The sequence below is a fragment of the Carassius gibelio genome, chromosome B22 (assembly GCF_023724105.1).
Source record: "Carassius gibelio isolate Cgi1373 ecotype wild population from Czech Republic chromosome B22, carGib1.2-hapl.c, whole genome shotgun sequence".
NCBI classification, from domain to species: domain Eukaryota; kingdom Metazoa; phylum Chordata; class Actinopteri; order Cypriniformes; family Cyprinidae; genus Carassius; species Carassius gibelio.
This window is the reverse complement of record NC_068417.1, coordinates 20,587,827-20,659,915: the sequence shown is the minus strand read 5'-3', so window position 1 is coordinate 20,659,915 and position 72,089 is coordinate 20,587,827. Positions and strand designations below refer to the sequence as shown.

General features: G+C 36.6%; 4 protein-coding genes across 4 annotated transcripts; 1 reads left to right on the top strand and 3 right to left on the bottom strand.

The window, feature by feature from the left end:
- Positions 1-7,545: 7,545 nt before the first annotated feature.
- LOC127986964 (gastrula zinc finger protein XlCGF8.2DB-like) lies at positions 7,546-13,471 on the top strand. The gene is made up of 3 exons (XM_052589240.1): positions 7,546-7,635; positions 8,443-8,620; positions 11,157-13,471. Exons 2-3 carry the CDS (start codon positions 8,566-8,568, stop codon positions 11,945-11,947), a joined length of 846 nt encoding a protein of 281 aa, XP_052445200.1. The 5' UTR covers positions 7,546-7,635; positions 8,443-8,565; the 3' UTR covers positions 11,948-13,471.
- A 13,824-nt stretch (positions 13,472-27,295) lies between these two features.
- Positions 27,296-33,893, bottom strand: LOC127986934 (NACHT, LRR and PYD domains-containing protein 3). Its single transcript, XM_052589194.1, has 9 exons — positions 33,570-33,893; positions 32,663-32,763; positions 32,321-32,550; positions 32,162-32,201; positions 30,291-32,061; positions 29,833-30,180; positions 28,825-28,986; positions 28,476-28,522; positions 27,296-28,148 (listed from the first exon to the last, which is right to left on the bottom strand). The coding sequence occupies exons 1-9, from the start codon at positions 33,665-33,667 to the stop codon at positions 27,595-27,597; spliced, it is 3,351 nt and encodes a 1,116-aa protein (XP_052445154.1). The 5' UTR covers positions 33,668-33,893; the 3' UTR covers positions 27,296-27,594.
- Positions 33,894-38,987: 5,094 nt separating this feature from the next.
- On the bottom strand, positions 38,988-46,201 carry LOC127986935 (NACHT, LRR and PYD domains-containing protein 3). The gene is made up of 9 exons (XM_052589195.1): positions 45,949-46,201; positions 44,630-44,701; positions 44,323-44,528; positions 44,181-44,217; positions 42,323-44,099; positions 41,864-42,211; positions 40,901-41,062; positions 40,552-40,598; positions 38,988-40,224 (listed from the first exon to the last, which is right to left on the bottom strand). The coding sequence occupies exons 3-9, from the start codon at positions 44,494-44,496 to the stop codon at positions 39,671-39,673; spliced, it is 3,099 nt and encodes a 1,032-aa protein (XP_052445155.1). The 5' UTR covers positions 44,497-44,528; positions 44,630-44,701; positions 45,949-46,201; the 3' UTR covers positions 38,988-39,670.
- A 2,774-nt stretch (positions 46,202-48,975) lies between these two features.
- On the bottom strand, positions 48,976-62,844 carry LOC127988206 (SLAM family member 9-like). The gene is made up of 4 exons (XM_052590832.1): positions 62,630-62,844; positions 61,925-62,254; positions 49,531-49,824; positions 48,976-49,106 (listed from the first exon to the last, which is right to left on the bottom strand). Exons 1-4 carry the CDS (start codon positions 62,694-62,696, stop codon positions 48,976-48,978), a joined length of 822 nt encoding a protein of 273 aa, XP_052446792.1. The 5' UTR covers positions 62,697-62,844.
- Between the last annotated feature and the right edge of the window lie 9,245 nt (positions 62,845-72,089).

Genomic DNA, 72,089 nt, shown 5'->3' with positions numbered 1-72,089 from the left:
CTGGGCCAATTAAGAAATATGAGCTCTTGTAAACAGTTGTGTGTTCTGGTAGTAATTTGTTTACTGGTCGCATAGATGTGAACGAGGGCTCAATTTTCACTATTTAAATTCTTTAAAAAGCTATTCAGTCAAGAGCAAGGAATAATTTTCTCCTCGTCTTTTGTTGTTTGATTATCATTAATGCTGACACTTAGCTCAAGAGACGAGATGAGACATGAGATTGGGATCACAAGAATGAGACGAGGGGGGATTTTTACACATTTAAAAAACATTCTCAATGACGAAATTGGCTACATGAGTGTAAAAATAGTCTGCAGGTGCATTTTCAATTGTTTAAGCTAATCATCTGGTAATAAATGTCATTTCAGTTCAACTTTCTGAATATGAATTATCAGGTGTAGTAAAATACAACATGTACATACAACACAGTATGCTTTCATTTGAGTCTCTTCAGACCTTAAAACTGTACATTAATTATGAGCTTCTTGAAGTTCTGACCTCCTAACTGAACTCCTTTTCACAAATTGAACATAGAAATAAAAATACCAAAAATAAACGACAGAATTCTTTCTTAAATGTATTAAGTGCAAACAATAAGTGCAGTCATAATCAAATACGCTACTCAGCATCCAAAGTGCAAATAAATAAAAACCTTTTTAAGCATGACACAGAGCTATAGACAACTGCACAACCTGCATACTAATCAGGGGCGTAGATTACGCGGGGGACGCGGGGGACGTGTCCCTCCCCCCCACTTTTAATATCATGGAAACTCGTCCCCCGCACTTTTTCGGTCAATTTTGTTCTCATAGAGGTTTTCAAGAGCTGGTGTGAATTATAGATTTAAACTCAAAGAGACGGGATAGTCTGCATATGATTTGATATTTAATTCGGACCCAGAATAAAGCGAGATGAATATCACAGAGCGCAAACACTCCTGCAGTGTGTGTTTCATTCATACTCGAAGCCGGAGGGCGCTCTCGCGCAGAAAGCAATTTCAAGAAATTCCCAATATGGGCAAAAGCGTCCAGCTATCGCTGTATGAAAACTTTTTTTTTTACACAGAAAAAAAGCCCAGAAACAAACACGAAGACATTAAACATACGATTGCAATATGGTTTTTAAAGTAATCTCCAGCAGGTGATAAATATAGTATGAACAATGCAGTACCAATTTGCATTTTATTACAGAATAGAAACTATTCTGCCTTATTATGTGATAAAAAAATGTGTTTGTAGTATTTAAACAAATCATTATTATTTGTTATTGTCCAGCAGTTATAGATTTCTAAGCCATTTAAAAGCTAGAAATTTGAGAAAAATTAAAGTTGCATATAGTATCCACCACCAGTGAACAGTTTTTTATTAATAGTAAGCTTGTTAATATTTTTTTTTACAAGTCTCTTCTGTTCACCAAGCCTGCATTTATTTGATCCACAGTAAAGTAAAACAGATTTTTTTAAAAAATATTTTTACTAACCTATTTAATTTAACTGTTTTCTATTTGGATATATTTCAAAATTTAATTTATTGAGATTTTAAAACTAAATTTTTTGTATCATTACTCCAGTCACATGATCCTTCAGAAATAATTCTGATATTCTGATTTGCTTCTCAAAAAAACAAAAAAACAAAACAAAAAAAAAAAACATGATAATGTTGAAACCAGAAGAGTAGATTTTTTTTCAGGTTTCTTTGATCAATATAAAGTTCAGAAGAACAGTATTTATTTTGAAATAGAAATCTTTTGAAAAATTTGTACTTAATCATCATTTCTGATCAATTCAAAGTGAAGTAAAGTCAGATACAACCAAGCATGGTGACCCATACTCAGAATTCGTGCTCTGCATTTAACCCATCAAAAGTGCACACACACTGTGAACACACACCCGGAGCAGTGGTCATCATTTATGTAGCAGTGCCCAGGGAGCAGTGGTGTTGCTGGCCTGAGACTCGAACCCACAAAAGAGTCATTGCTAAATATAAGTGTTCAATTTTTTTAATTTTTTTTCCAAAAAACGAAAATTATATTGACTTATCATTAAGCGTTTGAATGATATAGTGTATTATGTTGCAAAAGCTTTTTTTTTCACATAAATGCTGCTCTTTGGATCCTTATATTCATGAAAGAATACTGAAAAAAAAACTCATGTTTTAAATATTGATAATCAGCATATTAGAATGATTTCTGAAGGATGTGACACTGAAGACTGGAGTAAAAATGCAGAAAATACAGCTTTGATCACACTAATAAATTACATTTTAAAATATATTCAAATAGGAAAAAAAGTTATTCTAAATATAAAAATATTTCACAATATTACTGTTTTTGCAGTACTTTGGATCAAATAGATGCAGTCTTGGTGAGCAGAAGAGACTTCTTTTAAAACAAAATATCTTACAGTTCAAAAACTGTTTATTGGTACAGAATACAGAAATTGTATGTATGTATATGTGTATATATATATATGTATATATATATATATATATATATATATATATAGACATACATATATATATACATATATATATATATATATATATATATATATATATATATACATATATATATATATATATATACATATATATATATATATATACATATATATATATATATATATATATATATATATATATATATATATATATATATATATACATATATATATATATATATATATATATATATATATATATATATAATTTCTGCCCCCCCCCCCCCCTCACTTCTGAAAAGATGGCTACGCCCCTGATACTAATAACAGCCTACAATTGTATATCTTATTTTGCGTCCATCAGAGAGTCTCTCTCAAAACGCGGAGTATTAGAATCGCTTTTGAATGCGCGAATGAATGTTTGCCTACTTTCGGTTTCAATTTAGAGATTGCGAGAAATACAACACATTCTTTCACGCTCTGCAAAGAATTTGTATGTAGGTGTGAGATTATTTTTGTTAACGCAAAAAACAAAAAAAAAAAAAAAAAAAACCTTGGGGACTCTAGGCTGCAGCCCGAGAAAGCATTTGCGTTAATCGATGCCTGCATTTGGCCAGGAAACCTGAAATCACACGAGAGAGCACGCACTGGCAAGAAACTGCATGTATCACTACTGTCATTCATGTGGGAAAACTTTCACTCGTTTTTAATTATCTGCTCAGTTATAAAACAAAAAAACTAATTCAGAAAAAAAAAACACTGCATCTTCACCAAAAGCGCAATTCCGACTGGATACCGTGACCTTTTTTTCTCTCCTCTTTTTAATCTCTTCCCTATTACAAAGCTTTTAATTTTTTTTTTTTTTAGTTTTGGTTTTTAACTGTCCTCCTGACCAGTATTTGGCCCAAATGCGCCTTTTACGTTGGTTTCCCAGACCGCCAAAACACCAGATGAAGAAAGGGGAGGCGAATTGCACTTTCAAAACAAACGATTTTCATAGTTTTTGAAGCATTACAAATCATTTTTTTTAAAGCATTAAGTATTTACATCTTCAAGACATGTATTCAGAGGACCAGTAAGAATTTAAATCGGTAAAGACTGAGTTTATTGAAGATTACAGTGAGATCAAAAGTGATCCAGACACCTTCAGAGTGAAACATGAAGATACTGAAGAACCAATAAGTTGGTGTTTATTCCTGATAATTTAGTAATGATGTTGCGAAATTGAGCAAGAGTTAAATATGAATATCATATAAAGTATGTGACAAAATAAATGTGCTGTTTGATGTGGTAATGGTTAGTGTTTATAGCCCTTTTTATTGGATATAAATAGCATAATTCTGCCTTATAAAGTGATGATAATCCACATCGTATCACAAACAGAAGTTATTTCAAACACTTATTCCTCTCTGAAAGTGAATTTATAGCTGAGTGACTTTAAATGTCTAATGCTGATGTTAGTTGATCGTGATGTGAAATGATCAGAAGTGTTGACCCTCTTCAGCTTGATTTGGTATTCAATAGCCAAAACACTCTGGCTGTTGACCCAGAGGAAGCCCCGAAGTTTACTGTAGAAATGTGACTGACCAATAGGTGGAGTCGATCTGCCAAGTAAATCTGACAGGAGAAGCAGATGGAAATTGAGTCAGTGCATGTTTGTCATATTATTTAATTGCTCAATTATTATATTTAAATCAATCATATAACAATTCGATTATATATGGAAGCGTGCACAGCTACGTTGGATATGATGTTTTTTTAATCCAATTAGGATTGTCTTGGATTGTGCTAATCGAAATCAACAGTCACTGATCTTTGATGGCAAGTTTTTAATCAATGAACATTTTTATGTTTTATTTATTTTTTATTGGGACTCATTCATGAAGTATGAGCAAAACAAGTTTTTGTTTCAGTCGTTTGTAAAGCTGTTCTAACCTAAGTTTTGAGATTCATAAAAGTGTTTATATTTTAAAAAAAAAATACTTTTTTTCATGAATGAGGGAGAATTTACTGATGTATGTTGTACAGGCACTGTTATAATCTATATATTTTAATTTTTAGATTACTTGAGATGCATCCTTCAGATGAGACGTTAAACCGAGGTCCTGACTCTCTGTGGTCATTAAAATCCCAGGATGTCTTTGAAAAGAGATGTGTGACCTCGGCATCCTGGCTCAATTCGTCCATTGGCCTCTGACCATCATTGCCTCCTAACAATCGCCATATCTGCTGATTGGCTTCATCACTCTGTCTCCTCTCTACCAGTAAGCCGGTGGGTGGTGGACGTTCTGGCGCAATATGGCTGCCATCGTATCATCCAGGTGGATGCTGCACACTGGAGGTGGATGATAATGTAAAGCGCTTTGAGTGCTCAGAAAAGCACAATATAAATTTAAGGATTATTATTATTATTATCCACACAACTCCTCCAACAAACTCCACACAATGATTTGTAAATAAAAAGATGTATAGTAAGATATTTTATGTTAATATTGTTTTAATTTTTTGCAGAATTTATTGTGAAATGATTCCTGCAATGGAAATGTAAGTATTGGATTATTTTTTATTTATTTTGTGAAGAGAGAGCTCTCCTTTAGAAGCATTATGATATTCTTGATCAAGTTAAATATTTGTTATGCTTCTTGCTTAAACTAATTAAACTTATTAACTAATATATTAGCTAATTTGATATTTCATTCTGTTTAAAAAAAAAAAAAAATCAGAGCACTGTCATTGCATTTTAAACATACATATATTCAGACTAATTTGACATTTCATTCTGTGTTTTAACTTTTTTTTCCAGAGCACAGCAGCTCTTCATGGCCTTCCTCTCAGAGAAGAAACCTCTAATGTTTTTTTTTTTTTTTTTTAAATTATAAGTCAAAAATCCCACACACATCACATATAGGCTATCGATCACACTGCATTCAACTCTTATCTTGCACCCCTAATAACCTCTGAATTTATTTATTTCATTTTTTAACTTAAGCCCTTTTACATTTTGTTATATACATGTTCTGCCATAATTGTACTATTCATTTTGTCTAATTTCTACACAACACTTAACGACCATTGTTTGTCTCTGTTAGTTGTACATAGAGCATAAGATAATGGTCCAAATTCTTTTAAGTTACGTGTGCATTTGAAATGTAACATGAATTGTAACAACTTCTTGAGCTCTCAGCGGAGGCGGACACATTTCTTCCCTCTGCTCCCTCCTTCGCCTGCTCTCTTGTCTAGTCTTATACTTCTGAGAGACTCTCTCTGCACTGCTCTCCTAAACTGAAATATGGATTTGATCAACTGGTCTCTCAACGCAACTGACACCATCTTCTCGACGAGAAGCTTGGGTCCGGGGGAACCTGACTGCCCTGCCGGGACGTTCGGAGCTGGCTACATGATGGACATGTGGGGGAAATGGCGGGTCGTGTGTCTGGCGCCTCTTTCCGTGGAGGACATCGAAGATATCTACTTATTCGTGACCATGATAACAGGTCTTCTGCTGATTGGGTTAGGCTTTGCCCTGGGTTATCTGAAAATTCAGAAAATGGGAACAACTGTCCAAAGCTTGCCCGTCATGATTGAAGCAGTGGGAAGAGCGGTCAGCATTAAGACTGAGACTATTAACTGCAATATGGAGACCATCACGAAGAAGCTCACGGCTTTGGAAGAGAAATTGGAGAAATTGGTGAAAATGGATGGATTTGGAGACCAGAATGGAAAAAGAGAGTGACCGTAAAATTGGAATGTGGCTATTCGACCAAACAATTGGTATCTTATCTTCTTTCGGCCAACATTGGCCTTGGCTAAGCTGGAATAACAACTACCCCCCCCTCCTTCCAGACACCTGCTGATTGTTGACTCTGTCTAGGACCTGACCAAGGCTGTCTCCACGGCAACTTGCTGTGTCACTATCACAATCTGTGGACTGAGGCTCTAGATTTGAATGCCAGCTCTCCAGGCCTACAAGTACACAAACTCTTACAAACATACACGCACACACACATATACGTACACATATACAGATATGCATTCACCTCCCCACCCTCCATCCCTTGCCTTCGCTGCTTTGGACCGCCAGTCTGACAAGTGGGTCTGTGACCAGCACCGCAGGGCTGATGGACCGGATGACTGCTTGCCTGCACTGGATTACCTCCACCCTCCAATTTCCATTCCGTGTTGCAAAGTTGTGTGTTTATGGTGTATTGATTATGTGTTTTTGTTGCTGAGGTGTTCTTCCTGTTCTCAAACTGTGCTCCCAAATGGAGCATAGTCTGGGTGTTGTTTTTTTCTCCTCTCTTTCCTAATGTTATGCTGTATCTCTTTCCCTTGTTCCCACATGTGCAATGACAATAAAGTTGAATCTAATCTAATCTTGCTGTTGTTTTTTTGGACTGTGAATGCGACATACCCCAGAGTTCCATCGGATTCTGACGGTGTTGGCAGGAGACAGCCAGGAATTTCACAAATTAAGATAATTTTGATCAAATCCGAGAGCTTTATACCCTGAATAGACTGCAAGGTAACTACCACGATCAAGTCTAAGGAAAAACTGTATGTCTTCCACTTCCAAACAATATTGGAAATAGACTAAAAACTGATTCCTGGAAACTACTTATGCAGCTTTATACATATATCAATAGCAATTGTTGTTTTTCAGCTTTATATCTCCCTAAAATTTATAATGATATGTTATAACAATGCAATGATATAATATTAAAGCAAAGTGAGTGAACTTTGTTTTTGGCCATGCAGTACACTTTATTATGCATTCGCTTTATTTATTTGTTTTATAACTTTCTGAAAGCAATGTAGGTCCAAGTAATGAAGTGAATTCCAGGCATATAAAAAAAAAACTTAACAATTACTTTAAAATTTTACTTAAAATATAGCTCATAGCTCACAGTTAAAAATATTAATAAAATATATTTAAGTAACGTGCAAGTAAATATGAACAAAAACATTTAATATAACTCTAATTGGATTCGTCTGAAATTCTTTGCCTATAATAATAATAATAATAATAATAATAATAATAATAATAATAATAATAGTAATAATATGATGGCTGCGACTACTATAGTATTTACGGTAGTTCTGTTTGGTAGGGTGAGGACGGTAGTTTCGAGGCTTTTGGAGTGATGGCGGATTGAACACTGAATAGATAATAGATGGTGGCTGTAATTTATTTCTTTGAGGTAAATACAGGTTTTATTTGTTGTGGTCGCTGTGACACCTTTTAAATGCGCGATATTTTGTAATAGATTAAAATATGTTGTTCAGACGGTTTGAGGCAGAGTTGAAGTAGAACTGTTGTACCTGGTGCTAATGTGATTGATGTGCGTGTTTTATATTGTGCTGTATTTACGTATTGAAACGTGTATTTTTGTTATGAGATGCGTTATAATAATGATCACAACAGTGAGGTTGTTTTGAAATAAGACAAGCAGTTTATGGTGCTTAAAGGCACACATGAAAACTGATACGTTATATTTATTCTATCACAGTTATAGATGTTTGACACTGGGAACATTAAAATATCACTTTGTCATGGTCTTTTAATTATCTTGGCAACATGTAATACCTTTTTTTTTATTACTATGAATGTAGTCACTATAAAGCTGAACTATGCACATTCTATGTTGCATGGTAGTTATATAATTATTATTTATTTTAATATATTATTGATCATCTCAGATTGTTAGAAAAATGTCAAAGCAGTTTTATATTTTTTTCAGCATCTAAGACTCAAATAATGTGCTTACTACAAACATTTAAAATGAATTGAGATCTCTGCTGAAACAGCTCAGCTAAAAGCTGCTGGAATATCTGTTTCACACGTCCACTTAAAGCTCCATTCACCAGTTTTTCATAAAAAAAAAATCATGTTTCATGTTAACAACTGCAAACTACCAATTAACAAAGATTCATCTAAGTCAGTAACATAAATGAATAAAATGTGTGAAAACATGAATAATGGTTTTATTTTTATTTTATTATGACAGATCTGGTCCTCCTACAATCACAGTTAACCTTTACTCCTCCAGCAAATCAGCATTAAATGCTGGAATATTTTCCTATCAGTCTACAAGTGAAGAAGAAAGACTTTATGAAAGAAATGTGAGAACATGAGTGATCCAGAACCCTGCAGAATAAAACATGAAGATACTGAAGAAGAAAAAGGTTGGTGTTAGTGTTTAGTCTTGATTCTCTTTTATTTCTGAAGAACAACAGTTCGTCAGATTAATATTGCAGTGTTTTAGAAAACAATAGGAGCTGTGAATACAAGACACTTTTCACATGAACTGATTACAAATGGATTTTGACAATTCAATTTCTCAGTGTTTTCTAAAAAGAAGAAGAAAAAAACAAAGATCAGTGAAAATACTGTCTAACTTTATTTGTCTTTTATATTTATTTTATATCTGGGCTGGGGCCTGTTCTTCGTACGTCGCTAACTCAGTTAGCTGGATTTGATTGTTGACGATTTGGCGTGATCTTGGATCGTTTGGTTCTTCGAAGCTCATCCCGGAGCTGCTGTCATAGCAACAGGTCCGTAAGCTTAAACCTGCTCGGGAGCAGGCTTATTTCATGTAAACAGGATTAGATCGCTTCTTTTCAACCAGAACTGATACTCAAAATATGTCTGCTACCACCGCTACTTTATTACAAGAGTATCGTACTGATCCAGGGACAAGAATTTAAAATAATAATCATTAAAAAAAATATTTAAAAAAAATATAAAAAAATGCTGTGTAGTACATAACAGCCTACTATAGACACAGCCAGTTTTACTCACTGAAATATTTATTTGTCATAAAAGTATTACTTCATAATTGTATTAGAGTCTTACACACATGCTATACAGATAATAGAGTCGAGCATTATTTTGAGTGATGACTGCTATTATAAGAGTGGCTTGATGGAGTGCAGGAAATGCAGATAACATGATCTTTGACCCTTAAAGGGACACTAAGTAGGAATTACTCCCATCTAGTGGTGAAATTGTATTTTGCATTCAAACTAATTTTGCTCTCCAGCGCCTCGCTTTTTCAAATGCGCATTGCATCTACGGTAGGCGATATGTACCAAAAAGCTTTGACAGGATGTCTTCTAATAGCACTTCGTCGAGTTTTCCTTCAGGTGAACAGGTGTGTTATTTCAAACAAACTGCAACATGACAACTAACAAACGAATGTTACAGTATGAATTACTGACTGTGGAAAACATGAAATATTGTAATTAGTAGTTATGTCTTCTTTATTCGTTATATTTTCTGAATTATGTGCATTGTTAGATGTCATCATCAAACACTGACCTACCTGTCGAGAAGAAAACTGGCCACTTCAGCGTCTCTTTTGAAATCTTTATCAAGCATTAGCTCTTTCCACCTAGAAAAAGCTTCCCCGACATTAACTCTTGTTTTCTGTAATCTACGGTCACGTTTCCTTTTACGTTCTATTTTTGACTGTTTTGGCGACTATGTTTTCTTCTCCTGTGGCGCGGCATATGTATGGTCCATAATAAGAATGCAATCCAGACTTTTAAACTTGCCGGTGCAGTTTCAAGCGCCTCTCACTGCTCTGCACCTGCGTTTCTGGCTCTGACCGAAAACGCGCTGTGGAAACGCGTTGGCTTAGTACTTTTTGTCCCTCTCTGCTATTATAGTTTTGCAAGATGGCGGAACTACATGGAAGCCTCCGTCAACCTACCCGTCCCATGTATATAAAGATAATAAATTCTTCATTTACAAGGATTAGTTTAAACATTGGCATAGGTATTTGTACACCATTGAGGGCATATTTATGAATAAAAATATTGATTTTAGATAATAAAATACCTAAAAAGTTACTTATTGTCCCTTTAAGAAACTTTCATTAATGCTGTCACATAACAAATCTGTCCAAATATAAAATGAAATAAATAGATAATTTCTACATTGAAATAAAAATGTAAAGACTGCACAACTATTATAAATTGCGAATCTAAATAATTGGAAATCTTGGAAAAATTCTAATAAAATAAAAAAACGTATCTATTATCTGTTTCATGTATCTATTATAACATTTATGTAGTTTTGTTTGCTTGGCTGTTTCCTTATAAAAGTCCAGAAATTAGTCAAGTTTTTCGTCAGGTGTCATTTTAAATTATATGACGTCATTACCTTGCCGTCTTGCCACCACCCAATCGCTGCGCTGCTGATCATGGTTTCGAGTATCGATACATATCCCCTTTTAAGCCAACACATGAATGCGCAATTATCTCAGATAACTCAATCCAGCGATACTAATCATACACAACAGGTGTGTTCGAAGAACCCAATTAGCCGGATCATGATTAGCACAATGATATCATCTTGGATGTGTCATTTGATCTCGGATGTAATAAGCGACGTACGAAGAACGGGCCCCTGGTTTACGATTTTTGCCACCATGTTACTAAACTTTTAAACATCTCACACCTCAGGACTTACGTGAGTATACATAAGTATTTTACAGTCACACAGTTGTAATTTTACTAATTTCTAGAAATGAACATCAAAATAAAACAATGTATCAAATAAATAAACTGCTAGAATGGGTAGCAGGCCTGCAAATTTAGTGTAAATAAATGCACTCAATGCTATACAAATATTTGTATGCATATGTCTTTTTAATACATCAGGGTTCACTTTTATGTCCTTTCCCTTCGTATTTCTCTCTTTGGACTGTCGTTTCAGACTTGATCAAAGAGAATGAGAAAGAGACCGAAGACCTGAGTGAAGAAGAGGAGAAACCTGTCAAATCTTTGAGTCACCCACAGACTGAGAAAATGTTTTCCCTGAAAAGATCCAAAAAATCTTTAACCTGCCTTCATTGTGGGAAGAGTTTCACGCGTAAAGGAAACCTTAATGAACACATGAATATTCACACTGGAGAGAAACCACACACATGTGATCAGTGTGGGATGAGTTTCAGACATAAAAGAAACCTTAATGATCACATGAATATCCACACTGGGGAAAAGCCACACACATGTGATCAGTGCGGGAAGAGTTTTGCACGTTCTAGGTATTTTAAATCCCATATGCTCTCTCATTCGGGAGAAAGACCATATAACTGTGAGCAGTGCGGTAAAAACTTTTCTCTGGCAAATTCCCTGAAGAACCACCTGATCGTTCATTCAGAGGTGAAGCCTCACCTGTGTTCGTTGTGTGGAAAGAGTTATAGTCAGCTGGGCTTTTTAACACAGCACCAGAAAAGACACAGCGGTGTGAAGGATCATTTGTGCTGTTATTGCGGGAAGACTTTTATTACAAATAAAGAGTTAAAACAGCACCAGAAGATCCACACTGGAGAAAAACCTTACAGGTGTTCACACTGTGACAAGAGATTCAATCGTCCGGGGATCTTGAAATCACATGAGAGGATCCACACCGGAGAGAAGCCGTTTCACTGCCATACATGTGGCAAAAGTTTCACTCATTGTAGTTCTCTGCAGAATCATAAAAAAAACAAATGTCTGAAATAAAGCTGAATTTATGGAAATACCAAGCTCTTGCCAGTACAATGATGCATCTTCAGCAAACGTGACAGTCAATTTGCTTTATTTATTTAGTAACCATTGGGTTTTTTCACCCCGTAATATATACAACAGTTATGTTGCATTATGAAGGAATTATTATTACAGTTATTTAATATACATGTCCCTGTGTATTTTGGGAAGCTGTAAAAGCATCTTAACACTTTTTAGTGGTATACGTATCTGGTGTTTATTTTTAAATTATCTTTACTGTTGTGCTTAGGAAATCTAGTTACTCTACCACTTATGACATATTTACTAAGTGTGGATGTTATTAATAATCTTGTAGCAACAACAGCCTATTTTTTTTCTTTTTTTTTATTAATATGTTTTGGCTATCTTGTAATTCAATAAAGAGAGATACCTACCTTTTTAAAATATATTATATAAATGTGCAACAAAACAAAAAAACAAAAAGGGGTATCTTTATTTTTTGTAAAAAGCAAGCTTTCTTTTCTTGATGAGCTGACTCCGGCTTCAGTCCACTGCTTGTGAAGGTCTTCGAAGTTCTTGAATCGTCTTTTTCGACAATATTTCCAAGGCTGTGGTCATCCCTGTTGCTTGTGCACCTTTTCCTAACACACTTTTTCCTTCCAGTCAACTTTCTATGAATATATTTTGATACAGCACTCTGTGTACAGCCAGGCCTTTCAGCAATGACCTTCTGTGTTGATCATTGTCTTCTGGACAACTGCCAAGTCAGTAGTCTTTCCAATAATTGTGGTTATATTGTGGTGACATAATATTGTGTGTATTTGCTCAAGAAGATGCAAAAGTGAACTCAATTTGTAACCCTGATAGTTCAGCTGATTATATATATTTTTTAGGGGGGCTGAGAAGACAAATAAGATTATATTAGATTCAATTTATTGTCATTATGCAGAGTACAAGTACAGAGCTAATGAAATGCAGTTAGCATCTAACCAGAAGTGCAAGAATACAGTGTTTTATATACATAGAAGTGCAGAGTAAGTGAAGCTATGATTTCCAGAATGTACAGTGGAGCTGCTATATACAGTTTTGAGCAGAATATAAATAGGAATGTAATGTAGGGATTGTATGTACATTATGAACAGAGCAATGTTGGATTATATAAACATTATGAACAGACTCAATGTGAGAACAGTGGTAATACAGTTGGATGAGTGTGCAAAGGTATTGTTAAACAATGTATTGTATGTAAAATTACAGTAGTGCAATGATATTTTTATAGAAATAGTTTACTGTGCTTTGTACAGTTTACATTAATAGCTAGAACAGTGTGCAGTCTGTGCAAAATATGAGTAGTACAAATACATGTATATGAAGGGGCTGAAGCCCACTTAAAAAGGTTCTTGAACTGCCCCTGGTTGCAGCAAAAAGTAATATACTGTAATAACTGTAATGTCTTTACTTTTGTAGTGCATTACTCCCAACAAACAATTAAATCCTTTCCCTTTCATTTTAGCCTCAATAAAAGAGAAAGAGACTGAAGACCAGAGTGAAGCAGAGGAGAAACATCATCATGTCAAATCTTTGAGTCACTCACAGACTGGGAACATTTTTTTCCCAAAAAATCTTTCACCTGCCTTCAGTGTGGGAAAAGTTTCAGACATAAAAGAAACCTTAATGAACACATGAAGAGAAGCCGTTTCACTGCCATCCATTTGGGCAAATTTCACTCATTTAAATTCTTTGCTTAGTGATAAAAAAAAAAGTCTGAAATCATGTCTTATTTTATTTTCTATTAGATATATCGGAAGCCATGAAATAGGATCTACTGTGGCTTTCCATGTTTAAGATTTCTTTACAGAGCCGCATAACAAATTATATTTCACCCCACACATCAACATATCTAAATCAACTATTTTAAGTTTTTGTTACTTTCAGTTTAAGAATAAAGTTTTTCCAATGGATATATATATATATATATATATATATATATATATATATATATATATATATATATATATATATATATATATATATATATAAAATAATAGTTAACAAGTTACAAAAGTTATACAAGTTAAATTACAGCACTTAAATTACTGATGACCAATCAAATTAAAGAAGGCAGGTTTTATATTAATAAACATTGCATTACATTAATATTTCGCCTCAAAAAGGAAAAGACTGTCATCATTTACTCACCTCCACCTCTGTCTTCTACTGAATATGAGAGAAGTTATTTTGAAGAATGTGGGAAGTTTTCTGTCACTTTTTTGGTTCCCAGTGTATTTTCCCCCTCAGTGCAGCAGCTGTTTGGTTACCCATATTCTTCATGTTTGAAATGACTTTTTCATAGTGTGATTTTTTATTAAAACAAGTTAGTTTCAGTTTGAATGGCATACTGTATAATAATTTCCAGATAAATAAGAATAATAATAACAATAATAATATACAGAGGCCTGGTCATCTTACTAAATATTGAACTAAATAGAATCATTTCTCTATACTGTGGCCAAAGATTCAGCTGTTGTAGGATATAACTAATACTAATGCTGCTGAATCCTCAGTTTGTCATAACGCTTGATTATATCATGTGATCTGCTGTCGGGTTCCTGTAAAATAAAAAGGGTTATAATATGATTTTGTTGTACAAGAATGCTGAAGGACACACAGAACAATAGCATCATGCCCATACATATATGCAAGCAAAAACAAATACTGATCACATCTGCGATGGAGCTGAACAGAGAGACACAGTGTTTACAGTAAAACTGTATCTTACCGTATTGTGTACACAGAGTACCCAGAACAGAGCTGTAGATAATGTACCTGGCAAAAGAAAAGTGTTCAAAAACATATTCAAAATGTTGTCTCAACTCTCAGACACATTGTGGCATGCATTTGAAGTACCAAAAATGATCCAACTAAAGCATGTGTTAAAACTATGTCAGTTTTTATGCACCTGTTGTAATGTTGTAATGTTTATAGCACTGCTTTAAACAATTAAGACTAAGTTGTGAATATTAAAGTTGCAATCATAATTACCTTCTTGTGTGTTCACAGTTTCCGCTGAACAAGGATGTCATTTTAAAAACGGCAGTGATGGCCAGGAATACAGGAAGTATTAGTACGATTAGAAATAAATAGTGTCTCCATTCTATAATAGAAATAGACAACAGCACTTGTTTTACATCGGAATCAAGCTTATAACTTTGGCATTATTAGTGCTCTGCTCTACTGTTTGAGTCACAGGAAAGTAGCAGTGATACAGTACTACAGTACAATACATATATCAGTCTTGTCCTACAAAGAACAATAGAGCAGCCTAGACTCTATTACTACCCCTGACATACCTGCACACGTGTGACAGAGCTGAGTGATGTCCAGATGTGTGGTCTGGTTTGTGATGGGATTGTTGATCACACAGCTGTAGATGTTGTTCTCCTGATATTCCACCTCCAGAGGTAGAGAGAGACTGATGCTGAGATCAGACACACTGATGCTGGACAATAAACTGTTTCCTTTGTACCAGGAGAGAGTCACAGCACTCACATTCACCACTGAACACAACAGTGAACAACTGTGATTTGAAGACAATGAAGATGATGGAGAACACTGTAAAGAATCCCTACTAATGCTGGGAATGGGAAGCAATTCTGAAAAAAAGAAAAAAAAAACTTCATGAATGAACCATTTCTAGTTGTCTGCTGAGGGTGTGATTGCTTGCTTTCACTTAAATAAGCCAAGTCAATATGGGAAGTCCAAGCTAATGCTGTGGGAGCAGTACATAAACACACACAAAACGAACCCTTAAAGGAATAGTTCATGCAAAAATAACAATTCTGTCATCATTTACTCACTCTCAAGTTGTTAAAACCTGTAAAAGTTACTTCTGTTTAACACAGAAGAAGATATTTTGAAGAATGTTGGTAACCAATCAGTTGGTCCCCAATGGAAAAAAAAAATACTTTGGATATTAATGCATATTAGCCAATGTTTGGTTCATCAAAACATCATCTTTTGCATTCACCATAAGAAAGAAATTAATAAAGTTTGGAACAACTTGAGGGTAAGTGCTTGAAGTGATTTAAATTATGGGGTGTACTCTTTATTCAACCGTCTGTGAAACAAAGTGCCAGAAAATGTCTCACAAATCTTATTAAATTATCCTGTATATCTGTATACTTCTCCATCTCTCGCATCCCACAGGGAAGGAAAAAACAAAACAAAACTTTATATGTGTTTAGCCTAGTTTCCGGTAATTAAGATTTCTTAACATACTCACCATAGACAGTAACGTTGAATCTCTTTACTGTTATTTGGCGACTGATGATCTGAAGTCTATAAAGTCCAGACTGTGTAATACTGATGTTTGTGATGGTAAGAGATCCAGTTTGGTTGTCCACAAGCAGATTGTCTCTGAATTTCCCATCATACATAAAGCTCAGGTTAGCCCTTTTTATGATTTCAGCTACGAGAGTTTGAGGTCCATATTCCCACATTAATATGTGATCCTGCATATTGGATAATCCAGTGTTTAGAGTAACAGAATCTCCCTCCATCACTGATACCGACTTCACGCCTCCTGTACCACCAAACGCACCTAGAACAAAACAATTTATTAAAAAGACTTAATAAATCTACTTTATATTTGTCTTAGTATTTAAATCTGTTCTATAGCCACATTATTTAGTTTTAATTGATAAAACACAAAGGGCAACCTACCATCTGAGATCATTATACACAGCCAAAAGACACAAGTTTTCCAAGACATATTCTTCCAAATTTAGATTAGATTAGATTCAACTTTATCGTCACTGCACATGTTAGGTACAAGGCAACGAAATGCCGAAATTTGCAACTCCTGGACTCCACAATGTGACGTGCCGTTAAAACGATCCAACCTCACACTATAAAACTCCAGTCAGTTTGAAATGGGAAGACATAAAGTTCAAAAGACACTCCCTATGCACCTGTCATGTTTAACGAGACATCTATGGCCAATTATGGTCATAATTTTTATGCTGGTACCAAATCGCAAGTGTGTCTTCCAAAACTGAAACTCCCTTGAACGCTCACAGACTATTGTGGATCCTCCTGTTTTGCAACCAGCCCTACAGAAACCAGAAAAGCTATGAGATTAGTTTACATGTCAGCAAAGCGAAAAGAAAGACCATCAAGTATTTCACAAACAGCTAACAAAGCCAAGTCTAGCATAAAAATTGTGATTGTAAAGATGATATGTTTAAATAGTAGGCCATTTAAAAATGCTAATGAAATAAAGTCCTTCAACGATTTGAGACTATTATTTGTAGTAAAAAACAAAAAAAAACAATGTTCTTTAATTATTTGTAGATTATGAGACATGACATTACAGTGCCATGAGAACCAGTGTGCAGATGCACTTTAATTTAGCTCATTCTTCATCCATGATCCCAGTCTAACTAAAGGGGAGCAAGGGAAGCTATAGAGGAAGTTGTTTACTGCAAACACTGTAACACCCATCACATGTATAATATCTGGTGATACAAGAAAAACCAGGTGTCATTAGGTATCAATGGAAATTTTTTTTCATTATTTGCTATTAGAGTAAACACGCCTTTATCTAACATAAATACGCAACCCAATACACATGACATCAGCCATAAACATTATAATACCGCCTAACTAATATCATGCTAGGCATCAGGTAAAACAGCTCTAATGTATAGACCGATCTTTCAGATCTTTAGTGAAGAGAAACAAAATAACATATTTACAAGAATGCTTTATTTACCTGACAATGAACTGTAAAATAAAATAAAAAAAAATTGTTGTGCTTTTTTCCCACTAGATAGCTGCTCATGTATGAGATAAGGCAATATATGGAAGGGAAAACATTGATGTACTCAAGCATTAAGATAATTTAAGATCAAACAGATCACACAGATAAAAAATATATATATTGTTGTGTTGTGGGCCAATACCATGAGTTTGCATTTTACTTGACCTGATGTCAGTGCAAACATGTCACTCTTAGTCACTGCTCTTGTAATTAACCTCATGTCATAATTCACATCTGGTAAAAAGAAAAAAATAAAGCAATAGCTGTAATATTGGATGAAAATCAAACCCATTGTATTTGAAAAGTAGCCTTTATTTCTAGTGATAATCTGTTCATTATTGAAAGGCTTAAAGCTAATTTCGGTATAACCATTCTTTTTTGTGAATATAATATGACGATAGTTTTTCTCAAATGAAATGGTAAAATGCTTGTAAAGAAACTCTCAGAGCAGCTCTGAAGATTAAGTTTTTAATGCCGTTACAGTCATATTGTCAGTGAGACACAAAAACAAAAAAACCTTAAGGTCATGCATTTTTGAGTATACGTAGAAGATAAATGGCGTTCAGGAGTATGAATAGTTGAAGAGTTAACGTGCTCCCATCAGCTGTTCTGATGTTTCTTAATCTGAAGATCATACCCGTAAACTAACAGAAAAGCTGTACTAAATGTTAATATAAGTGTCTTAACTTATAGATCATGTTGTTAAAGCCTACCAAAAGACAATCCAAAAAATGACTACTAGTGGAGAAATGCACCATGTGTAACACGTGAGTTGTGACAGTGTCAGAGTGCTTCTAAACTAAATCAAACACCATACACCCCCCACTGACTGGGTCAGTTGGATTTTCTTGTCACTTTTTTTTATTTTTACATCTGTGTTCACATTATGTATTCATAACTTATTTTCATAACTTATTATGTACATCATTTTACTAGATTGACTGTGAAAATGTCAGCTGGAAACCTTTATAATGAACATCTATGTGGCTACCAAATGTCAATTTTTTTTGTTTAAGAGCAACAAATCTCACAGTACTGCCGTGGCAGGTTTCAAAAGTGAACTTCAGCCCAAGTGAAACTGGAAAAAAGGACAGAATGACAGAGAGAGAAAGTGTCCATGTGGTTTGTGTTCATGGAAGAGTGGTGTCTAGTTTGTCATTTAAAATAACTGCCCTGGGGTGTATTTCCCAAAAGCATAGTTGCTAAAAAAGTTAGCAACATTGTTGGTTGCAATACAATTTCAATTTCCCATTTCCAACCAACTAAGTTGCTCACAGGTTAGCAACTATGCTTTTGGGAAACGCACCCCTGATTGGCTCAAATGTTCTCTGAAATGAAAGATTTTCACTTAGATCAGTGTTTATCAAACTGTTCAAGCCAGTAGGAAAAAAATAATAATGCAAGTTTAAGGATAATTGGTCAAATAAACTAGAATTTAATTGATATGTGTATTCCTGTAGTTTATCAGTCCCTTGACTGTCCCTTTGCAGAGCTGTGGAAGCACTTAATGTCTAAAAACACATATGCCACTAAAAAATCATACATACATTGGACATTGTTTAATATAGATCACTTTGTTTTGTTTTATGTAAACTACAGATTTTGCAGCAGATACTTTTCACAAACGATTTGGCATCAATATTCATGTAAGAGCACACACTGCAGCAGGATTGGACACCATTGCATTAGTTCAAATATCAACAGGGAAGAGAAGAGCACTCTGTTCATATGTAAAATGAAGTGCTCATAGATGCAGTGGACACTGTGGCTAAAATGACGTATTATTGAAATGTAATATTAGTATTTATTTGTGAGAAACAAACTGATGGAGCTCACATCTTCTAGATTTACGAAAACTACTTTCTCGTGGCACATTCTTTAAAGTTTCTCAGATGCTTCTCTGAAGGGCTATATGGTTACGAGACAACACCCATCAGTTTCCCTTGCAATCACAAAGAGTTGTTTTGTCTGAATGGGATTTAAGGTCACAACTGTTCTCATTATGTGCTTGCATCATCGTTATAGATCTTTTCAGGGTTATATGCAAGCATGCCTTTCAAATAAGAAACATGTCAAGCAATTTATCATCCAAGAGCAACAAATCCAACAGTACTGACATGGCAGGTTTCACAAGTCAAACGAACAAACTTGATATAGAGGGAATACATGCATACGGAGTGCCTTTGTGGTACAAGTGTTCATGGGATGACTGTATACCTTAAGCTGTTTCTTAAAAGTCTCAGACACTGAGGAACAGAGAAAGTGAAGATTGCTCTAGACAGCAACGTTGTACTACAATTCAATGGAACCACTAGGTGATGCACATTGACTGATCGCAGAGAAAGGGAGGGCATATAGAAACCTGGAAGGGTGCAGATCCGGTGTCCTGAAGTCCAGAGTTCAAGTTAAAAGATGGTTGGTGAAGTGACACAGTAATAATCAGCATTATAGGAAACTGATCATCTATCAAGCTGAGGTTGGGGACGTCTCAAACTTTTTTTTAACACCAGTGAAAGCACCTTCAGGAGTGAACATCAGCCAAAAGAAACAAATAGCAACACACACAAATTAAAAACCATATCCCAAATGAAAAAAAAACGAAATAAAATACATTTCTAAAATATGTCAAAATTCATCACTTTAACTTAACACACAAAAAAAACAAATACACACACACACACACACACACAGGCCTTGTTCAGACTGTCAGCAAAAAGCTGATTTTTGCATCCAGATTTTTTTTTTTTTTTTTGTAAGTGAGAAAGAGATGAAGGATTATATGACACCCACCCCTAAAGCATTATATAAATAAAAAATATATAAAAACATACAAAACAATACTGTGAAAGGTGGAGTGAAGCAAAAAGATACATATTTACAATAACTAACTAATTTTACAACAGCTGCTCCCAAATGAAATGTAATGAAACATATATAAGTAGGGGAAAAATTGCAAGAACTCATGGCATTGACCTACAGTACACCAGTAAATACAAAGTATGTTTGATCCTAAATTCATGTCCTAACAATTGCGTTCAGTGTGTGATTCTCCTGCAAGAAAACAAAATTACAATTAAAAATAAAATCAAGCTGGTTTAAACACACGTGTCATACTAATTTATATAAGCAAAGACAGAATAATAGAAAACTACAGGTGTATTTTTTAAAGCACAGCAGGGTGATCATGTAAGTACATGCTCAGACACATACACTGTAGACTACAGGAATGTATAAAAGCTGAGAGTGTTTTTACATGGAAACAAGACACACATCACTGTAACACAATATATCTTACCATACTCTGTCTGAAACCCATGTGCACAGTATGATGTAACAACATAATATATCTCTTCATCCTTAGTATAAACTGTTTTAATAATTATCAGACATTTAATAAACCTGACTCCAATACTTGCCTCCATTTCCTGGTTGTTTACGCTTTCTGAGGTACATAAACCTGCAAATGCAAATGCAAATGCAAATGCAAATAGCTACTACGAACACTAGAATTACAACTCTTGGCCACATGGGACGTGAACTCTCATCCAGTGCTGTAATGCACAGAGAAAACAGTCATTAGTGTTATCTGAATACAGTACAGTTAAAACTTGAAAGAAAACAATTATTGTGAAAGATGCAATCTGTCATTGAACATATTACACTTCAACAGGTATTCAAGTAAAGTAGGCATACTTGAATATTTAGATGTTTACAGCTCACAACAGGTCTGATATTCTGCAATCTTTACAAGCATTAATATTGCAAATCATAAAAAAAAATCATTTTTTTCAACTATGTTAATTTTTTTTCTTTTTGAAACATGATGTTTAACGGGGCTAAACCAACATTTGTACATGACAATATCTGTTATCAATGAACTGTCAGTATTTAAGATAACATTACGGATGAGAGAACACATACAGATAACCTTAAAGCCGATTGAGTAAATATTATAAAACACGATTTTGATGAAATTAACCCAATTAGAGAAAAAGAGATACCTGGACATGGCTGAAAGAGTTGAGTGATGTCCAGATGTGTGGTCTGGTTTGTGATGGGATTGTTGATCACACAGCTGTAGGTGTTGTTCTCCTGATATTCCACCTCCAGAGGTAGAGAGAGACTGATGCTGAGATCAGACACACTGATGCTGGACAATAAACTGTTTCCTTTGTACCAGGAGAGAGTCACAGCTCTCACATTCACAACTGAACACAGCAGTGAACAATTAGACACTGACGATGATGATGAAGAAGAACAGATTGAAGAGTTACTGGTGATGACAGGAATGGGTAGAGGAGCTGGAAAACAAATTAATAAACTAATTACTACAAACAGTACAATTTCACAAATGTTGTCTGATGTATTACTAAACTTTATGAAACTTAAAAACAATCTCACAACATCAGTCAACTCTTTCTCACAACATAAAAAATCATAGAGGTGTGAAAACGACATGAGAATAAGACAGAATGTTCATATTTTTTTTAATGAAGTCTCACTTGTAAGACAAATCAATTTATAACCAGCATGAAAGTGTTGAAGAAAACTGCATACCATAGACTTTAACACTAAAACGCTTGAATGCCTCTATATCTCCATTTCTGATGATGGTAAATTCATAACGTCCAGGGTCATTTGTGCTGATGTTCCTGATGGTGAGAGATCCCGTCTCACAATCAAGCTCAAATCTGACTCTGAACTTCTCATCACATTCAATCGTTTTCTTTTCATTGCTGTTAGCTCTACATAGATGATATCCATCTACAGACTTCCACTGTATCAGGTAATCGCTTTGTATTCCAGTAGCATTGGGGAAAAATAGCACGCAGTCTCCCTCCATCACTGAAACATACTTTTCAACTCTTACACCTGTAAAACAAATAATCCAGTTTAAACTTTATACTCATTGTAAACTGAATTCTTCTCATCCTGTGAGCATCATTAGCCAGAATTTCAAAGGGTTAGCATGTTCTACTCACAGGTTCTGGAAAAGAACGGTAGTTGAGTTTGAGTGTCGCCGAAGCTCCAGATAATGTGTGATCTGCTCTGCTTGTCTCTAAACCCCTCATAACTTTCTGCGATGATCCTTTCATAGACTTCAGGGGTGTGAATATTCGGGGACCCAAACATCCACAGCACGTGATCGACTTGCTGGGTTTCAGTAATATCTTTGTGAAGGATGATGAAATCTCTCTCAGCCACACGTGTCACCATTTCATCCCTCGCAAAATCATTCACATCTAGTAAAAAGTTGAATTACAGCAATGTTATGGAAAGTTGCACTATTTGCAGTGGTGGTAAGTAACGAAAGTAAAAATACTTTGCTACATTACTTAAGTATTTTTTTTCGGGGATCTGTACTTTACTTGAGTATTTTTTATTTGCATCTACTTTCACTTTTACTCCACTACTTTATTAAACACAAAATTTACTTTTTACTCCGATACATTTCCCCATGCCCGCTTCAAGTATCTATTACACTGATTTTACAAACCAATGAAAAATTTGGTTTTCTTTTGGAAAAAAAGAACGCGCGACTTCGCGAGTTCTTTGCAAACATACGCTCACGCAGCAGTTAGTTCGAGGTGGAAGATGATCGCTAAAAAAGGTGATAGTGCAGCTCTTGCTGCCTGCAATGATCCCGAGATTCCCGACAGGGATCACCCATGGCCATATCTCAAGGATATGTTTGAATTCACTGAAGTCAAGGGAGATTCTTATTGGCTGAGATGTCTTCTTTGCCTGCCACAGGTGAATGGAATTTCAGTAGGGCTGTGTCAAATGCGATTTTCATGCTCATCTCATCAGTAACGCTCCTGTAATTGGTAGTATATATTTCCAGCACATGCGTTCAGATCAGGGTTGCCAGGTTTTCACAACAAATCCTGACCAGTTGCTTCTCAAAACTAGTCCAAAACTAGCCAAAAACGAGTTTCCAGGAGGTTCCCAGATAAAAATTGCTTCCTGGGGTTAAAATATACGTTTATTGGGAGGGTTGCCTTTGTAAAAGTCACATTTTAGGCACTAAATATCAAGTTATTGGGATTGGGGTTTTTTCGACTGGTGGACATGAAAAACAACTGCAGACTTGGCAACACTGGTTCAGGTGGAGTGGCAGTTACTACACAGAGCGTAGTCCACCGACAACTAACACAAAATCGCTTTCAAAATCGAGAGAAAAATCGATTTTGTGTAGATTGTCAGTGAATCACGGTAGTATATGCCAACCAGTGTTGTCTAGTCTGTGGTTGTTTTTCATGTCCGCAGGTCGAAGCGACTATACCAATAACGTGATATTTAGCCACTAAAATGCGAATGACAAATAGTAGCATTTTTGGGTGAACTAACCCTTTAAAGAGGTGGTTCTTCCTCATTGATATACTGAAACAGTCTTACCTTGTATCTAGCACATCTTCTGTTTGATGCCGGTATGATGTTATGGAACATGTCTATTGAAAGTTCAATCCCTATACTGCCATAAGGTGCTTCATTGTCTCTTTTGATTGTAAATCTAACAAATTCTAAAGTATCTAATTCTCATCATTTGTTCAATTAAAACACTGCATATCACTCCCAAAACAACTGATCTGCTTAATTATTGATATTTACAGTTAATTTGAATATTTACTTTTTACTTCCAGTACTTAAGTATGTTTGAATGGAGGACTTTCTACTTTTACTGGAGTCTTTTTTTTATTTAGATACATCTACTTTTACTTGAGTATAACTTTTGAGTACTTCTACCACCCCTGAGTATTTGTGTGTGTTTATGTGTGTGTGATCGACCATCTAGCTAGCCTATTAGTTATTCAAAAGGACAAATCTCAGTTACTCTTTTGGTCACCAAAGAGTTTTTCAAACGTTCCACTGTTTAGTATAAGCATATAGAAGCTTCATTGGTTAATACAGAAACGCATTTAAATAGTAGCTTTTATATTCACAGACAAGTTCATGTCGCGATTTGATTAAGCGTACTGATCTACTTTTGATTTTCTTATCGATAATTGGATGTAATTTCGTGACATTCCGCGTTATACAGTAAATTCCAGTTCGACTGGTTTCCGTGATTCCGTTCGAGTTTAGCGCATCGCTGAAATCACGACATCCTATGTTTATTTCGCGGATCCCCTGACTCTGGGTCACGAACCCCACTTTGAGAATCCCTGGTTTACAGTAATAGAAAATATCGAGTAGAGTTTTTAAAAGTGCATCACTCACCATTCTTACACAGATTAAAACAGAACAAAGCAACAAGAAAATTCAAATTCTTCATATTGAATAGATGAAGAGTTTCCATCATGCTTCCATCGGCTGCTCTGCTGTCTCTCATTGTAAAGATCATACATGTAATCTAACTGGAGAAAGCTGTAGGCTACTGCGTTTGTAAGTGTCATAACTTAAAGTCATCTTCTTCTACAAGACAAACCCAAATGAAAACGAAAAATGCACCTGCGTATCACGTGAGTGGTGACGTTTACAGATGTGTCAGTGCTTCTAAAGCCAGCACCATTCAAGAGGTTAGTGGAGAACCTACTATAAGACTCAGTTGAAACAAATAATAAAAAAAAAAACTTTTACAAGATGATTTTTTATATATTTTATGATATATATATATACACACACACACACAAACACAGTCTAAAGGGAAAAATGTCTTAAATTATGTTTAATGCATGTTTAATGTTATTTCTTTTTTTTTTCTTTCTAGAAATAAAGTAGCCTACATTTACGAGCTGCTAAATAAATAAAATGTAATTAAATAACAACTATTAATTAAAACCATTTTAAAATAAATCATATTCATAAACCATATAATCATAAATAAATAAAAATGGAAATAAGTGACAGTTTTTGGTCAGTAATGTTGAAGGATGAGCAAAAGATGATGGAGAACGTCTTAGCAAAATCAAGGCACTCATGAATGTTGCACATGGCAAAATCACATTCACCTGTGTTTTTCTTTACTACTATCGCTGTGCATGCAAACGTGTCTGCGTTTGTCACAGGACTATTTGGATACGCAAAAGCAGTCAAATTCATTCATTTTAGTTTCACTTTTTCCAACAGCAAAAGAGAAACTAAGAAGAGAAGAAGAAAAAAATACTTTTTTAAAACATTTAGAAAACTTCATGCTTTGAACGTTTTGAAACATTCAGAAATAAATTTTTCATAGCTCAACATGAACATTAGCACAACTAATTTAGTCTGTTTGTCTCTAATTCCAAGGTCATCGTAGCCAGCAGATCCAGTCTGTATCCAGATCAGAGGGTCACTGCAGTCGCCCGGATCCAGTACGTATCCAGACCAGATGGTGGATCAGCACCTAGAAAGGACCTCTACTGCCCTGAAAGACAGCAGAGACCAGGACAACTAGAGCCACAGATACAGATCCCCTGTAAAGACCTTGTCTCAGATGACCACCGGGACAAGACCACAGGAAACAGATGATTCTTCTGCACAATCTGACTTTGCTGCAGCCTGGAATTGAACTACTGGTTTCGTCTGGTCAGAGGAGAACTGGCCCCCCAACTGAGCCTGGTTTCTTTTCCAGGTTTTTTTCTCCATTCTGTCACCGATGGAGTTTCGGTTCCTTGCCGCTGTCGCCTCTGGCTTGCCACTTGTCATTTACAACGATATCGTTGACTTGATTGCACAGATACTAAACTGAACTGTGATGATGACATCACTGAATTCAATGATGAACTGCATTTAACTGTAATTTTACATTATTGAGACACTGTTTTCCTAATGAATGTTGTTCAGTTGCTTTGACACAATCTTTTTTGTTTATAGCGCTATATAAATAAAGGTGACTTGACTTGACCACCAAATGTCACAATTCAACATTAGAAACGTTGCTGGTTGCTGAACCGGAGCATGTAGTGGACTGAAAGTTTCTGAATACTGCTTTAAAGGTTTTAAGTATGATACTAGCAGGCTCAGTGAATGCAAACCCTCATTTCATGGCAACACAAGTATCCATGTATTATTACCAGTATTATTATAAAATCTTTGTTTAATTTAGTTGTTTTCATTGTATTGGACACTTTGTGAAATGATGTTAAATCCATACATATTTTGCTGTCATTACTGGGACAGTTACACTCTTTGTGGTCTAGGGGGCAGCATTTAACTTCCTTGATTTCAGCGATCAGCAGAGTGAAGAAGAGGACTTTATTCATGTGTACATGCAGGGGCGTGATGCGCTCATTATTTCTTGAAGGGGCTTACTCTTGTAATGCACAGAAAATAGCAGTGTAAAAAAAAAAAAACACACAAAAAAAAAAACATTATGATTACGGATACGTGATTATTTATTTATTAATGTGTGTATTTATTCTAGGGAACATAAAATAAAATACTTTGCAGAAATGTTGGGAGCCAAAAATAATTGGACCCCATTAACTTCCACCGTACAGAGAGGGGGAAAAAAAGTGTCTTCAAAGTATCTTGTATTGCTCCGCGGAAGAAAGTAAGTCATATAGGTTTGGGATGGCAGGTTTGAAAAATCAGCCCAGTACAAAAAACACTGCATCAGATCCAATTAGTAAAACTCTATTTTTGATTAAATGAAACCAGTTCCACTGAGATATTCAAATCTAAAGACATGTTAACTGATATGAGACAAAAGAATGCTGGTACTGTGGTTTAGAGTTTATAAAGCGCACAATAATAAAGATGAAGTCATGTTTCAACACTTGCTGATCTTCTACAGTAGGTGCTTTTCCCAGCAGGCTTCTTTCAGTAGGTCTGCCAGGTTTTTACTGTAACAATCACACTCTCCTAATTTGAGGCATCATTCATGTCTGGAGCACAAACCGTAACTGTAAAGGTATAGTTATAGTGATGCTTGCCTTAAACGGACTGAGCTGTCTGGTTCCTGAATACTGAACGCAGCGTAAAGTTCCTGGTCCCGAGGAAACTCTGCATCAAACATGTGCAAGAGTTCAGGCTCTGAGTCTGGGCTCAACTTATAGAAGGAAACAGAACCAGCCTCCCGGTCCATGAACACCCCGAGTTTTCTGGTGGATCCTGTTTGAAGCGGTTTAGTTAGTGATTCAGTTATATTGTCATGAGCCACACATACAGTTTTGGAGCAACATAAACACCATGACATCTTATTGCGTCCCAGACGTACGGTGTCATCTGCACCTTTCCTCTTGATTCCCTTACAGGCCACACCAATGTTCACCCCTGTCCCGATCACGTCCACCGTAAAGAAGCAACGTCCTGCCAGCGGCTGGCAGCACAGGACCTGGTTGCACTTGTCAAATCTTTCATTACTAGCAGGAAACTGTTGCCTCTCTCTCTTACGAACAGCTACAGTGTTGTCCTCGCTCAGACAGAGGTATTCGTTAGCCGTCTGAGGGTCAAAGGTGAGCATGACAGCATCTAAAAACAAAGAGATTTATCAGAAAATGTCAGCTTAAATATCTACAATTAGCAATAGCAGCATATTGAGTGTAGATTATGTTAAATACTTTAGGGAAGTCACATGCTATACTTTAAACAGCATTTTGGTAATTCTTTCATTATTTTAATAAGAGCAGGTTTTAATTAACTCATGTACAGTAAATTAAAGAAACAGTATTTGCACTGCAATAAATGTATTGGTCACACCTCAAGACCTTTTCAAATGAAATGGAAAAAGGTGTTACAATTGGTGAAGCAGTTACATTTTAAGCTACAATCTTTATGTTGGCCCATGTTTAAACTCACATTTGTACAGTCCTGGTTGGTGGTTGCAGACTCCTCCAGTGTAAATTCTAGTTAAGAGTTAGAGTTAGTATGGGTCAATATGTTAAGACAAGAATTATACCATTGCACATTTATTAAAGCATATTTTAAACATGAATGGATAGTCTCTTGTTCGAAAACTCTTCTAATTTGTAACTTTACATTAGTGCTTGTGTATCAAAGTTGTCTAAAGGAAGTATACTTGAACGCAACAGTGAGCAATTCACTGAATGGCTAAGAAGAATCAAAGTCCTCACTACATGTTTCATGGGATCCAGTGATGCTCATTCCAACCTTCCAAATTAACCAATACCAGATAAAAGCTACATACCTCAGTAAGGGAAACTTATCCTTCAGTACACGAACTTTCACACAAACTTTCTTTTCCAAGATCTTTCCGAGGACATTATACTGCAGGTCCAGTTCTCTCAGACTTTCTTTCAAAGATGACAGCAACTTCAAAACTCCTTCTTGAATCTGACAGCCTGAGAGTCTGTAAGGCAAATCAGAATTTTGTTTAGATCAACTGGCCAAGGAATGACATTCATGATATTTGCATGTTTGCCTAGTTGAGGGACCAAGCAGGATAGTTTGGTTTCTGTATATAACTTATTCACCAATTAGGCAAATTACTTTGTATTCAAGGTATACATTTTAATACATTTATGGTCATGTGACATGCAGCTAAACAAATTAATTATTTTGTGGCGAGTGGGGCGGGGCCGAGAGGCGTGGGAACGAGGAGTGAGGCCAGGTGTAGTGATTGAAGATGAGCTGCACCTGCGCCCCATCGCCGGTATCGAGTCCCACGTAGGAGATGGAAGGATATAAAACTGGAGCGACTATAGTGAAGGACGAGAGAGGACCAGGCCTGGGACATTATTTTATGTTTGCTTTTTATTTTGTGCGCACCAGTCGTCCGTGAGGGGCTGGTGCTCTGTTTTGTGTTTATTTTTCAATTATTAAAGTTTCATTGATTGTGCGCCGGTTCCCGCCTCCTTCTTCCCGATGATTACAAAGGTGATATCGTTACATATTTCATCTTTGTCTTTGATTTATTTTTGATTGACAGCAAGTGCCTTTGTTAATTAATATTATTATTATTTTTTGCAGATACAAGTCAATTAGTTACCAACAACATGAAAATATCAAACAAATATTACATTTGATGTTTTATTTTTTATTTTTATAAAAAGTCACACTATAAAATCAACGTTTCAATTTCCATTACATTCTTCAAACACCTAAGCGTCTTTTCAAACTTAACCTATATATGCCCTTACAAAATCTATTTATCTCACCTGTCTGGACCCTGATGTTGTCAGCTAGTTTGACTTACTTCAGAACTTCAAGATGACACTTTGCACTCCGCAGCCCAGCAGAGAGGACTTTTACTCCTTCGTCCTCTAGATTATTGTCACTGAGGTCCAGGATTTTCAGATTCACATCTGATCCTGAAAGCAAATTCTTGATGAGCTCCATGTCCTGACTCTGAAGGTTGTTGTGGCTGAGGTTCAGCATCTGAATCTGGCATTTGGGATCACAGAAGGCCCTAGAAAGTTGCTTCAGTGCAGACAGTCCCAGACTATTGTGGCTCAGATCAAGATGAGTCAGGTGAGAGTTTGGTGAGGTAAGAAAAGGCACCAGGATTTTACAGTGTTTCTCTGTAAAGTCGCTTCCTTTGAGCCTGTCAATATTATTTAAATGTTCCATATTTATTCTGTTAGACTGAACTTTGACTGGGAATATTTTATGATAAAGTATGCAGATGTTTACAGATGGTTTCATAATACTTACATAGCCTTTCTGAAGCATGTAATGGCTGGAGAGAATCTCTGAAATCCTTCTAAAGTGATGTTGAATTTCCTGAGGACAAACTCATCATGGTCTGTATCTGACGTCACAAACCGGAAAGCCAGAAGCGTGCACTGGAACAGTGTGAGGGGCTTTTTGGTCCGTGAGCTTTCAGGAATCTGCAAAAAAGACCTGTCTTTGAGCTCCACGATGCAACGGACGAGACTGAAGCATCTCTCGGGGGACAGATCTTTCCTCCTCAAAGACTTAATGTACTTGGTCACTTTTTTGTGATCTTCTGAACTACTGTCTTCCAATCGAGGCAGGAATCCTTCGAGTAAACGTCTGCTGGAATCACAAGAAATTCCAAAGAGGAAACAGTTAAAAAGATCCAAGTGTTCACTTTTACTTTCGACTGCCATATCAATCACGCTTTTGAGAAAATCAGACAAATTCTCCCCGTTTTTTGTTTTAGTTAATTCCAGGGAGTCTTGGTTTCCTGATAAAAATTCATGAAAAGCAAACAAGGCTGCAAAGAATTCCTGGACGCTGAGATGGACAAAGCTGAAAAACTTGGTCCTGTTATATCCAAACTTGCTCTCAGAGACACAGGTGATGATGCCAGGATATCGAAGAGCTTCATCTAGATTGATATAATATTTCCTCAAGTCTTCTTTATAGAAGATGGCATTCTGTTTCTTCAGCTCCCAGTATGCTAATGCTGCCAGTTTCTTAATTGGTTCTTTGTACTTTACGAGAGCGTCTTCTGGTGACACGTTTTTCCCTTGATATTTGTTGTGGCTTAACCCAGTCTGAATGAGCAGATAATGGATATACATTTCTGTCTGATTTGAGGGCATGTCCCTGTCTTTATTTGGACTTTTAATGATGGTTTTCAGAACAACTGATGAAATCCAACAAAAGAGAGGTATGTGGCACAATATCCACAGGCTCTTATGAGACTTCAGGTGACGGGTGACTGTTTGGGTGAGATCTGGATCCTCAAACTGCCTCGTGAAGTACTCCTCCTTTTGTTCATCTGTGAATCCTCTGATCTGCGTGACATATCCCTGTCTGAAGATCTCCGATGGAAGCTGGTTAGCTGCCACAGGCCGGCTGGTGATCCACAGGTGTGCGGATGGAAGCAGTTTTCCTCTTAGAAGGTTTTCTAGAAGAACATCCAGCGAGGCTTCTTTAGCAAAATCTGACAAAATGGTGGTTTGAAAGCTCAACTCATTTTTATATTCATCCAGACCATCTAAGATGAACAGAACGTTTCTATCACAGATCCAGTCAGAGATCGGTCTCGCCTCTTTGAATTCTGGGTAAAAAGCACAAAGAAGGTCAAGAAGACTCTGGTTTTCTCCCTCACATAAGTTCATCTCCCGGAATGGGAGCAGAAAAACAAACTCTAGATCCTGATTGGCTTTTCCGCTCGCCCAGTCGTTGACAAACTTCTGCACAGTGACTGTTTTCCCAATTCCAGCGATACCTTTTGTCAAAACCATCTTCATTGTCCTATTTTCACCCAAGGGTGGTTTAAGAATATCATTGTAGTTTATGACCGTCTGCGCTGATGTGTTGAAATCATTTGTCGTCTCAATCTGCCAGATCTCGTGTTCTTTATTGATGGGGTCTGACTCATCATTGATGATGAACAGTTGAGTGTAGATCTTATTTAGAGAGACTGACTGTTGTAAGCTTCCCTCCAAAATCCTCTCAGAGACCTTCATCATTCTTGATTTCATCTTATTCTTTACACTCTGAAGAATTTCTAAATATCAGGACAAGTCATGTTATTAAGAGGATCATCCACTGATGAATAAATATGTTTTGTGCAGCAATAGTGCTGGTATGTCTTTTTTGTCTCTTACCCTTTTTGTTTATTGAGGTGCAGCGAGACACCTGTGAGATCTGATAGAAAACAAATACTTCAATATAACAGTATATATAATATACACTTCAGCCATATCTTAAATGAGCAACTCAGCAAAATGTACAATATTACTGTATTTTAGTGATCAGACACTCACCCCATTTAAGTTCACTGTAACATCACCAGCTATAGTGCATCCTACTATGTTTGGAGCAACTACTGTGCCACCGTTTTTCTGATCAATTTTGAAATCTTGAAGACACTGGTCTGAATTTTGAATTGATGATCGTCTGAGTGATGTAGGACTATTATTATTATTATATTGTGGAATGTTGTCATGCCGTTGAAGTGCCACATTTCCAAATTGTGTTTTAACGCTGTTACCATCTGTTTAAACAACAACAACAAATAAATAACCAAATAAGCACAATATTAAAGTAAAGCTTATTGAAGATTGAGCATTTTCTAATAACAAAGAAAATTAGAAATATTTTCCTACTTTCGATACAGCTCCTTTTGGAGCCCTTGTCCATTTGTGATACTTTTTTCTTTTCAAAAATGTTCTCCTTCGGAGGGTCTTCCGACTTCTTGGTTGTTCCGCTTTGTTAGGATAAACAGTTCATGATACATTTTAATGTTTTAGATTTTTTTTAATGTTTACATTTGAAAGCAAAAATATACACTATTCAAAAGGTTGGAATATTAAAAATATTTTAATGTTTCTGAAAGAGTTTTTTATGCTCACTAAGGCTGCATTTGATCAAAATACAGATTTTTATTAATATTTTTTAATGGAAACTGTCATGCATTTTTTTTCTGCATTCTTTGATGCATAGAAAGTTAAAAAAGAGCAGTATTTATTAAACAGAAATAGTTTGTAACATTATAAAAGTCTTATGAAAAGCCAGAAAGGACACCAAATGTGTTTGAATCATAGTGCATCACAAAAATTTTAAGCAGAAAAAAAAAAATGTTTTCAACAGCTTAGTAATAAGAAATGCTAATTGAGCAGCAAATCAGCATATTAGAATGATTTGTAACATGTTCTTTGACCAAACACAACATATTGAGCCTTCGAAAGGAGGGGCTTCTTAGAGACCGAAACTAAACAGAGCTGTACAGACGAACAAAGAAAATAGGCGCTGCAGCAATATGCAATATGTGAAAAAAACATGCAGGGTTATCCTTTGAACATTCAACAATGGAAAACTAGAATACCCCCCAAAACAAATGTGCAAAATATGGGATCTTAGCTGAAAAACAATAAAATCTCGTTGAAAGTAAATAAATAAATAAATAAATAAATAAATAAGAAAGAAAGAACGACAAATAGATAGAAAGAAAGAAAGAAAGAAAGAAAGAAAGAAAGAAAGAAAGAATCTATGTCGGTAACATTAATAGGCTACCTGTACTTGCGTTTGATCGGTGTCTTCTGTAAATCATTGCTCTTCTTCTCGGTCATATCTTTCATGTTGATTGTGTTCACGCGCTCCATCACAAACATCCGTTTGTGTGTATTTTTCTGTAGCTTTAACGGTAGCTAAACTGTGAAAACTTAAGCGCGTTAAATAGCGCGGACTACTGTCATACGCCGATCGAGCTGGAGGTAGAAAAAGGTTCGCCTGTGACTGAGGTCAATGTTTCTGCGCTTCGTACGTGAAAGAGATGTTGACACACACGCTTGATTGGTGGATTCAAGTGTCCATCTACATTTCTAACCAATTGACACACACACACACACACACACACACACACACACACACACACACACACACACACACACACACACACACACACACACACACACACACACACAAACCTACATTACCTCGTGCACACTTCAGATGTGCGTTGAGTGTAGTGTATTGCAGGGGAAACTAATGAATATAACCTGCGTGTGGCCTTTTTTACAATGTTTCCTGGAAAGGGTGTGCAGCGGGTTTCTTCTAAGATGTTGCCATGATGATTGAGGTAACGTCATTTCATCTCTAGGTGATGCAGATGTGGTCAGAAGTTTTTATCAGGGCAGTAATTGCATTTTTTTTTAATGATTCTACCTCTAGGCCCTCTTACTGCTTAAATTATTAACATTTTGCAGACACTGCTAGGTATATATAAACTTTGGAGTGCAATTGGGTTTATTGCTTTCACTCAACTGAACCATTTATAATGACTGAATATGTTTTATAACAATGGTTGTTCTTCTGTTTTGTTTTTCTTCTTTCTTTCCTCAAGGTATTTTTTTTTCTGACTTTCCTGCGTCTTTGGAACATTTCCGTTCACACTGACAGGAGAGACGGTGTGCAGCTTCATGAAATGTGAAGTTTAGTGCCAATGGAGAGCTTCTGGGACATTGACAGACAGCACTTCCCAGCAAGTTCATTTGAATTATTATTATTATTATTATTTTTATTAATTAATTTATTTATGCAACCTTGCATTCACTAATGCTGGAGTAAGATTTTAAAAGAAAACTTTCAGTCCTGTTTAATGTTGGTGCTAGTAAAGGTTTGAGAGCTAATGGCCTGGTTTCACAGACAGGGCTTAGACTAAGCCAGGATCATAGTTCAATAAAGACATTTATGTCATTTTCATTAACATCCCACATAGCAAATGTCTTCTGGCCCAGATTGTGGCCACACAATGACTTTTCCCTCGGCCTAAGTACTGCAAAGAATGACGGCCCTGAAGTGGGCCAGAACTGGATTAAAGATTAGGGCCACACATGGGCCATAACCGGCCCGAATCTCAGCCAGTTAATCACCCTTAGCTAGACCTGAACTGGGCCAAAACAGGTTTTATTATTGGTACCAATTCTCAGCCTTATGTAAGCCATAATCCCCCAATTTGAGCCACACCTGAGCCTTATATAGCCCAGACCCAACCCAGACAGCAAGAAGTGTCGGCCCAGATCCGGCCCGAATGGATTTCACATGGGCCACATGTGGGCCAGATCTGGGCCAACACTGCTTGCTGTCTGGGAATGTAGACACAAACTATGCCAATAAAGTACATTAAACTGAATAGAAAATCAGACTTAAAACCCACACATCATGTGCAATAAAAAAAACATATTACATTGGTTTTTCTATTTATTATTTATAAAGAACAAATCAAGCAATAAAGAGTGAGTGAATAAATTGTACCATCTATAAGAGAAACGTAACAGATAGACATATGTAACTCATAATAATTTATTACAGATGTTTCAAAGAGCATTACCACAGTAATCCAAATCGTCGCCTTGGGATTATAAAGTTCTATATAAGGATTATAAGGTATCTGCATTCCAAGTAGTTTTGAAATATTGAGCTTCAAAGTTTTTGTAGATCGAACCTTATTGATTTTTTTTTTGAATCCCATAATATATACAACATAAGAAAAATCTATCACATAATGTAAATAAATTGTCACAGAATAACAATATGGGAATAACTCAATTTTGACAAAAATGTCAGATAGAACCTTATAATTCCAAGGGGACGAAATGACAATGCATTTCAGTTGCAGTCTTCTCTGGCAGAATATAATAGAATCGTGAGGAGCAGGGAATAATTTAAATTGAGGCAGGGTTCTTCTTCGTGGGGAAGAAGGATGGATTGCTCCGTCCCTGTATTGATTATCGGGGTTTGAATGACATCACGGTCAAGAATCATTATCCTTTGCTGTTGATGTCATCGGCCTTCGAGCTCTTGCAGGCTCTTGCAGACCATCTTTACGAAGTTGGACATTCGCGATACTTATCACCTAGTTCGGATTAGGGAGGGGGATGAATGGAAGACCGCCTTTAACACCCCCACGGGGCACTTTGAGTATTTGGTCATGCCCTTTGGACTTTCTAACTCCCAGGCGGTCTTCCAGGCACTCGTCAATGATGTGCTTAAAGACATGGTTGACCGGTTTGTATTTGTTCATTTCGACGACATCCTGATCTTCTCCAGAACGAGCATGCCCATGTCCAACACATCAGGCGAGTGCTCCAGCGGCTGTTTGAGAATCGTTTATTCACCAAGGTGGAGAAGTGTGAGTTTCACGCACGGTCGGTTCCGTTCCTGGGATTTATTATTTTCACCGAAGGAATCCGAATGGATCCTGCCCAGGTAAGCAGTTGCTGATTGGCCCACCCCAGATAGTCGTAGAGCGGTCCAGCGATTTCTGGGGTTTGCCAATTTTTACAGGTGGTTCAATCAGAATTTTAACCAGGTCACCTCCCCTCTGACGGATCTCACCTCCACTCGAAGATGTTTCTGTTGGTCGCCGCAGGCTCAGGCTGCATTCTCTAATTTAAAGAGTCGCTTTATTTTGGCTCCCATTCTTGTTACTCCCGATCTGTCTCGTCAGTTCATTGTGGAAGTGGATGCGTCAGAGGTGGGAGCAGGGGCAATTTTGTCTCAGAGGTCACCTTCGGATGACAGAGTATTTCCTTGTGCATTTTTTTCTCATCGTTTAACCCCCTCGGAACGGAATTACAACATCGGGAATAGGGAGTTATTGGCTGTTAAGTTGGCGCTGGAGGAGTGGCGTCACTGGTTAGAGAGCGCGGAGGTCCCTTTTTTAGTTTGGACAGATCATTAGAACTTAGAATACATCCGCACCGCTAAACAAATGAATTCCCGACAGACTCGCTGGGCACTATTCTTTGGTCGGTTCAATTTTAACAACTCCTACCGTCCGGGGTCCAAGAATGGTAAGCCTGACGCACTTTTGCAGGTCTTTGAGGCTGAACCAAGATCCATCCTTCTGGTGACAATTCTGCCCCCTGATTCAGTTCGCGTTTAGCGCATCGCCGAAATCACGACATTTCGCGGATCCCCTGACTCCGGGTCACAACCCTACTTTGAGAATCCCTGGTTTACAGTAATAGAAAATATCGAGTAGAGTTTTTAAAAGTGCATCACTCACCATCCTTATGTAATCTAACTGGAGAAAGCTGTAGGCTACTGCATTTGTAAGTATTATAACTTAAAGTAATCTTCTTCTACAAGAGAATCCCAAAATGAAAACGAAAGCGTATCGTGAGTTGTGACGTTATCACGTGCTTCTAAAGCCAACACTATTCACAGCGGTTTAGTGGAGATCTATCCGACTCAATTTTAAAGAACATTTTATCCCAAAATATATATATTTACCATTTTGGCATAAAATGTTCTTTAAAATTGAGTCAGAATAGTATAGATATAAAGTAGCCTAATTAAGTTTACGATCTATTGTAATTAAATGTAAATTATTTTAAGCCATTTTAAAATAAACCATATTCATAAACCATATAATCATCAATGAAAAAAATTTGGAATAAGTCACGGGTAGGGTTAGGTTGGAGGGTTGCATTAGGGGCAGGGTTAGGTCTATGTTTTGGGGCAGTAATGTTGATCCAGGATCAGCAAAAGATGCTGAGGAACATGTCTGTCTGTTCATGTCTCATGAATGTTGCACATGGCGAAATCACGTTCACCTGTGTTTTTCTTTACTACTATCGCTGTGCATGCAAACGTGTCTGCGTTTGTCACAGGACTATTTGGATACGCAAAAGACAGCAGTCAAATTCATTCATTTTAGTTTCATCTTTTCCAACAGCAAAAGAGAAGCTAAGAAAAATGTCTCTAAAACATTTAGAAAACGTAATTGTTTTCAACGTTTTGAAACATTCAGAAATAAATTTTTCATAACTCAACATGCACATTAGCACAACATTTTTATATACAACATTTTTTTGTTGGACTGTTGAAATGACTGTTGAAATGTCAGTTGAAAACAAAATGAGGACATCTATGTGTCCACCACGTCCACTGCATCCTCAAAATCCAGGCAATTTGATAATACCTATAACATCAAAATCAACTGCGGGCGGCAGATCATTTTCCTATTTGGCGCCTAAACTCTGAAATAACCTACCTAACATTTTTCGGGAGGCAGACACACTCTTGCAGTTTAAATCTAGATTAAAGACCCATCTCTTTAACCTGGCTTACACATAACACACTAATATGCTTCTAATATCCAAATCCGTTAAAGGATTTTTAGGCTGCATTAATTAGGTAAACCGGAACCGGGAACACTTCTAATAACACCCGATGTACTCGCTACATCATTAGAAGAATGGCATCTACGCTAATATTTGTCTGTTTCTCTCTTGTTCCGAGGTCACCGTCACCAGATCCAGTCTGTATCCAGATCAGAGGGTCACTGCAGTGACCCGGATCCAGTACGTATCCAGACCAGATAGTGGATCAGCACCTAGAAAGGACCTCTACATCCCTGAAAGACAGTGGAGACCAGGACAACTAGAGCCCCAGATACAGATCCCCTGTAAAGACCTTGTCTCAGATGACCACCAGGACAAGACCACAGGAAACAGATGATTCTTCTGCACAATCTGACTTTGCTGCAGCCTGGAATTGAACTACTGGTTTCGTCTGGTCAGAGGAGAACTGACCCCCCAACTGAGCCTGGTTTCTCCCATGTTTTTTTCTCCAATCTGTCACCGATGGAGTTTCGGTTCCTTGCCGCTGTCGCCTTTGGCTTGCTTAGTTGGGGAAACTTCATTTACAGCGATATCGTTGACTTGATTGCACAGATACTAAACTGAACTGTGATGATGACATCACTGAATTCAATGATGAACTCAGTGATGTCATGAACTTTAACTGTAATTTTACATTATTGAGCCACTGTTTTCCTAATGAATGTTGTTCAGTTGCTTTGACACAATCTTTTTTGTTTAAAGCGCTATAAAAAAATCCATACATATTTTGCTGTCATTACTGGGACAGTTACACTCTTTGTGGTCTAGGGGGCAGCATTTAACTTCCTTGATTTCAGCGATCAGCAGAGTGAAGAAGAGGACTTTATTCATGTGTACATGCAGGGGCGTGATGCGCTCATTATTTCTTGAAGGGGCTTACTCTTGTAATGCACAGAAAATAGCAGTGTAAAAAAATAAATAAAAACAAATTATGATTACAGAAATGTGATTTAACATTTTGGTTTCAAATAGGCAGGTGGAATTTATAGGGAACATCAAATAAAATACTTTGCAGAAATGTTGGGAGCCAAAAATAATTGGACCCCATTAACTTCCCCTGTACAGAGAGGAAAAAAAAGTGTCTTCAAAGTATCTTCTTGTATTGTCCCGCAGAAGAAAGTAAGTCATATAGGTTTGGGATGTCAGGTTTGAAAAATCAGCCCAGTACAAAAAACACTGCATCAGATCCAATTAGTAAAACTCTATTTTTGATTAAATGAAACCAGTTCCACTGAGATATTCAAATCTAAAGACATGTTAACTGATATGAGACAAAAGAATGCTGGTACTGTGGTTTAGAGTTTATAAAGCGCACAATAATAAAGATGAAGTCATGTTTCAACACTTGCTGATCTTCTACAGTAGGTGCTTTTCCCAGCAGGCTTCTTTCAGTAGGTCTGCCAGGTTTTTACTGTAACAATCACACTCTCCTAATTTGAGGCATCATTCATGTCTGGAGCACAAACCGTAACTGTAAAGTTATAGTTATAGTGACGCTTGCCTTAAACGGACTGAGCTGTCTGGTTCATGAATACTGAACGCAGCGTAAAGTTCCTGGTCCCGAGGAAACTCTGCATCAAACATGTGCAAGAGTTCAGGCTCTGAGTCTGGGCTCAACTTATAGAAGGAAACAGAACCAGCCTCCAGGTCCATGAACACACCGAGTTTTCTGGTGGACTCTGTTTGAAGCAGTTTAGTTAGTGATTCAGTTATTTTGTCATGAGCCACACATACAGTTTTTGTGCAACATAAACACCATGACATCTTATTGCGTCCCAGACGTACGGTGTCATCTTCACCTTTCCTCTTGATTCCCTTACAGGCCACACCAATGTTCACCCCTGTCCCGATCACGTCCACCGTAAAGAAGCAACGTCCTGCCAGCGGCTGGCAGCACAGGACCTGGTTGCACTTGTCAAATCTTTCATTACTAGCAGGAAACTGTTGCCTCTCTCTCTTACGAACAGCTACAGTGTTGTCCTCGCTCAGACAGAGGTATTCGTTAGCCGTCTGAGGGTCAAAGGTGAGCATGACAGCATCTAAAAACAAAGAGATTTATCAGAAAATGTCAGCTTAAATATCTACAATTAGCAATAGCAGCATATTGAGTGTAGATTATGTTAAATAGTTTAGGGAAGTCACATGCTATACTTTAAACAGCATTTTGGTAATTCTTTCATTATTTTAATAAGAGCAGGTTTTAATGAACTCATGTACAGTAAATTAAAGAAACAGTATTTGCACTGCAATAAATGTATTGGTCACACCTCAAGACCTTTTCAAATGAAATGGAAAAAGGTGTTAAAATTGGTGAAGCAGTTACATTTTAAGCTGCAATCTTTCTGGTGGCCCATGTTTAAACTCACATTTGTACAGTCCTGGTTGGTGGTTGCAGACTCCTCCAGTGTAAATTCTAGTTAAGAGTTAGAGTTAGTATGGGTCAATATGTTAAGACAAGAATCACACCATTGCACATTTATTGAAGCATATTTTAAACATGAATGGATAGTCTCTTGTTCGAAAACTCTTCTAATTTTTAACTTTACATTAGTGCTTGTGTATCAAAGTTGTCTAAAGGAAGTATACTTGAACGCAACAGCGAGCAATTCACTGAATGGCTAAGAAGAATCAAAGTCCTCACTACATGTTTCATGGGATCCAGTGATGCTCATTCCAACCTTCCAAATTAACCAATACCAGATAAAAGCTACATACCTCAGTAAGGGAAACTTATCCTTCAGTACACGAACTTTCACACAAACTTTCTTTTCCAAGATCTTTCCAAGGATATTATACTGCAGGTCCAGTTCTCTCAGACTTTCTTTCAAAGATGACAGCAACTTCAAAACTCCTTCTTGAATCTGACAGCCTGAGAGTCTGTAAGGCAAATCAGAATTTTGTTCAGATCAACTGGCCAAGGAATGACAGTAGTTTGGTTTCTGTATATAACTTATTCACCAATTAGGCAAATTACTTTGTATTCAAGGTATACATTTTAATACATTTATGGTCATGTGACATGCAGCTAAACAAATTAATTATTTTGTGGCGAGTGGGGCGGGGCCGAGAGCATGGGAACGAGGAGTGAGGCCAGGTGTAGTGATTGAAGATGAGCTGCACCTGCGCCCCATCGCCGGTATCGAGTCCCACGTAGGAGATGGAAGGATATAAAACTGGAGCGACTATAGTGAAGGACGAGAGAGGACCAGGCCTGGGACATTATTTTATGTTTGCTTTTTATTTTGTGCGCACCAATCGTCCGTGAGGGGCTGGTGCGCTGTTTTGTGTTTATTTTTCAATTATTAAAGTTTAATTGATTGTGCGCCGGTTCCCGCCTCCTTCTTCCCGATGATTACAAAGGTGATATCGTTACATATTTCATCTTTGTCTTTGATTTATTTTTGATTGACAGCAAGTGCCTTTGTTAATTAATATTATTATTATTTTTTGCAGATACAAGTCAATTAGTTACCAACAACATGAAAATATTGTTAAAAAACAAATATTACATTTGATGTTTTTTTTTTATATAAAAAGTCACACTATAAAATCAATGTTTCAATTTCAATTACGTTCTTCAAACACCTAAGCATCTTTTCGAACTTACCATAGATGTCCTTACAAAATATATTTATCTCACCTGTCTGGACCCTGATGTTGTCAGTTACTTTGACTTACTTCAGAACTTCAAGATGACACTTTGCACTCCGCAGCCCAGCAGAGAGGACTTTTACTCCTTCGTCCTCTAGATTATTGTCACTGAGGTCCAGGATTTTCAGATTCAGATTTGATCCTGAAAGCACATTCTTGAAGAGCTCCATGTCCTGACTCTGAAGGTTGTTGTGGCTGAGGTTGAGCATCTGAATCTGGCATTTGGGATCACAGAAGGCCCTAGAAAGTTGCTTCAGTGCAGACAGTCCCAGACTATTGTGGCTCAGATCAAGATGAGTCAGGTGAGAGTTTGGTGAGGTAAGAAAAGGCACCAGGATTTCACAGTGTTTCTCTGTAAAGTCGCTTCCTTTGAGCCTGTCAATATTATTTAAAATGTTCCATATTTATTCTGTTAGACTGAACTTTGACTGGGAATATTTTATGATAAAGTATGAAGATGTTTACAGATGGTTTCATAATACTTACATAGCCTTTCTGAAGCATGTAATGGCTGGAGAGAATCTCTGAAATCCTTCTAAAGTGATGTTGAATTTCCTGAGGACAAACTCATCATGGTCTGTATCTGACTTCACAAACCGGAAAGCCAGAAGCGTGCACTGGAACAGTGTGAGGGGCTTTGTGGTCCGTGAGCTTTCAAGATCTGGCATCTGCAAAAAAGACCTGTCTTTGAGCTCCACGATGCAACGGACGAGACTAAAGCATCTCTCGGGGGACAGATCTTTCCTCCTCAAAGACTTAATGTACTTGGTCACTTTTTTGTGATCTTCTGAACTACTGTCGTCCAATCGAGGCAGGAATCCTTCGAGTAAACGTCTGCTGGAATCACAAGAAATTCCAAAGAGGAAACAGTTAAAAAGATCCAAGTGTTCACTTTTACTTTCGACTGCCATATCAATCACGCTTTTGAGAAAGTCAGACAAATTCTCCCCGTTTTTTTTTTTAGTTAATTCCAGGGAGTCTTGGTTTCCTGATAAAAATTCATGAAAAACAAACAAGGCTGCAAAGAATTCCTGGACGCTGAGATGGACAAAGCTGAAAAACTTGGTCCTGTTATATCCAAACTTGCTCTCAGAGACACAGGTGATGATGCCAGGATATCGAAGAGCTTCATCTAGATTGATATAATATTTCCTCAAGTCTTCTTTATAGAAGATGGCATTCTGTTTCTTCAGCTCCCAGTATGCCAATTTTGCCAGTTTCTTAATCAGTTCTTTGTACTTTACGAGAGTGTCTTCTGGTGACACGTTTTTCCCTTGATATTTGTTGTGGCTTAACCCAGTCTGAATGAGCAGATAGTGGATATACATTTCTGTCTGATTCGAGGGCATGTCCCTGTCTTTATTTGGACTTTTAATGATGGTTTTCAGAACAACTGATGAAATCCAACAAAAGAGAGGTATGTGGCACAATATCCACAGGCTCTTATGAGACTTCAGGTGACGGGTGACTGTTTGGGTTAGATCTGGATCCTCAAACTGCCTCGTGAAGTACTCCTCCTTTTGTTCATCTGTGAATCCTCTGATCTGCGTGACATATCCCCGTCTGAAGATCTCCGGTGGAAGCTGGTTAGCTGCCACAGGCCGGCTAGTGATCCACAGGTGTGCGGATGGAAGCAGTTTTCCTCTTAGAAGGTTTTCTAGAAGAACATCCAGCGAGGCTTCTTTAGAAGCATCTGACAAAATGCTTGTTTGAAAGCTCAACTCATTTTTATATTCATCCAGACCATCTAAGATGAACAGAACGTTTCTATCACAGATCCAGTCAGAGATCGGTCTCGCCTCTTTGAATTCTGGGTAAAAGGCACAAAGAAGGTCAAGAAGACTCTGGTTTTCTCCCTCATGTAAGTTAATCTCCTGGAATGGGAGCAGAAAAACAAACTCTAGATCCTGATTGGCTTCTCCGCTCGCCCAGTCGTTGACAAACTTCTGCACAGTGACTGTTTTCCCGATACCAGCGATTCCTTTTGTCAAAACCATCTTCATTGTCCTATTTTCACCCAAGGGTGGTTTAAGAATATCATTGTAGTTTATGACCGTCTGCGCTGATGTGTTGAAATCATTTGTCGTCTCAATCTGCCAGATCTCGTGTTCTTTATTGATGGGGTCTGACTCGTCATTGATGATGAACAGTTGAGTGTAGATCTTATTTAGAGAGACTGACTGTTGTAAGCTTCCCTCCAAAATCCTCTCAGAGTCCTTCATCATTCTTGATTTCATGTTATTCTTTACACTCTGAAGAGATTCTAAAAATCAGGACAAAGTCATGTGATTAACAGAAGTATTGTGCTTACGAATTAAGATTTTTATTAAGCAACAAATTTTACCATTGTTGTTCATTGAGGTAAAGCGTGGCACCTGTTGCTGAAAAAAAACAGCAACATACAAATCAATATAAACTATATATAAATATGAATATACCCTTAAGCCAGTTCTTAAATGCGCAACTCAGCAAAATGAAACACTCACCACATTGACATTCACTGTAACATCACCAGCTATTGTGGATCCTAGTATGTTTGGAGCAACTACTGTGCCACCATTTCTCAGGTTAATTCTGAAATCTTGAAGATACTGCTCTGAATCTTGAATTGATGGTTGTCTGAGCGATGCGTGTTGTGGAATGTCGTCTTGCTGTGCCATGTTTCCAAACTGTGTTTCAATGCTTTTACCATCTGTTTCAAAAAATAAATACATAACTAAAACTGTGCAAATTTTGCGGTAGAGAATATTGAGCAGGTTCTTATAACAAAATAAGTGAGAAATATGGTCTTACTTTCGATACGTCTGTTTTATCTTTTCCATATTCATTCTCTTTCAGAGGATCTTCCAACCTGCAGTTGTTCTGCTGTTTCAAGATAAACAGTTTATGATTAATTGTTATGCTTTATAATTAATGTTTACATTTGAAATCAAAAATCAAATATATGCATTAGTTTGGGATCTTTTAATGTTTTTTTTTTTTAACTTTTAATGTTTTTGAATTAAGTCTTTCATGCTCACCAAGGCTGCATTTAGCCTATTTGATCAAAGATGCAGATTTAAATATTATTATGGAAAATGTCAAATTCTGGATTTTTTAATGCATTGAAAGTTCAGAAGAACAGCATTTACTTTAAGACCTTTTTATGCATAAATTATTAAATCACAAAGTAATTTTTTTTTTACATGTTAGTTTTTACTTTTAAACAAGTTAAAAATTATGCCAGAAACTTTTTGGTGGTGGGCTATTCATACACAGGTGAGCACAAATACAAGCACACACACACACACAAGAACTCACACCCTCAAACACAATCAATGCACATATATACATGCACTCATACATTATTCATGTATACATGTATGCACTTTTATATGACCTAATACATAAATATAGACTGCCAGCATTTAAATAAATTATAAAATCTGAAGACTATTATTGCTTTAAAGTTTAAATCTATATCTAAACATGTTCAAGAAAAATATTGTTAAAATCTGGATAAAAGTATTTCTGGGAATCATCCATTGATGCATGTCTATTTTGTCTTTTTTTTTTTTAAGAACAAAAAGATTTAACACTTATTTCTAAGGTACTGGAGCATGTTTCCTCTATTATGCAATATAAAAAAGACTAAAAAAAAAAAAAAAAAACTAAAAGCCAAATCAGCATGATCAAATTCGCTGAGCAAATACAACATGGGCTTCTCGGAAGGGAAGGAAGTGGCGGTACTGAGCGTTTTACGAACTCAAGTTGGAAAAAGGGGTTCTGCAACAATGTACAGTATGTAACAATAAATAATGTGTTCTTTGAACATTGCATATGTGAATAATTAATAACTATATACACCCTTGAAATGGCATAATATCTAAAGGCATATTATTAATCTTAAATAAATAAATAAATGAATACATAAAAACGTTTCTCCCTTCATTCATTTTACCATCGGATATAACTGTTATCTTATATATGGATCTTAAATAGCAGAAAAAATCTATATTGGCGATATAATAACATCACACGCCTGTCTGCACACCTCATTTACAATTAAATCCCTACCCTTTTTCTTAACAGTCCTGAAAGGGAATATACCGGCATATGAAGTAATAGTCTACCTGCAGGCAAGTGGAGCTTGATCGATTTCTTCTGTAATAAAGGGCTCTTCTTCTCAGTCATACTCTTCATGTTGATCATGTTTACGAGCTGCATCACTGAACAGTTGTTTGCATATATATTTCCGTGTCTTGAACCTAAACTGTAAAAACGAAAGTGAGAGTTAACAGCGACGCACGTGACAGAAGTGGATATTCGGTGTCGAGAGGGAGGTCGAAATAATGTTACGTTCTGTGACGAGTTTTCGGAGCGTGTGTGAAGAAATCCCGGCAGCCAGAGGCAGCTTTCAGTGACGCGTTTTGAGGCTTATATCGCTTTAGAGGAATGAGGTCATTGATGTCCGAGTCCTCGCTTGGCCAGACTGCTTCAGAAAGCTGTTTAAATCATGTAAATTCACTGTACTCTGAACTGTTAAACTCAGCAACTTTCCAGTTTTAGACTAATAATAGCCTCATCCTGCCTATAATGAGCAAACACTTTCATTTCAAGCCAATATTTATTACACAGTTATGTTATATTAGTACATACCACTAACAAATGCACATTACATTAAATAGATTAGTCTATGTGAAAAATATTTATTTTCTTCACTTGTTGTCTTGTGTAGCCAGACCTTCAGACTGATGGCTGAAGGTCTGTGATTTATGGCAGCTTTCTTTGGCCAAGGCCGTCTGTGAAGCCGTTTCCCTTATGAAAAATAACCATGGTTTTATTATAGTAAAACTTTAGTAACCCATAGCTTTTTTGGCTTGTTGACTACCATTTGTAGATATGTAATACCATGGTTAAAATATGGTTAATATAGCAAAACCATGGTTAATTTGTGGTTACCATGGTATAGGTTTTTTGGTTTTATTTGTATTAAAACCATGGTTGATTTTCGTAAGGGTTGACCGATGTGACCAATCACAGTCGCCACAATACCAAACCATTTTGTAAAACTCTCAGATGTAATTTAAAGATTATATCCCGCAAACTGTCAATATTTCACATAGTTTTGAAACTCCGACATAGTTTAGTTGATGCTGATAAGCACTCTTCGTCACAGTTGTTAACACTACAGCTTTCTTCTTTCGTGAGGGGGTTAGTCGCCATGACATCTTTGTTTCCAGGTGGAACGTTAAAGAATGTGACTTACGTCTTCCGGAAATCCTGTAGAATAGAGCCTGAGACTTGGTCATTCAATTCAATTCAAGTTTATTTGTATTGCGCTTTTTACAATACAAATCGTTACCAAGCAACTTTACAGAAAATTACTGTATGTTTCTACAATATTTAGTAATATTTAGTATTAAGGTCATCTGTAATGTATCTGCTTGTTTTACACTCTTTGGCCACCAGGTGGTATTGTGAGCAAATTAAGCCTCAAGAAATTAACCTTTTTGTGAATCACTTGGCTGAAAAGCTTCAATGCATCATCTTTTTAAGTGCTTTTTTTATAAGTAGGATGAGGGTGGAGACACTGTAAAGAGAAACACAGAACAATGATGTCTCTCAATTATTTTCTTAAACATAAGTGGAAGATGAGCGTCAGGTTTGAACAATAGCCAAAATAAACAGCAACACGGACAAAAAAAAAAAAAAAAAAAAAAAAAATCACCAAATGACAGAATAGGAAAATTTAATAAGTAATGAAATATATATATAAACATTTATTCGTTTAGCAGATGCTTTTATCCAAAGCGACTTACAAATGAGGACAGTGGAAGCAATCAAAAACAACAAAAAAAGCAATGATATATAAGTGCTATATATATATATATATATATATATATATATATATATATATATATATATATATATATATATATATATATAGCATTACAAAATATATAAAAACACACAATAATACTGTGAAATGTGGAGTGAAATAAAAAATATCATATGAAAACTACATCTCCTAAAAACTACTGCTTTTAAATGAAATGTAATGAAACACCGGTGTTATCAAAGTGACATCAGTGTGCATCCTCATTTCTTATTTGTGCATCCTCATTTCCTTTCCTCACATCTTAGCTCCACTCCCTTTAGGATACGAGGGGAAGAGCATGTAAAGGAAAGGAGGACGAAAGAATCAAATGATGAACATTAGAATATTCCTGATCACTCAAGCATCACTTAAAGTGTCATCAGCTGCCTTTATGTTGTTAAAGTTCGTTGTTTTAGGCATTCATAATAAACATTAATAAAGCAAGATGCCCTGTTGAAATATATGACATGTATGACTTATTTAAACTGCAGAGGTAAAATGTAAATGTAAATTTTTACAACAGATGTGAAGGGGGAGAATTTATATGTGCATCATTTTTTCATCAAACAAGACTTCCTCATATGATACATCTGTGTGTCCTTCCTCATGACTCCTCAGGACGCCTCTTCACTCCTCGATCTTCACCTCCTCATGGTGTTATGACAGAATTGAGACGTCTACAAGATGTCTGAGCTTGATCAGTCTTTCATATCTAAACAGATGAATATGTTTGATCTGCTGCAACGACATCCTGCAAAGAAACATCAAAATAATCAAAATTAAAATCAAGTGTCCAAACACTGAATTTTAAAAGTGAAGGACAGAATAAATGAAAACAGCAGCTCTATTTCCACAGTTGAGCAGAATGAGTGAAGAAAAGCTTTCAGCGTCATCACATCAGAGAGAAACACAGCAGTTTGATAACATATTCTCAGACACATACACAACAGACTTCAGGTTTTTAAAGAAGCTGAGGTGTTTACACACACACACACACACACACACACACACACAAAAGTCAGAGTTCACACAGAAATATGATATATCTTACCGTATGCTTAACTCGATCTGCAGAGAATGTTGTATTAGCATAAAGTATCTCTTCCTCTTGAGCCTTAACTGTTTTAATGATAATCACATTTAATAAACCTAACTACATTTAATATTTCATAATATTTATTTATTTACTTATTTTATATATATATATATATATATATATATATATATATATATATATATATATATATATATATATATATATATATATATAACTAGCATGTCAGTACTTGCCTTCTTTTCCCAATTGTTTACGCTTTCTGAAGCAGTAGATCAAACCTCCAACTACAGCTAACAGCAGCAGCAGCAGTGCTATAACAACTATTGAAATGAGACGTAAACTCTCTCCCCGTTCTGTAATGCACAGAAAAGAACCAGTAGTGTAAATTCTTAATAGTTTAATGGTGGAATCTGTCACTGAACCTATTCAATTTCACCTAAGCATGTATTCAAATAAAGTATTTGAATATTTTGATATTTGAATTGGGTCTATACCGCTCACAACAGTTTTTATTTTTATTTTGCTAAATTTAAAGTCATTACTTTGCATGTAATATTTTTAAACTGCCTACAGGCTTTCATTTCAGACGAATGCCACACCCTGACTGGCTAGACAAACACTTGTATATGAGAAAATCTGCTAACAGTGAACTGTCAAGATGTAAATAACATTATAGATGAGAGAACACCTCAAAGCACATAGACATGGACTAAATATTTCAATAAAACACTATTTTATTTCTTTAACACAATTAGAGGAAAAAAGATCATGTGATACCTGGACATGGCTGACAGAGTTGAGTGATGTTGATGTTGTGTTGAGTCTGGTTTGTGATGGGATTGTTGATCACACAGCTGTAGATGTTGTTCTCCTGATATTCCACCTCCAGAGGTAGAGAGAGACTGATGCTGAGATCAGACACACTGATGCTGGACAATAAACTGTTTCCTTTGTACCAGGAGAGAGTCACAGCACTCACATTCACAACTGAACACAGCAGAACACATCTGGACACTGATGATGATGAACAATTTGAAGTGTCTCTGATGATGTCAGGAACAGGCAGAGCAGCTGGAAAACATAAAAATAAATGTTGTTCAGCAAGAACAATGAAACATAAAAACTCTGCCTTTGCTATACCATATTTGTGTGTGTGTGTTTTTTACTTTCAAAATGTAACAGACTGGTGATGATGTCCGTTTGTTTGTTTGTTTATTTCCTTAATGCCTTTCCGACATCTATTATCATATTCACAGCCAGAACCAGTTCATCCACACACAATTCAATCCATTCACAAGTCTCGTCTTTACACACACACACGTCTGGGGACAATTTGTAATTGAGTTCAGTGAATTGAGTTTTTGTGTTATTGAGTTAACTGAATTCAGTTGACCTGACTTTCATGTCTTTGGGCTGTGAGAGAAAACCGGATCACCCGGCGTAACCCCCCGCAGACACAGAGAGACCCTCGAACCAGCGATGATGTCAGTTACAGTACACTGTTAAAAATTTATTGTAATTTTACAGGAAATTCCTGGCAACTAATTGCCGTGAATTTACAGCAAGTAATATACAGGTAATATATTGTTTTTTTCAATACAATAGAGTCCTGTATTTATACAGCAGTGCTACTGTGATTAAAGTAGCATTATTACAGTAAAATGCTGTAATTTATTTTAATTTACTGTATATTTACTGCAACTCAGTTGCCAGGAATTTCCTGTAATTTTACAGGAGACAATTACAATTGAATATTGTAATTCAAAATATATTGTAATTTCTAAATATAATAAAATACTGCAATTTTCCATCTTCCAAAATTAAAACCAAAGCAATGGCAACTTTTTATTATTTGTTATTATTAACACATGCAACATCACATATTACAAACTTATTTTATCTTTTTTTTTCATACAAACAAAATTACAGTTTCACTGAAGAATCTAGCTCACTTCCAGACGTCCAGACAGTCTATCATCAGGGGGAACATGGTAATAAATAACAAAAGGTCCCAAGCAGTCTTGAACTGGGGAAGCTGTGGGGTGTGGGTGGGTGGGCATCAATACTAGCCCATCAACTCAAAGCCCAGGAGTCTTCTTAATAGGGTGCAGACAGGTGCGTTGAGCCCATGTCTCTTCTCTGCTTTGCTGACATCTTGGAGTTGATTCAACAAAAAGCTCTGAAAACAGAGAGATGGAAAACAAGTTTTCATATCAGGTAATGATAAATACTGTGTAAAAAAAAAACAAACATAAAAAGTAAACTTGCTTGTAGAACAAAAATGACGTTGATGTATTTATTTAACATCAACACATTTAACAACATAACATTTAGAATTACATTGGCTTTTACATTGTTTTTCTTAAATATATAATGTCACTGTATGCACTGTAAATTGAATGTCGCTTTGGACAAAAGTGTCTGCAAAATGGGTCATATGACATTGCTAAAAAGAACATTATTTTGTGTATTTGGTGTAATGAAATGTTTAAGCGGTTTAAGGTTAAAAAAACACATTATTGTTTCTCCTCTACAGGTACTCCTCTCCTCGCCTTCTGAAACGTGTTAATTTTTACAAAGCTCATCGTTCTGAAAAGCGAAGTGTGCTCTGATTGACCAGCTATCCAATCTATCTATCATGTGACTGAAATGTTATGCCTCTTAACATACTGTGCCCTGTCCGGCCGAAGCAACGAGACAAACATTTAATTGTAATGTTTATTTCATTATAATGTCAAAACCCATTATAAATGTGATATAAACATGATTTCTAGTCGTGTTCTCTTTTGGAAGGCCAAACAAAGTAGTTTCCCTTTTTAAAGAAACAGCCTTTAAGACTGACGCTTCAATTCAAACGAACAAACACATGAGAGCAATTTCAAAAGCATAAGGAGCTGTCTGTTCTGCTCTCTTTAGCTCTTATGAATTTCACACATCGATCGACCTGCACAGTGCAAACAGCCAAAACCTGGATGTTTTAGGCAATATTAAAATCCTGCCGGGGACGTGTCCCGTATGAACGGCACATACGGCCACCCTATACAGATGTTCTTCATTCACCAAGAGCTTGTAACACTACAAAGAGAAAGGAAAAAGTAAAATCACATCTAATGACTTTAACCCCCAAAATTTACTTAATGAAAATTGTAATGTTAAACTGCTGTCTGTCAGACTTTTCTGTGTTTACATAAATGTCTTGCAGGGCAATACCAACTCTATGTTAGACACTTAATAGAAATAGCTTTGTCTCCATCCAGCTTTTTAATGCACATTGTAACATTTTGAAAAAAAAAAAAAAATCCTGAATGGAAACGGTTCAAATTCACATAAAATATTCTAATGTGAATAAAACTTTTTTATGTGGATCGACTCGCTAATAAATGCAACATAAATGCACATTTGTTGCAACTCTATCGGCTGTTTTAAGATGCCCCTTAAGTTTTGATCCCACATCTTTTCATGACTACTCTCCTGTTCATTTCTAATTTAACAGATCTGATGGAAATGCTCTCCAGTTATAGGGTTTCTTTGCCAAATTTCTATGAATGCGCTTAAAAGGTGCAAAGGAATTGGATGGAAAACTGTCTTTTGACATCAATGCATAGAGTATATCATAGAGTCTATTTTTCTTTATAAGTGTGCAAACAGTTTTAACATACCTTTAGTGCTTGAGGCCTCTTTAGGATACTGTTAGTTAGACACGTAGACAGCGAAGGTCGCTGGACTCCATTCAGAAGGTTGTTGTGGGGCCCCATCACAGTTGTCCCTTCCAAAGAAATCATCCATTTGTCTGCACTTAGTGCCTCTCCTGAAATGAAAGTGAAAGTGAAAGTGAAGTGACATTCAGCCAAGTATGGTGACCCATAATTTGTGCTCTGCATTTAACCCATCCGAAATGCACACACACAGAGCAGTGAACACACACACACACTGTGAGCACACACCCGGAGCAGTGGGCTGCGGCGCCCGGGGAGCAGTTGGGGGTTCGATGCCTTGCTCAAGGGCACCTAAGTCGTGGTATTGAAGGTGGAGAGAGAACTGTACATGCACTACCCCCACCCACAATTCCGTCCGGCCCGAGACTAGAACTCACAACCCTTCGATTGGGAGTCCAACCCTCTAACCATTAGGCCACGACACAAAGTACCAATTTTATCAGGTGGGAGACAAAGTTATGGTATGGTTTTTCCTAATTTAGACTAGGCATTTTATGGATGCAATAGGCTTATGTTGAATTACAGCCTTTCCTTTCTTCTTTGACATATAACCATATGACAATTATTAACAGGGCTTAAAGCAAGCAAAAGTATGTTCCATCTAGCAGCCAGTGTGCAGCTGATCCTGCGGAGCGTCTACAGCTGTTCCCGCTCAGTATTTTCCTTCTGCCTTGACCATTCATGACCGTGGTACACACTGTAAAACCCGACAAGTTAACTTAACTCAAATCGTTTGAGTAAACAGATATCCTTAAGTTATGTTAACTCAAACCATTTGAGGAAACCGATTGCCTTAAACCATTTAAGTTGAAAAAACTAACAGTTATGAGTACTCTGAACTTAATTCAGTTGAGTTCACTGAAAGAAGATATACATTGCAATTAAGTGATTAAGTGATTAATTGAGCTTTAGTGATGAACAGCTGCTGTTAACAAACATAATTACTGAAGAAAAGAGAGAAAGGAACAACAGCTGACTTCAGACACAGCCTCACTCAAACCTGACAAGTTATGTTAACTCAAACCGTTTGAGGAAACCGATTGCCTTAAACCGTTTAAGTTGAAAAAACTAACAGTTATGAGTACTCTGAACTTAATTCAGTTGAGTTCACTGAAAGATGTACATTGCAATTAAGTAATTAAGTGATTAACTAAGTGCTGATTGAGAATTAGTGATGAACAGCTGCTGTTAACAAACAGAATCACTGAAGAAAAGAGAAACACAAGAACTACTACAACTGACTTCAGACACAGACTTAGATGAAATCAACTGAAATAAAATACATGAAATCTCTCAAGATCTGATTAAACAACCCCACAAACAGCATCACCAGCTCCACTTATTAATAACCAGACTGACTTTATTTCTGTCAGACGTCTACAGAAGATCTTATTGAGAATGAACTAAGGTTTAGATGTTGATTTATTGTTTCATTTGAAGTAACCATGTTAGAGATCAGTGTTTGCTTTAGTTGGGCTCTTGACCCTTGATTTCTGTCTTAGTCTTTTCTCTGGCTGTTATAACCGTGTGTTTCTGAAACACATTTGTTGTAACTCAAAAGCCAAGAAGAAATGCCATCAGGTGTTAACCTGTACCTAGATGTAGGTTGTTATACTTTATATTGGTGATGATAATCATCAATTATTGAACTGCTAGGAGTCTAATCTCTGATGAAATAGGTGTTGTGTAATTAGTAGAAGTGATTCTAGAAAAAATGAAACTAAGAGCCAGTGATTCTGTGATAATCAGTTAACATAAAAATGTCTTTCGAAACATTTAGTACACATACATTTTTCTTCTATGCAAGTAACTGGTCAAACACAGACATCAATAATCAGAATATGAACCTCTACAATGGTGACGAAAAAAACATGCTGCAATGCATGCTGGGTTGTAGTACAAAACTCATCCATGGCTCCCAGCATGCTCTGCAGCATTTTTTTTTATTTTATATTATGGTCACCATTGTTGAGGTTCATAATCTGATTATTGATGTCTGTGTGTGACTAACTGACACCATAGAAGACCAAACTGTTTGGAAAGTCTTTGTATTAACTGATTATTACAGAACCACTGCTCTTAGAATCACTTTTACTATAATCAATCGAATTACACAACACCTATTTCATCAGAGATTAGACTCGGTATGGATCAATAATTGATGATTATCATCACCAATATAAAGTATAACAACCTACACCTAGGTACAGGTTAACACTTATTTCTTCTGGCTTTTGAGTTACAACGAAAGTGTTTTAGAAACACACTGTTATAACAGCCAGAGAAAAAAACTAAGACAGAAGTCAAGGGTCAAGAGCCCAACTAAAGCAAACACTGATCTCTAACATGGTTACTTCAAATGAAACAATAAATCAACATCTAAACCTTAGTTCATTCTCAATAAGATCTTCTGTAGACGTCTGACAGAAATAAAGTCAGTCTGGTTATTAATAAGTGGAGCTGGTGATGCTGTTTGTGGGGTTGTTTAATCAGATCTTGAGAGATTTCATGTATTTTATTTCAGTTGATTTCATCTAAGTCTGTGTCTGAAGTCAGTTGTAGTAGTTCTTGTGTTTCTCTTTTCTTCAGTGATTCTGTTTGTTAACAGCAGCTGTTCATCGCTAATGCTCAATCAGCACTTAGTTAATCACTTAATTACTTGAATGCAAAGTTTTTAAAACTTACAGGGTTTAAATCAAGGCAATCTGTTTACTCAAACGGTTTGAGTTAAGTTAACTTGTTGGGTTTTACAGTGCAGTTATGCCGCGTTTCCACCGACCCCCCCTCATTTCAATAAGACAAAATATGATATCAAGCACCACTGCCTCCTTTCGTTTTCATTTTCATTCGTTAAACATATTAATAGCCGCAGAAATGAAGTTCAGGGAAATGTGTAACGTAAGGCTTAACTTACATTATATAAAACAAAATATTATACCAAACAGCAGCCTATTGTCTCCTTTTTTCATTTTAACATATTAAAAGATTAACTGAATAAAGACCAAAGATTACCTGTTAGGTAATCACCCAAAACAAATTATATTTTATGCTTAACCACTACAGAGACATCAGAGCCAGCGGCAAATGTCAGAAGGTCTAGCCGAGTTGAGAGTGCTCCCGACGGATTAATGATCACTGAGCTCCCGCTGATCGCGTGGAGTTGACCGTCTCCGACATCAGCGAAACACATTTTTTAATAGACGCAGTCTTTATAAATAAACTGAATATTTGAGTTTTAAACAACTACATTCTCGCCTGAAATAGTTAAAACACTATACCTTTCATGACACGATGACAGTAATATTTTTTAAATTATCAAAAGAAATGGTGGTTGAAATTACAAATTCTGAGTTGCCACTCCCGAAAGCAATAGTATGTTCCTGCACAACCGGAGGCTGCAGATTCAGGACCGCAGATCTGGGCCGCAGTTCTAGGACCCTAGTTTTTCCTGACAGCGCCACCTACCGTACTGGCCAATATAGCGATGGCTGCAGTTTCAGGAACGCAGTTCTAGTATCCTTTTGGTTTAGTTTGCAGTCACGTTACTTTGTATATAGCATCAATATATTAATCTCAGTAGCATGTTTTTAAATGTGATTTTTGATTCAAAATGCAGCAGAGTTAAATTACTAAGTGTGCTTTGAGTCACCATTTTAAATTGAAACATGAATTTACACAAAATATAAATGAAATATAAATTTTGTAAAATTGATGTATATCAATGTTAAAACAATTGTAAAAAAATGAAGAACCTTAAAAGTCTTGAATTGTCTCTTGAATTATACAGTATATTGATTCACTTCCTTAAAGGGGGGGTGAAATGCTCGTTTTCACTCAATATCCTGTTAATCTTGAGTACCTATAGAGTAGTACTGCATCCTTCATAAATCCAAAAACTCTTTAGTTTTATTATATTCATAAGAGAAAGATAGTCTGTACCGATTTTTCCCCGAAAAACACGAGTGCCTAGAGGCGTGACGTGTGGGCGGAGCTAAAGAATCACGAGCGCGAGTAGGATTTTGTGTTGAGCGAGTCTGGAAGCTGTGACACAGATCCAGAGGCTGAAATTTAACAAGAGCAGCATCAGCAAAGGCTTCTCTATGTGGTATGTACTGAAACTGTATATATTTGCTTAGCGGTTTTGGAAAATGACTAAGTTCCACTTTATGTCGTCTTTTTTTTTTTTTTTAAGCTGTAAGGTTACATGTGGAAAGTGCAGTTTGATAACAACATCGCATGTTGTTTACTTGATGTGCTTACGCGCTGATAGCTAAGTTAACAACACAGAGATATTTGAAGCAGTTTTACTCACCGCCTGCGCTTCCAACACACGATCGTGGCCCTTTTTCGTTGGGATTGCATTATCCTTAAGAAATAAACGATGTGCAAATCCAAAGTCAACCTGGGCCTTGTTTGTAAAACAAGCATCTTCGAAATTCAGGGGAACAAACACAAACACTTGCACAACTCCGTTGATGCTCTGTAAAAATAAACTCCATCCACTGGTCCCTAATGCTGTTTCTCTTTTGGTAATCTGTGCAGGGTTGTCTTGCCCTGGCAACCAAAAACACAGTCCTTTTGTGACTTTTCGCGACGCTCTCGCTCTGATCAGTGATCAGTGTCTGTTCTCAGCCTCTTAGTGCTCTGCTATACGGGAGCGCGTGCTCTTCCGGCAGACGCGCCCTCAGGACCCATATAAGGAAATTCCGCTCCATCTAACGTCACACAGAGCCATACTCGAAAAAAACTTTCCGAAACTTGTGACAAACCGGAAGGAGTATTTTTGGAACAGAAATACTCCTTCAAACGTACAACTTAATTTTTGAAACTTTGTCCATGTTTAGCATGGGAATCCAACTCTTTAACAGAGTAAAAAACTCAGTATGCATGAAATAGCATTTCACCCCCCCTTTAAGGTGAATAAGCTCATTATCAGGTAAGTTAAAGTTGGAATCAGCGTATGGAGTCACTAAATTACTGCCAATATTTTAAAAGTTGTTGAGAGGCAAGGCAAGGCAAGAAACAAGAATGATTCAAGAATGTTTATTTTTTACACATATATACATACATATATATATATATATATATATATATATATATATATATATATATATATATATATATATATATATATATACAGTATTGTTCAAAATAATAGCAGTACAATGTGACTAACCAGAATAATCAAGGTTTTTAGTATATTTTTTATTGCTACGTGGCAAACAAGTTACCAGTAGGTTCAGTAGATTCTCAGAAAACAAATGAGACCCAGCATTCATGATATGCACGCTCTTAAGGCTGTGCAATTGGGCAATTAGTTGAATTAGTTGAAAGGGGTGTGTTCAAAAAAATAGCAGTGTCTACCTTTGACTGTACAAACTCAAAACTATTTTGTACAAACATTTTTTTTTTTTTCTGGGATTTAGCAATCCTGTGAATCACTAAACTAATATTTAGTTGTATGACCACAGTTTTTTAAAACTGCTTGACATCTGTGTGGCATGGAGTCAACCAACTTGTGGCACCTCTCAGCTGTTATTCCACTCCATGATTCTTTAACAACATTCCACAATTCATTCACATTTCTTGGTTTTGCTTCAGAAACAGCATTTTTGATATCACCCCACAAGTTCTCAATTGGATTAAGGTCTGGAGATTGGGCTGGCCACTCCATAACATTAATTTTGTTGGTTTGGAACCAAGACTTTGCCCGTTTACTAGTGTGTTTTGGGTCATTGTCTTGTTGAAACAACCATTTCAAGGGCATGTCCTCTTCAGCATAGGGCAACATGACCTCTTCAAGTATTTTAACATATGCAAACTGATCCATGATCCCTGGTATGCGATAAATAGGCCCAACACCATAGTAGGAGAAACAGGCCCATATCATGATGCTTGCACCTCCATGCTTCATTGTCTTCACTGTGTACTGTGGCTTGAATTCAGAGTTTGGGGGTCGTCTCACAAACTGCCTGTGGCCCTTGGACCCAAAAAGAACAATTTTACTCTCATCAGTCCACAAAATGTTCCTCCATTTCTCTTTAGGCCAGTTGATGTGTTCTTTGGCAAATTGTAACCTCTTCTGCACATGCCTTTTTTTTAACAGAGGGACTTTGCTGGGGATTCTTGAAAATAGATTAGCTTCACACAGACGTCTTCTAACTGTCACAGTACTTACAGGTAACTCCAGACTGTCTTTGATCATCCTGGAGGTGATCATTGGCTGAGCCTTTGCCATTCTGGTTATTCTTCTATCCATTTTGATGGTTGTCTTCCGTTTTCTTCCACGTCTCTCTGGTTTTGCTCTCCATTTTAAGGCATTGGAGATCATTTTAGCTGAACAGCCTATCATTTTTTGCACCTCTTTATAGGTTTTCCCCTCTCTAATCAACTTTTTAATCAAAGTACGCTGTTCTTCTGAACAATGTCTTGAACGACCCATTTTCCTCAGCTTTCAAATGCATGTTCAACAAGTGTTGGCTTCATCCTTAAATAGGGGCCACCTGATTCACACCTGTTTCTTCACAAAATTGATGACCTCAGTGATTGAATGCCACACTGCTATTTTTTTTAACACACCCCTTTCAACTAATTCAACTAATTGCCCAATTGCACAGCCTTAAGAGCGTGCATATCATGAATGCTGGGTCTCATTTGTTTTCTGAGAATCTACTGAACCTACTGGTAACTTGTTTGCCACGTAGCAATAAAAAAATATACGAAAAGCCTTGATTATTCTGGTTAGTCACATTGTACTGCTATTATTTTGAACAATACTATATATATATATATATATATATATATATATATATATATATATATATATATATATATATATATATATATATATATATATATATTATAGTTCAGTATAATATATATATATATTATGGTTCAGACCAAATGTTTGGACACACCTTCTCATTCAAAGAGTTTTCTTTATTTTCATGACTATGAAAGTTGTAGAGTCACACTGAAGGCATCAAGGGCTATTTGACCAAGAAGGAGAGTGATGGGGTGCTGCGTCAGATGACCTGGCCTCCACAGTCACCGGACCTGAACCCAATCCAGATGGTTTAGGGGTGAGCTGGACCGCAGACAGAAGGCAAAAGGGACAACAAGTGCTAAGCATCTCTCGGGGAACTCCTTCAAGACTGTTGGAAGACCATTTCAGGTGACTACCTCTTGAAGCTCATCAAGAGAAGGCCAAGAGTGTGCAAAGCAGTAATCAAAGCAAAAGGTGGCTACTTTGAAGAACCTAGAATATGACATATTTTCAGTTGTTCCACACTTTTTTGTTATGTATATAATTCCATATATAATACCACATGTTAATTCATAGTTTTGATGCCTTCAGTGTGAATCTACAATTTTCATAGTCATGAAAATAAAGAAAACTCTTTGAATGAGAAGGTGTGTCCAAACTCTTGGTCTGTACAGTATATAAATGTCATTTTTGTGACAACATCACAAAAGCACCAAAGTGAACCCCTTCTCCATCAGTTGCTGCACGGATAAAATGGCTGTAGGCTTCAACTCTAGAGAAAGAGAGAGTGAGAGACAGAGAGAGATAAATAAGAAAATGTGATTTTTGATTCAAAATGCAGCAGAGTTAAATTACTAAGTGTGCTTTGAGTCACAATTCAATATATATATATATATGAAAAGTGAAATTCCTTACAGCATGTGGTGCATCTCTTCAATTCGGGCAGGGATCTCTCTTTTTGATTGTTATATGTATCTTGGAAAAGAGAGAGTGTACTTGTTAGAATATTTTGAGATCATGAAAATATCCCTAGTGCCTTTTTTAATCATCTGTCCTACAGTGAGCCTAATCGAATCCATAAAATCACTTCATATTGGCCATGCAGAACATGACAGAAACTGACACATGACAGCAATGTATAACTGTATGTGGAGTAGACCTGCAGATTAGGCCAAATTGTAACAAACTATTAAAATTGCCAAATGCCTCATTCATCATTGCAAAACAATGCCAAAACAACAGGCTAACACACAGTGCAGCTAGGCAGTCAGTGCAGTTTAATTATGAAATATATTTTATACATAAATATGGTAAAACAACGACTATTAAGCCAGTATTCACACTAATACATTAAGCTGCAGGTAAATCTTACAAACCTTACATCAACCATGCTCTTGTCATCTGATAAGTTTAATGTGCAGGCTAGATTCACTTATAATACTTCGTCATTAAAACACAATTAGGATTTATGAAATCATAGCCACAAATTAACGTCGTAGTAATTAATACAACTAGCTCACAAATTCTTAATTTGGTGGGAATTAATTATTAATTCATAGTTAGCAGTTCTCACTATGTAAACTTTGCACCGTTTAAACGTTATAAAATAAAACTAAATTAAATATCGGTACTCACCGTCTGGTTGCTGTCCACGTCGTCCATCTTTAATTAGTGTTGATTCAGTACAGTAGGTGGCGCTGTCACAAAAATACTAGGGTCCTAAAGCTGCGGTCACAGAATTGCGGTCCTGTAACTGCAGCCTCCGGTTGTGCAGGAATACCCTTCTCCCCGAAAGTTCAGTAACGTTACCTTTGAACAAGTAACTTACCTCGCGAGCAGGGACTTTCTGAGGGGCATCATGGTAGCTGCGGTGGAAGCACACCGAGTTCCAGCCCAAAGTCCATAGTTTCTGGGTAAAGTTCTTGCAATGGAAATTTGGATAGAGTATGAAGACGCGATTTTAACTAACTTCACCCTATTCCACTGAATTATACCAAATGAAACAATCAGCACTCACTCAGATCACCAGTATTAATATATAAAGACTTATATTAAAAAAATTATGTTACATACCTGAGACATGTTCTTTCTTCCAAAAAAAATGTTAAAATACTTCTGGTACCGTCCGTTGGCCGCGTAATTTCAAAATTCAAACAGCAGCGATCCCACAATGCTATGCGGTTGCTGTAAAAAAATGCTTCTACGGTGGGGTGTAGTTACAATAATTTTACAGGACTGTCCGTTAATTTCCCATCATGCATTTGCATTTACAACAAAAACATGAATACAGTGCGTTGTTGTAAAATTTATTGTAAAAATTACATCAATTGCTAACAGTGATATATCTGCATACTAAACTGACTTTTCATTCTTACACCAATTTATCCATCTAAACTGTAATGATTTAATTCTCTTTCTCAATGTGATTTACAGCTTTTCTTACCTTTATTATACCTAAAACATCAACAATATTGTCTTCCTTCTATTCATAAGTATTTCAGTCAGGAAATATAAAACAATAATCGTTATAAGGGAAGTGTCTTGCAAAACAGGGTGTTGAAAATAAGTTTCACTTACACTTTGGTTTGTCATTAAATGCTCATAAATCACAGATGAATCAGGAGAAAAAATGTTGTAATTTTGAGAATCATCAGTCTGGATCATCATTAGCAGGACACCAGTTACTCACCATAGACAGAAACATTGAATCTCTTGTATGAAGTTCCTCTTTCTTTGTTGATGATTGTTACTTTATAAAGTCCAGAGTGTTCAGATCTGATGTTTCTGAAGGTCAGAGATCCAGTTTGATTGTCCATCTGGAGTCTTTTCTCAAATATTGTATTAGTGGCATCTATATAAAGGTTCTGTCTGTGGATTTCAGCTATTCTCGTCTCTTTAGGTCCAAACGTCCACAGTATCTGATCATCTGTCTGTATTTCAGTAACATCAGTGTTTAGAAAGACAGAATCTCCCTCCAGCACTGACACTGACTTCCCTTCATCTGTATCACCAAAAACACCTGGAGAAAACAGTTTATAAAGCAAATTAAAAACCTGTTTAAGTTCAAACAGAATATTAAGATCCAGCAGGACAACTTAATTACTCTTAAGGCAAGAAACTTCAGGCAAGCCACTTTTTTTATTATTATTATTATTTTTTTTTTACAGTTTTATATTCCGTTTTATTAGGCTATTATTTATTCTTTTTTTTCAAGTAAGAATTCTGGACCTTGCATTGTCCAATATTCAGATGTTTTTTGATGTAGAAATGTATGCAATTGATTTAATATTTAATTAGTTTATGCTTTATTTGCATATAACATTTCAGAGAAAGTTTTTTTTTATTCCAATGATTCTTCATTTGCGATAAATTGAGAAAGTAAGTTATAACATACCAGTCGATAGCGAAACACACAGACAGAAGAAAGGTGCGCTGTGAATCATTTTTCTTAACATCTCCATAAACACCCAACGACAGTCTAAACATGACGCGAAAACTGAGTGCGTGTGAAAAACAACTTCATCGACCTGGTCCTCTGCCCACAGGAAGATGACAAGCTAAACAAGCAAAAAATAATCACATTTGAAGATTGTTCCATTAGCTTTGAATGTTCGGTTCTTAAAAAGGAAGTCACACATTACTCTTCACTTAAGACAACCCCCACCCCCCTCTCTCTCTCTTTATTTACAATTGGCCTACAATAATCAGCTTCTTCGTCTCTACTAGAACAACAGCTCTAAGTTCTCTACTACAAATAAACTTCTTTAAGTTTAGTGCGAATCCCTCTAATTCCTATTCTTAAAAAAATAAATATATCTTTTTAATTAATAGTTTTAATATTTATTTGTGATTAAGTAAAATCATTTTGCCAAATAATAATAAAAAATACTAGTAATAAGAATAATAATTCACTATCAATACTTCCGCATTAAATACAGAAGTGTCCTGTTAATGTTCAGAATTGCTAAAGGCATTATTAGATACAGTGTTCAGGGATGACCTGACATTCATTTTTGAATTAGTTTGTGATTTGTTTTGTTTTTTTGTCAGGTAGTTAGGAAGGTACTTTGTATTTTTGTTTAATTTGATCAAGTTACTTAAAGGGGGGGGGGGGTACAATGGTGTTTTGTGTATTCAGAGTTGTTGCTTAACATGCATACGTTGTCAGTGTTGTGCGCTTGCTTAGACCTTTGTTGTGATAAACAATAAAGTGCACTTTTTCTACTGGTTTCTGGAATTGCCAGTCTGCTGTATACAAAGCCGATTTCATTACTTCTATTATTAGTCATTCAAAGCTTAATCTCATGGCCCTAACAGAGACCTGGGTCAAACCAGAGGACACTGCTACACCTGCAGCACTCTCCAATTTTCATATTTTCCCACTCCCCCCGTTTGACTGGAAGAGGTGGAGGTACTGGTCTGCTCATCTCTAATGATTGGAAATGTCATCCTTTAACATCTTTCAACAACTCCTTTGAATCTCATTCAGTTACTGTTACCTACCCTCTTAAAATACATGTTGTAGTTGTCTATCAAGCCCCAGGACCACTAGGTAACTTTTTGGATGAATTAGATGTGTTGCTCTAAACCTTTCCTGAGGATGGTACTTCCCTATGCTTGGAGATTTCAACATCCACCTAGATAAACCTCTGTATGCTGATTTCCACACTCTGCTTGCCTCTTTTGATCTCAACCGAGTGTCAACTACTGCTACTCGCAAATCAGGCAACCAACTGGACCTTATTTATACACGACACTGCTCTACTGATCATGTTCTGGTTACTCCACTGCACACCTCTGATCACTTCCTCCTCACTCTTAACCTCAACATGGTCCCTGACACATCACTTACCCCTCCACATTTCATCTTTCAACGTAACCTATGCACACATTCACCCTCCTGGCTATCTGCAATGGTTTCATCTTCACTTCCTTCCCTTAAACTGTTTGCATCTTTGGATGCTAACAGTGCTACTGATACTTTCTGCTCCACTCTTACATCTTGTTTAGACACTGTTTTCCCCTTATCTTCCAGGCCAGCCCGTAACACCCCTTCTGCCCCTTGGTTATCTGATGTTCTACACGAACACCGTTCTAAGCTTAGAGCTACTGAAAGGATGTGGCACAAAACTCCAAAAATACTACTGACCTTATTGTGTATCAGTCACTTCATTCTCTGCTAATGTCTCCACTGCTAAAATTACATTACCATAACAAAATTAACAATTCGTCTAACTCTAACATTTTCCTCACTTCTTTGTCCTCCTCCTCCCCCTTCTGCTTCATCTCTAATACCTGATTTGCCACATTTTTCATAAATAAAATTAAATACATTAGTGCTCAATTTCCCACACCAAAATCAATCAAGCTCATATCACCAGCAAACATACACTCATTTACATCTTTCTCTTCACTCTCTGAGGCAGAAGTCTCAAAACTCATTCTTTCTAATCACCCTACTACTTGCCCGCTTGATCCTATTCCATCTCATCTCCTTCAAGCCATTTCTCCTGAAGTTGTACCTGCACTCAATCACATCATCAACACATCCCTCCACACTGGCGTTTTTCCCTCATCATTTAGACAGGCTCGTATAACTCCACTACTTAAAAAACCCACCCTCAACCATTCTCTTTTAGAGAACTACAGACCAGTTTCCCTTCTTCCTTTCATTGCAAAAACACTTGAACGAGCTGTGTTTAACCAAGTCTTTGCCTTGCTCACAAGAACAACCTCCTTGACAGCAACCAATCTGGCTTCAGAAGTGGACATTCAGCTGAGACGGCCTTGCTCTCATTTGTTGAAGCTCTAAGACTGGCAAGAGCAGAATACAAATCTTCAGTACTTATCCTGCTTGATCTGTCCTCTTCTTTTGACACGGTTAACCACCAGACCCTCCTATCAACCCTACTCGCAAAAGGAATCTCAGGAACCCCACTTCAATGGTTTGAGTCTTACCTATCAGATAGGTCCTTCAAAGTATCTTCGAGAGGTGAGGTGTCCAAGTCACAACATCTAACTACTGGGGTGCCCCAGGGCTCAGTTATTGGACCACTTCTCTTCTATGTCTACATGGCATCATTAGGTTCTGTCATTCAGAAACATGGCTTTTCATACCACTGCTATGATGATGACACTCAACTCTACCTCTCATTCCATCCTGATAATCTGATGGTAGCTATTCGCATCTCAGCTTGTCAGGCTGGACTATTGCAATGCCCTCTTGGCAGGTCTTCCAGCCAGTTCTATCAAACCTTTACAATTAATCCAGAATGCGGCAGCAAGATTGTTTTTTAATGAGCCAAAAAGAATACATGTCACACCTCTGTTTATCCATTTCCACAGGCTTCCAATAGCTGCTCGCATAAAATTCAAGGCATTGATGTTTGCCTACAACACTACCAGTCCTTAGGCATCTTCAAGAATCGGCTTAAAACCCATCTCTTCCATCTTTATTTGACCCTCTCACTTTAACACTCACTATTCTAATTCTATTCTTTAAAAAAAAAACTACTACTCTAACTACTTTTCTAAACTTTTTGTATTCTATTTTCTTTTCATTTTTTATGCAATTGTGTGTGTTTGTGTGCCTGTGTGTGTGAAGACCTCTAACACTAGCTTGCTCTATTTTTGTTTATTCTATCTGTTTCCTTTTTATTTATTATATTATTTATTATTTATTTATTTATTTTATTAGCCCATGCTGTACTGTGTTAACCTAACTCTTATATATCATTGCTCTTTTTGTTGTTTTTGATTGCTTCCACTGTCCTCATTTGTAAGTCGCTTTGGATAAAAGCTTCTGTTAAATGAATAAATGTAAATGTAAAAATGGCCAAAGTTAAAAATAATAATTTAGAATAATGACTGAGAATTTCTGTGCTGAAGATCTTCCTTCCAGGTTGGTACATGTTTCGGCTGGGTTTTTTTCGATGGTGGATTTAATGACGTAGACGAGAACGGAATTCTTTATATGAGCATTTTTCCCGGGAAAGCGCGCCTGCGCACACACATATACCAGAGGAGAGCGAGACGCTTCAAAATCGTCGGCAGCGCTGTAGAGGATTGGTTTGAGAATGCCTTCAAATAAGTGCGTTTTTGGATGTGAGGGAAAGTTTACCGTGTTCAGCTTCCCCAAGAACCCAGCGTTACATGAACAGTGGATACATATTGTTTTTCCGGGGCAGCCACGGAATGTATCAAGTGCTTTTGTGTGTTCTGGTTATTTGAGTGACGAATGTTTAATAAAGAAGGCCCAAGTCAACGCTGAATTTGCACATTGTTTGCAATTAAAACATGGAGCCGACACTGTGATAAAAGACCCCATTCATGTAAGTATAATTGCATCAGATTTCTGTATTTTGTTGTAAATCAGCACATAAGTGAATATATGTTAATGGAAACAACACGAAACATCCATATTATAGCTCCGCTCATGGCACGTTCACTCCAGGAGCTCGACTTTTTCCAGAAAGAATAGGAAAGCTCTATTTTCTTTTATAAAGATGAGAAAACTAAAGACTTTTTTGATACATGAAGGATGCAGCACTACTCTGTATGTTATGTACCCTTTAAGAACAGACATTCACCCAGTGTTCACTGTGTACATAGATACTATGTGAACAGAAGTAAATGGTAGAATGCTATTTCACACAGCTCTAATGCATGACCCCTAAACCACCGAGAAGCTGTAACAGACTTGTTCCTCTCAGTTCACCTCTAAAAGGTTTTTTTTTCTGTTGGCAAGTTTCTGTTTTTCAGCTAAAACTGAAAGCTTCAACCTCCTTGAAAACTTTCTCATCCGATGCTTAAGGTTAAACATATTCGTAATACTTTGAAAAATAATAGCATGTTTTTTAAGAAATCAGCTCAGCTTTAACCTAAGCGACGTGAAATGACAGGAAACCAAATACATTTATTACACTTACAATTAGGGCTGCACGATGTGTTGTTTAAGCATCGATATCGCGATGTACAAATCCACGATAGTCACATCGCAGGATGTGCGATGTAGGCTGTCGTAGTTGATCCGTTATTCATTAACTGTATGGGCCAAAGAGCGCGAGAGAGAGAGAGAGCGCGAGCGCGCGGCCGGCGACACACTAGATGCGTGGCGTGTCCGTTTTTAATTCGGCTCCCATGTTAACAGATTAGAGCTTGCAGACTGCCTGCCTGAGACGCGCGTGCATGCTAGAAATAGAGCCGACGCCTATTTATATTGCACCTGTCACCGGCCTGAGAGAGAGAGCGCGCGCGCAAAGCGAGCCCCGGCCGCACGCTCAATGTCTTCAAACAACACGAGCGCTGTCTTGCTCTCTCTCCCTCGCGCATATTAATCAATTGACACGATGATGTCGATGTTTAAATCATTTAAAATGAGAATGTAAGTGTGCTCACCCCATTTTTGTTTGTAAGATTTTTTTTTAAATTTCATATCGCAATATATATCGCAGAAAAATAAAATATTGCAATGTAAATTTTTCCCAATATCGTGCAGCCCTACTTACAATGCTTCTTATTACTTTTATTTCGATTATTTCCATATTTATTCGTGAAAATGCAATTTGTGGCCGAACAATGAAATCTGTTTGTCTGGGTCTCTCGACCACTAATGTCAACCATCAGGTCAAAAAGTTTCTTGCTATTTACTTTCTTTTGAAGCATAATGCTTTCCCCCAATCTCCAAATCTTAATGACAAGCTACATTCAACACAATAAAAATGTTCCAGTTTACTGATCAGATGGGTGTTATTCAAAACCTAGAATAAAGACTGTTTCATCACGATGGCCTGTTCTTTTATCTGTAAAAAAGGGTTATAAGGAAGTTTCACAAGAGCTTGTGAGCAAAGCACTCGCTGTGGTCACAAATACACTGTATACACACTAACACTCAAGTGTGTGTCCAATAATAAGTACACGCCAAAACACCTGCTTCTGCATTCAACAAAATAAATACTTGATACCCCAAACTGACCTAAATAGATCTGACCACAGGTATCATTTTGACTCTAAAACTGAGCTTCTAGTAAAGACACAGAGCATCTCATGTTCATTCTGCATTTGAAAAAGGGCCCTTAGTGCACAATTTTTGTGACAAACATGTCAGCTTTAATGCCATTTCCAATGGCTATAGTTGATTCTATAGTGGTAATGCTGCAGTAACTGCATATGTTTGGCTTTCAAGACTTTGTGGGTTTTAAAGCTCTTTGCACACTGATACTGTTTTAGAGACACAGAATGTAAAATCATAAAGATGCCCTGGCTTCTTTCTCTCACACAAGAGTATGAGAATGAGAATGAGATTTTGATCTCTATACAGTCTATAGTCTATACTAATAAACACTTATCTGGAAATGGTCTTCTATTGTGGTCAGGTTTGTATATGTGCATCTTGTGATGCAAGTCCTGCTGAACCACAATTTCTCAAATAAAATGCTTTCAGTTCATTTTGCTCTGGTTAGTTTTGGCCACATAAATCACATATATTTGAGATCAGCTGGGAACAAAAGTATTTCTTATGCTGAAATAGCATTATAAAGCTTGTATTTCAGGTTGGTCCAGTCAATGTGCGTGTGTGCTTTTCTAAGCACACATCTGAGGGCACTTGTTTGTTTTTATGCAAACCAGATCTTATAGAGGCAGTTGCCTGCAAACAGTTGTAATGTCCCACATCAGCTCTATCACTTATGATCTACTTCCTCTGTGTGGGTTTAAAGTCCCCGTCCCCCCACATCCTGTAGCCTATGTTAAACCACCAGAGCTTGAACCACAATCAAGATTAAGAGAAACACAAGTCAATCACATAACCATTACAAAATGGAACTTAATGTATTTATGTCTCTTTATAATGCACAAACTCACACATAACATCTGCTGATTGGAAAACTGAATATTTTGTGATAAATTTTTCTCACCAATCACCACCGAGGAGGAGAAGCGTTTAAATTTAACCCTGCTAGCTGATGCATCATGCTGATATCAGTCACCCATGGCAGCTGAAACAGGTCCATGATGGGTCATGGTTTGACTTTGCTAAAATAGGGAAGCTTAGTCGGCAAGCGTATGGAGTTAGAATTGTGTCTTTATTACATGCGAGAAAATAAAAGATCTGAGAGAAAAAAAAAAGTTTGAGAGAAAAAGTTATCACACTGATAGCAAAAAAACATTTCATGAGAGAAAAAATAATATTTGAGAGAAAAAGTTTTCATGCCAATAGCAAAAAATAATAATATTTGAGACTAAAAAAAGTTTTGAGAGAAAGTATTTTCTCATAGAACATAAAAAATATACATTTGAATTTTTTTAAATTATTTCTGAGAAAAAAAATCTCTCTCAAAATACTTTGAAAACAACTCTCAACACTCAAAAAAATTACTCTTTGAATGAACATAAAAAAATCATGGAAAGGATTTCCACATGATTAATTTGCTTTATTTCAGCATTATGCAATTCTGTTACTCCAATTTAATATACTTACGTTGGGTCAACTTAATTTATTAAGGTTGATTCAATTTATTTACTATGGTTGGGCAAAGCTTAATTTAATAGTGTCAGCCCAACTAATTTGCAATGTTTTGGACAATGTTTTTAATAATTAAGTTCATTTTACAAAATAAGTTTAAGTAAACTTAACAAACCTTAATAGAGTCAACAAACAACAAATGAGTTAATTGTACCTGAAAATGTTAAATAATGATGACATAAAATTTTAATAGTGCCATATTATGAATGCCACCCCCTTGCATTAGGACCATGAGCAGCTGATTAATATTACTCTTCATTCTAGAGTTGTGACGTTCGCGAACGAACCGATTCTTTTGAACGGCTCATAAACATGAACGATGGGAGCCGAGTCGCGACTGGAGAGGAGCCGTTCTTTCTATCGTTCTTTTTTCCTATGCGTGTTCATACAAATGAGCTCCTCCAGGAGACAGAACAGTTATAGGGGGAGGGGCGCACCCAGCGCAGGCCAACCCTTTATAGCGTGATGATATTAGTTATTAGTTGTGCATGCATTTACATTGCATTTTGTGTTCATTTAAAACTTATTTTAAAATCATTAAAAATGTTCTTTTGTGATACTGTACTTGTATAGAAATGTTTCACTAAAAGCTGTTTTCCACAGACATTCATTGCAGCCCACTTTGTTATTGTTCATTGACTTGAAGGGGCTGATGTCCTATTTGCAAAGTTTACAGTAGTAATAGTATGTAGTATGTAGACATTTCCATTTTATTTATTCTAATTTTATCTACTTTAAAAAAAAAAAAAAAGTTTTCTATCAAAATGTTCTTGTGTGATAACAATGTTCTTGTGTGGAAGTGTTTGTAGTAAAAGCTGTTTTGCACAGAAATTCATTGCAGCCGGCTTCGTTTTTTATGTTTATTTGTGAGTAGGTATTGTATGAATAACATAAGTCAACGTAGTTTTACACACACACACACACACACACACACTTTGTACTAAAGGTAAATCAAAATACTGATGTCACTGTCTAAGCAGAGGGATTTGTGCAACCCTATGGAATATAGTCGACACATGAGAAATGAGGTAACAATCAATATTTCAGAATAATTCAAACTCAGATATTGGTGTGTGATATCTGAGCTTTAATTATTTGACTACAAATCTCACCTCATAATACCTCCCAGTGATTATTTCCAGGATAAACTGAGATGCTCCCAAGCTGGCTTCTTAAAACTGACTAAATATTTAAAAAGAGCCAAAAGAGCCATTCTTTTGAACGGCTCTTTGAAAGGAACGGATCGCGAAGATCCGGATCCCCTCAAAGAGCCATAAATCCCATCACTACTTCATTCAGACCTTTCTATAAATATAGTTAATCAATTATATCACAAACATATTTGAAACATAAAGCAACATTTCAAACCATTTGTTTCTTTATTTTGTTGTAAAACTTATTAGAACAACTTCATTGCTATGAATTGTATTACTCATCTACCTATCTAATGGTGCTACACTTCTCCAAGAGGGTGACAGAATAACAATTACCCATAATACACTGCAGAAATCCTCAGCCAATGAGATGCAAGTCTGTGTTGGTTTCATTAATCAGTTACTATTACGCAACAATGTTATGTTGGCTGAACAAATAATTTTTAAAGCTGACAATACACACTTTTTTGTTGAATGAACTAGATTAAATCAAGTTCACATTGTTAAATAATTTTTTTTAAGTAATCATAACATGAACGGATTAAGTAAAATTGGCAAAGGTGAAAGTACATTTTTTTGAGTGAAATATATATTTTTTGCTATCAGTGTGAAAATATTTTCTCTAAACAAAAAAAAGTGTTTCTCTCGAAACGCTTTTCTTTGCTCTTGATGCAATTTCTTGCTCTCGTGTCAGGATTTTGCTTTCACTGTGAGAATTGTGTCATGGGCGGGGCCACGTTCCTATTGGCCAGTCGGGTGAGCATCGTCTTGTCTTGGGAGTCGAACTGAATCATTACACCATTGTTCGGTTCACCTGCATAGATGCCGCCTCTGCCTTATGGCTAGTTAAGTTGAGCACAGACACTCCAATGTTTGGGTAAGATGATGACCAGTGTTGGGGAGTAACTAGTTACATGTAACGGCGTTACGTAATTTAATTACAAAATTAATGTAACTGTAATTAGTTACAGTTACTAAAAAAAATGAGTAACTAAATTACAGTTACTTATGAATTTTTTAACGATTACAAAGGGGATTACATTTGAATATTTACACACATCCACATACAGATTTAACTGATTTCTTTCCCAAATTGCACTGACTATTCTAAGACATACGCCCTAATAATTTCCGGGATGCGGAAACACAGTCTGGTTCGTAGAATCCAGTCAGAAAAA

Coding starts and splice junctions, on each gene's coding strand:
- LOC127986964 (XM_052589240.1), top strand. CDS start 8,566: ATGAGTGATCCAGAACCCTGCAGAATAAAACATGAAGATACTGAAGAA. Junction 8,621..11,156: donor AGATACTGAAGAAGAAAAAG/GTTGGTGTTAGT, acceptor CTGTCGTTTCAG/ACTTGATCAAAGAGAATGAG.
- LOC127986934 (XM_052589194.1), bottom strand. CDS start 33,667: ATGTTTGTGATGGAGCGCGTGAACACAATCAACATGAAAGATATGACC. Junction 30,181..30,290: donor ACATGCTTCAGAAAGGCTAT/GTAAGTATTATG, acceptor TAATATTGACAG/GCTCAAAGGAAGCGACTTTA. Junction 28,987..29,832: donor TGTCATCTTGAAGTTCTGAA/GTAAGTCAAACT, acceptor TTTGCCTTACAG/ACTCTCAGGCTGTCAGATTC.
- LOC127986935 (XM_052589195.1), bottom strand. CDS start 44,496: ATGGCACAGCAAGACGACATTCCACAACACGCATCGCTCAGACAACCA. Junction 41,063..41,863: donor TGTCATCTTGAAGTTCTGAA/GTAAGTCAAAGT, acceptor TTTGCCTTACAG/ACTCTCAGGCTGTCAGATTC. Junction 40,599..40,900: donor GATAAGTTTCCCTTACTGAG/GTATGTAGCTTT, acceptor ACTCTTAACTAG/AATTTACACTGGAGGAGTCT.
- LOC127988206 (XM_052590832.1), bottom strand. CDS start 62,696: ATGGAGATGTTAAGAAAAATGATTCACAGCGCACCTTTCTTCTGTCTG. Junction 62,255..62,629: donor GTGTGTTTCGCTATCGACTG/GTATGTTATAAC, acceptor TGTTTTCTCCAG/GTGTTTTTGGTGATACAGAT. Junction 49,825..61,924: donor ATTCAATGTTTCTGTCTATG/GTGAGTAACTGG, acceptor TATGTTTTCCAG/CTGCTCTGCCTGTTCCTGAC.